The sequence below is a fragment of the Mytilus californianus genome, unplaced genomic scaffold (genome assembly GCF_021869535.1).
Source record: "Mytilus californianus isolate M0D057914Y unplaced genomic scaffold, xbMytCali1.0.p SCAF_2, whole genome shotgun sequence".
NCBI lineage: Eukaryota > Metazoa > Mollusca > Bivalvia > Mytilida > Mytilidae > Mytilus > Mytilus californianus.
In genome coordinates this window covers 122,229,997-122,302,085 of record NW_026262668.1, presented here as the reverse complement: position 1 = coordinate 122,302,085, position 72,089 = coordinate 122,229,997, and the positions used below count along the sequence as shown (strand labels likewise).

The window sequence follows — 72,089 nt, the reverse complement described above, 5'->3', positions numbered from 1 at the left end:
TTCTCCATTTCAAGTTCTATAGATGACAGAGTGTCCTGCACCATATTTAATTTGTTTTTATCTTTTGTTCTCTCCATTTCTATATCATCAATTTCTCTATCATAACCTTTTTTATGACTTTCTAGTTCTACTAATTTTTCTTTTAAGCTCTGAATTTTGTCTTTCACTTTTTTCTCCTCTCTTTCGATGTTTTGTGTTTGTTGCCTCTGCTGTTCAATTTTATTTGCTAATTTACTCATGTGACTTTGAATTTCCCTAGATTCAATGCGAAGAACTTCTTGTCTGGTCTGAAGATTTTCATACTCGTCAAGATGCTGTTGTTTTGTTTTGGCTGCAAGAAGAATGTGGAATTACCTTAAATATTTTCAAAGTAAATAACAGAACTGTAAGTCAGCAATACCACAGACTTCACTCCCCTCATACAAAGGTGTAAGATCTTTAAGTGACCTGTTGGCATAGCTTTCTTATTAATTTAAGGTACTATTATTTTCTGTAATGATTGTAGACAGAAATATGTATTATGTAATTTTTTTTCTTAGTAGCTATGACCTTGACCGTAGATGAAGTGCCCTCTAAATCAATAGGGATCTGCCTCTCATTAAATGTGACGATCTTTCCAAGTATGCTGCAATAAAAAATGTATAGTATTTGATTGGCATGTGGAAACCACTTTTCTGCACAAATATTGGTCGATTTCTAGTAACTTTGACCTTTGACACTGTGACCTTTATTAGATATGACTATATTTACAAATGTAATTTTTGAAATTCAATATAAAGTACAGTATCTAAGTTTGCACTAGGAAACTAAAATGACTGACTGACTTACAGACAGGTCAAAACTATTAACCCTACTTCTTTGTACTGCAGGCATAACAAATTCTAAGTGTAACATACAGACTGTGTGTGGGGTCTCATTGGGGGGGGGGGGGAGGGGGGGTCTGATCCTGGATCCCGCTTATTGTTTTGTCAGAATCCTGTATCCTGCTCATTGCAATAATAGCGCTTGTAATTTCATGTGTCCCGCCCGACTTCATTTCCCATTTTCGCGCAAAATAATTTGACTTTCATGTGTCACGCTTACAAAAAAATCGCCCAATTGTGCATCACGCTTAAACCCCAATGAGACCCATTGTGTGGGGCAAATGATAGTGCTTAAAAAATGACTTTTTTCCTATTGCATTTTAAATAAATCTTCATTTGAACTTACAAATTAATAAATACTATTCAGTTAATTAACTGGGGTGAAAACAATGCTCTAAAGACAAGCCAAATTTAAAAAATTAAATTATAATCTAACATGTTATTAACCCAATACCCTATGCTGGAAGAGTGCTGCACTTCATGCATTGCATAATTTCTTCACCTATCAAACATATCCTCATTTGCCAATATGTCATTTCACTTTTAACTTACATACTTTTCAATTTGTATTTATCCTGAGTTTGCAAGAAATGTTTTCAACAGTAAGTCAGACAAACATCAATTAACATACAATCAGACTCATTCATCAATTTCTTTGATTTGTTTTGTGTCATTATAATTTCCTTTTTCAAATTTGGCTTGTCTTTAGAGGATTGTTTGCACCTCAGTTAATTGAATAGCACTTATAAATTTGTAAGTTCAAATGAATATTTTTTTTAAAATGCAATATAAACAAAATTTAGAAAATCTATAAAAACCTAAATTTACTATTTTCATTTAAGAATTGAATGCTTCTTTTTGTAAATTTGTTGGGGTGTAAAAGCGTTGACCAAAGTACATTTTGTATGAAGTGCAGAAGCATTCAATACTTATAATTACATTTTTTTGCTAGGATCATGAAAACACGTTTTCTATCAAGTTTTTCTTTTATTTACCTGTGCACTTGATTGTGGAAGCTCGTGTCATCATGAATGTTAGGTTAATTTCAGAATGACGCGAGATTGCTGTTAGCCAATCAAAATAACGTATTATAATGAAACATACATGTAATGTAATTATATAACTTTTATTGATATATTGGATCTGGTTGTCAAACTGGTAAACAATGGTAATGAATAAAATCTTAAAATTTGACTATCACTTATACAAACAAGTTAATGAGAAACAAAAATTGTGAAAGGTTGTCCAAACTAATCTTAGTCTTGTGGTCTACAGAATGATGTAACATTTTAATAGAGCTTCAAGGACTTTTCTCTTATAAGTAAAAAAGAATCCTCAATATTTTCAATTGCTTTGTAAACAAACAATGGAATGGAATAAGTTAAGTTAAGTTTTTTTACCCAACAAGAAATATAATTGGGAAAACTTTTAAGTGAAAATGGTCATAGCACATTATGTATTGCCCTTTCATCTAAGTATACTATTATATGATGGCTATGCAAAGTGTGGTATGTTAGGTTTATGGCTATTGTATTATTCTGCATATCCTATAAACCCACTATGGCAATCACTTTCATGCTTCATAGTATTATGTAACTTATAAGTTTGAATATATACTTTTAAACATCTTATTTCTTTCCGGTATTCTACCTTTTTCTCTGTAGTTATCAGGTGAATATGTCTGTCGCTGTCGATTTTCTGCAGTACTCTCCCTTGATTTATGGTGATTCTGTATAATTTGTAACAACATTATATTACATGTCTTAGATAAGATTGTACAAGCACACTGTGGACAGAGTGATCTCCCTTGACAGCATGACTGACACATGCTATGAGCACATGGTGTTAAGATCATTGGCACATGTTCTGATGACATCTATAAAAAAAATGCACAAAAACCTGATTACTTATCGTGCATTTTAAAAAGTTCTCATTATACTGCCAAAATACAAAACAAATATCATTTAAAAGGTGAAAAACAATCAGAGTTGACAGCCATATGATTAAACGACATTCTCAAATCTTATCAAATTACTTATACATGTATATTAATATATAATTCAAAGACTGAAACTAAAATAATCAAACATCTAATATAAGTTTTATTGTAGTATGACAACTTGTATTCAAAATTCATTTTTATTTTCAGTGACATGCAAGTTTAACAATGTTTAATATCAAACCTAAAAATGAGTTTTGTAGATATCAATAGAAATAGCTTAAATGATTTTAAGCACAAAAATCAATTACCAATTTTTCCTTCGAAAATCCGGTTAATAAAAAAGCAGTCATTTTCATTGACTTACTAAACATAAAAAATTTAACTGCAGAAAATACAAAAATTTTCATTACAATATGTTTCTTATAACAAAAGAAGAGAAAATATCAAAGGGGACAATAAAAAACCAAATTTCAAAAGACAGACAACACTTTGGAAGAAAGAACAAAAAATAAAGGACAAACAAATATCAACAAAATATTGAACAGAAAAATAGAGCAAACAACCCAATTTAAAGCAAAGCTAACATGTAAGTGATATATGGAAGGGAAAGTAGGTCCTGATGATGATGGGAGTTTTTAACGACCTTGACTGGCTATACAGCCCTCGCACGGTCGGTAGTAGGTCCTGTTCCATTTGTAAACCTTATCTACATGCTCCTCTTTTTTTTTCTTGTAGAGAGCACAAGATATGAAGCTATAGAATTTACATTTCACTAGGGAGCTGACCTTGCATTAACAAAAACAGATCGTCTTGTTCACTTTTAACATAAAAAGCAACCTTGTCAAGAAGAGAAAGGTGCAATATTTAATTCAGAAAATTTCTTGAAAAATGGCCCCTCTTACTAAAGAGATGAAAGCAGAACTCAGGCATGTTATGTAACTCTTTAGTATTAACATAATATACTCAGGCATATTATGCAACTCATTAGTATTAACATAATATACTCAGGCATGTTATGCAACTCTTTAGTATTAACATAATATACCCAGGCATATTATGCAACTCAGGCATTATTAACTCATTAGTATTAACATAATATACTCAGGCATGTTATGTAACTCTTTAGTATTAACATAATATACTCAGGCATGTTATGTAACTCATTAGTATTAACATAATATACTCAGGCATGTTATGTAACTCATTAGTATTAACATAATATACTCAGGCATGTTATGTAACTCTTTAGTGTTAACATAATATACTCAGGCATGTTATGTAACTCATTAGTATTAACACAGTCTGGTCAAATGTGATATTACCTAGTTTATAATGAGACCTACCATTAATGACCCACATTCTACACAGAAGTGACTGAATTGGTCAAATGTGATATTACCTAGTTTATAATGAGACCAGCTACCATTAATGTCCCACATTCTACACAGAAGTGACTGGATTGGTCAAATGTGATATTGCCTAGTTTATAATGAGACCTACCATTAATGTCCCACATTCTACACAGAAGTGACTGGATATCAAATCATTCTGTTCCTGATCTCGTTTTGTTCTATCACAACTCTCTTTGGATTTTTTGTATCCTGAAAGATTATCGGACAATTTACTGTGAGATTTGTAAGGAATGTCTAGTTCATTTTTTACACGAGCAACAATTTTGTTAGCCATATCATCAAAATCTTGATGTGACATGATACTCCTTGCAGCATCTATTCCATGGTTGCTTTGTCCATGAATCCTGCGATGACTACTGTAATCGACTAAAGGATCCCATTCTGGATCTGGAGTAGCATATCCTGGCGCCCTGGAACTGGAGATTTTTAAAACATCAGGTTCATCAGGTATTTTATTTTTATTTTCCATTAACTTTTCAGCATTTTCTCTGGTCTCCATCCATGATTGAAATCTATCTTTTGACGGAATAGTTGTTGTCTTTTCCACGCTGTATTCAGTATTATATTTGTTTCTTTTACTGCTGTCTGACAATGTTGAATTTGTAGTTTTATCTGGACAAGATGATGTAGACGTTTTTGTTTCTGGATTGACTTAAAAAAGAAATAGAGTGAAGTTCAAGACTTTGAAATTAGAATGCAGACAAACTTGAATTTACAATTAAAAAATGTTTTGTCAGATAAAATTATCCCAAATAAACTGCATGAAGTTTAAGATTAAACATGTAAGAGAGCAATTTGCATAATATATTAAATTTACCTGTAAAAAATGGTCAGCTTAATGTGTCATGGTACATTATCAAGCTGGTACAATTTGAAGTGCAAATTCCTTAAAGAAACAATAAAAACTAAACTTGAAATACAAACATGCAAAAGATTGATTGATTGATTAGTTGGTGTTTAACGCCACTTTCAACACTATTGTGCTATTTCGTGGCTGTCAGTTTTTATTGGTGGAGGAAGCTGGAGTGGCTGGAGAGAACCACTGACCTTCGGTAGGAAAACTGACTATCCTAGCTATATATATAGTCAATTAAGATTTGAGTTGAGTGCACCTGCCCTGTGTGGGATTCGAACTCACAACCTCAGTGTTGACAGGCTAGTGATAAGTAGTTTGACTACGTAGACCACTCGGCCACTGAAGCCCCAACATGCAAAAGTTGAAATACATAGATACAGAGAAAAAATGCCTAAAAACCTGTTGTATGCTTCTTTTTATGATCATTTCTTTGCTTTAACCAGTTTTGTTGTCTTTTCTGTATTTCTTGTACCTGTTAAAAAATATTTTATCAATCATTTTGCAAGCATATAATTAAACCATGTTCACCTTATGTCTCTTGCTCACATTTCTAATTATTTTCAGTATCACTTCAAAAATACAAACGCATTACATAATGAAAATGTTATACATGTATTTCATTGATGTATTTCACATATAGCTTATATTGTTTGACATTGTAGCTTCCTCTGATCATGGTTGTTAATGTCTTGACACTGTCTATATCAATTCATTGTTTATGAGTGTGTTAATGTATAACATTGTGAAGTTATATAGCAAATGTTGTGATCTAAAACTGATTTTATTTGTATATACATGTATATAGCACAAGTCTGAAAAGTGTCCTACAAGAATGTGAAACAAGAATGTGTCCATATATATAGTACATGGATGCCCCACTCGCACTATCATTTTCTATGTTCAGTGGACCGTGAAATTGGGGTCAAAACTCTAATTTGGCATTAAAATTAGAAAGAGCATATCATAGGGAACATGTGTACTAAGTTTCAAGTTGATTGGGAGCATATCATAGGGAACATGTGTACTAAGTTTCAAGTTGATTGGACTTCAACTTCATCAAAAACTACCTTGACCAAAAACTTTAACCTGAAGCCGTTCAGATGGACAGATTAATGGATGAACGAACGGACGCACAGACCGAAAAACATAATGCCCTTAGGTGTGGCATAAAAATGGATCAGACTTGAATGGCAGAGATGCAATATACATGTACTTATGATTATATATACATTTTTGTATTTGTAAATTGAAATGTGGTATAAATGGTTAAATATAATACTATCATGACTATTATAGTATTTGATATGCTTCTATTATCTTCATTTCTACAAACTGGCAAATCACATCAAATAGGTATAGTCAAACTTGCTGTAAAGGTCACATCTATTTAGTGAAAATATGTCCTGTCAGGTCACACTCCTTTTTCTAGTTCAAGTACTAGACAACTGTACATGTATACCTAACAACCAAAATTATTTTCATCTACCTGTGTTTAAAGTTATTGCAAATGGCTGATATATTTGTTCGAGCATATTGTTTTTCTTAAATTGTTTAACATTTCATACCGATATAACATGTTACTTTTATTACTCTTCCTTTAGTTTATTTATTTTGTATTTACATTGTATCATAGGTCAAATTTATTTGTTCAGTGTATGTTCACTGGTGTTAATATGTCATTTGATTGAGTTAAGCTATTTCAGTTGATATTTTATTGTGTGTCTTTCTATGTTGTGATGTTACACTATTGTTTCAGAAAAAAGGTGAAGGTTTGGTACCATTAAAACGTTTCAACCCGCTGCATTTGTTTGCACCTGTCCTAAGTCAGGAATCTGATGTTCAGTAGTTATAGTTTGTTGATGTTGTTCATAAGTGTTTCTCGTTTCTCGTTTTTTATATAGATTAGACCGTTGGTTTTCCCATTTGAATGGTTTTACACTAGTAATTTTTGGGGCCCTTTATAGCTTACTGTGTGATGTGAGCCAAGGCTCTGTGTTGAAGACCGTATTGTGACCTATAATGGTTTTCTTTTATAAATTTTGACTTGGATGGAGAGTTCTCTCATTGGCACTCATACCACATCTTCTTATATCTAAGTATGTTTGGTGTCAATTCAACCTGTCTTCCAATTTATACATTTTCAAAGGAAAAATTTGTCGTCACAAAGCAAATCTCTTAACATCACAATGTCCTATGATATGTTTTCCCTTGAGTTACTCCCTCAGGTCAACAGGGGCAGTTCAGTCATAAAACTGAAATTACAAAGTTCTTTACACCAATTTCCAGTGTCTGGATTTTATTCTGGCTGACTTAGTTTTCCATGGACTGACCTTTTGACATTTCCAATTGAATCATTTCAAGTCTGTTACTAAAATATTTTCTTTTTTGACACTATATATATGTCTAAAAATTACAGGAAAACTTAATTTCATTTTATAATCATTAATGGAGGATACACTAACCTTCTTTTAGGGGTCCCTTAGTCCAAATAATTATGACATTTTGAAAGGCTATTTTATTTTTTTTTCTGTGACGCCATCCTACAACGTCGTAGGAAGGCATCACAGAAAAATATAATTCAAGACGTCATAATTATTTGGACTAGGGCAGTAGGGGTCCCTATACTTTAGGGTTAGGTTAAGTAATGTTTTAGGTTAGGGTTAGGTTTTAGAGTTAGGATTAGTGTTATGTATGGGTTAGAGTGAAGTTTATGGCAAAGGATCGTTTAGTGTAGGTCTAAATAAGTAAGGACACCTAAGGCTAAGAACTAAAGAAGGCAAATAAACTATATAGTCTATAATAAAAATAATGACGGTTTTGTTTTGTCAGACCCTCATTCCCTAGAAGTTTGATGGTCATATATGAAGCGATACCTTTTCTGAAAGCTCTTGTTTCTTGGAAACTTTACTTGTTTTTGTTGACATTTTACTGATCAGTTACAAATTTTTCCCTGCTACTCGGTGGCCATTTTTTGTAAACATTCCTTTAGACTGGTCCCATCCAATTTTGACATATTTTCAATTTATAACGCACACTGAATTTTAAGGAAGGGACCCAGTTTTCAACACTGAAAAAGTCCGAGTTGTCTGGGTAGAAATCTGATTAAATACCGATTTCAAACAAATATGATAACAAACACAAGATTTCCCCCAAAAAGTTTTTGCTAGACATTTTAATGACGATTTCAGTTATTTGTAGATCTTGTCCTGGTGATCTTTGTTACTATTTAAAATCTATCTGTTAAATGGGCATGAGCTGTCAAATTCATGTTCACCGATTTGATTCAAATTCTCATATTTGATTTATAACACATTAAAACGTATATCCAAATTACAATAAGTCTGAAAACAATTAACAATGCATGGAATCGATAATATATATCAGCATTTCGTGTGCATTTTAGTCGAGACGCCAACTTATTAACCATCGAGATGACCTCCGAAGACTGCCGACGGTCACATAACCCGATACAAACATAATCATCAATATAAATAGATAGCAACCTCGTGCAATTGGACTTTTCTAGGTCTGTTATAGGTTAAAAAAATAAGTTAGTCATGTTTTTACCTGTACAAGAATGATTTTTTGTGGATCGAATCACTCAACGAAATGGTTCACATTTGTTTCACTTTCAATGTTGACATTCTATTCCTTTTAATGGCTGAACACGACTAATAAATGCGTAACCAATCTCTAGCTAATTGGTTAAATTGAAGGTCACATGAATACGGATTCAATGAGGTCGAATTATTCACTTGCAAGTGAATAACGCATTAGCGATGTTTCTTTGCTTATTTTGACAATATTGAACTAAACTGGCTGCTAAAAGCGAATTTTTATCTCCCTATTTCACTCTCATTAATGATTGAACAAAAAAAAATCATATTTTATTTTTTTTAAATCTCGTAGCTAATGCCACTCGAAAGTCTTCAAGATAATAGACAAAAAAGTGGTAAAAAATCATCATTTAAGGACAAGAACCCCAATAAGGACATGTGTCAGTCACCATGTTGAATTAATGTAAATCTTGTCTTACTAATATTTGCTTTTCTAAGTTTTTTTCAGATATAATTTTCAAGATAATAGACCTAATTTTGTAAAAATTGTTAAGATATGTCATTTAAGGGAAATCACTCCTTTAAGAAGTTGTGACAGTTTTGTTTTTTGTAGACAGTAGGTAAATATCAACATTCTGAACATTACTGCCCCTGTCAGGTTTTCTCTTTCTATAAAAGGTTTTCATGATAAAAGACAAATATTCATTTACCCCTATGTTAGTGGGCGGTATCATCAACATATTTTTAAACTAGATAGAACAAAGGATGAGTTAGGCCATGTTTGGTGACAGTGGTTTCAGATGAAAATATTTTTGTAAAATTTAATGAACAATTGCCCTTTTGTGTGGGAAATTCATTTTGATATCAATGAGCAGCTTGTAATGAATTAAATCAACTTCTTCCACAAGCATAAAATACTATTGAATGAATGAATGAATGAATGAATGAATGAATGGATGAATACTTTATTTGCAAGAAGCATATACATGCTATGGCAAACGAAAAAATATATACAATATATGACAAACAAAAGACAGCAGAGAACAGTAGTTACAAAGTATACAATAATATTATGACAATATATGTGATCTAATTTTCCAAGCTGCATTTAAATAATTGCATAGTTTTACTGTAAGAGATTTACAATGAGCTTGTAATAAATCATCTAACTTGTACCGATTTGGCCAAGAATAATAAAATTTAGGTAAAAATTCTAATCGCACAGGTCTATATGATGGACATGATAAAACAAAATGATATTTGTCCTCTAAAACATTCATATTGCAACATATACAAATTCTATTTTCTCTTTGAGTATTTAGATAACGACCACCTTCAACATTTAATTTAAGTGTGTTGCTACGCAATTTAGTTAATATGGATACATTACAATGGAAATCTAGGTATTTTCAATACCAAATACTAGTTTATATCGTTTATAAATACATAATTTGTTACACTCTTCTAAAGCTGTATTCCAGCTTTGTAAAAAATGATCTTTAATACGTGTTTTAACACAATCAAATGATAATTTACTAGTATCTTGTGAAATCCATACATCATTAAATCCAAGGTTACATAACAAATTTTTGACGTTAGACGCCCAATTAATTTTACCATTATTTGCATCTTCGTACAAAAGTTTATAAACTTCATATACAATATGAGGTTTATTAGTTACAATATGAATCTAATATTTCAGGATTTTAAATTTTCTCAAAATATGCAATGGCAAATGCCCAAGTTCACCATATAAAAAATTTGTAGGGACTTTCTTGCCAAGTTTCAAACAAACAAATCTACAAAATCTATTATGTATAAGCTCTATATCACCAGCGCGATGAAAACCCCATATTTCAGCCCCATAACTTAAAACGGATCCAACCATACTATCGAATAGAAAAATCTGTTGTTCAGTAGTCAGATACAATTGTTTCAAAGAATTTATTAGTGAAGACAACGCTCTTGATCCTTGCTGAGATAAACGCTTTTGAGTTTGCAAACATTTTCCATTATAGTGGAGCAACACACCGAGGTATACATAGGAGTTCACAATTTCTAATTCTCTGTCATTTTAATAAAAACGGTTTACCACAGGCATCCATCCATTTCGAAAAACAACAACCTTTGTCTTCTCCGTGTTCACTTCTATGTTCCATTTATTACAATATAATAGTAATTTATCAAGTAAATGCTGCAACACATTCGGTGATTTTCCAAAAAGTACAGTATCATCAGCAAATAAGATCAAATATATTAAAAATCCACTTAAAGACACACTGTTATTATCTGATTCAACGGAAATATCTTGAATAATGTCGTTAATGAAAAACAAAAACAGCAAAGGAGATAGAGGTTCCCCTTGTTTAACACCAAGAAAATTATCAAACGCATCTGACAGCACTCCTCCGGATCGTACACGAAGACGCATTGATGAATATAAAGTTTTAACAATAGATACAAATTTATTACTTATGCCATTATTTAGCAGTTTGTATATTAAAATTCTTCTGTGTAGCTTATCAAAAGCCTTGCGAAAGTCCACAAAGGCACAAAACAGCTGAAGTTTGTGTACTAATACATGTGTTATAATTCCATGCAATGTGAAAATGGCATCTACAGTTGAACGACCAGGACGAAATCCAAACTGATTGTCTATTATTTTCTGTTCGTCCTCCGACCATGTAAGCAATCGTTCCGTTAATATGCTAGTAAAAATCTTAGAAAGAATGATTACTAATACTATTGGCCTGAAGTTGTTTGGGTCCGACAAATCACCGCTTTTGGGTACAGGGATAACTATACATTCGGTCCAATTATCTGGATATATTCCATTGTCATACATAGAGTTGAAAAGAATTTTAAAAATAGGCGCAAAGAAAAGAGGATTTGCAGCTATCATTTCACCAATTATATCGTCAATTCCCGAAATTTTGCCTGTTTTAAGTTTCTGTATAGCTTTTTTAATTTCATCTTCTGTAATTTCGGAATCAAGAATATCAATACTTATGTCACCAAAGTCGGTATTGTTTAATAAATGTAAAACTTCATCACAAAGTTCTGGAGGGTTCGATCCCAAAATCTTTTCAAAATAGTTCAACATTTCATCATTTTCAACTAAACATTTTGATCTGTTTTTCGGTTTTACAGCGGACCAAAACTTTCTAGGTTCCCTTTTTGCAATATTACAAAGTTCAAGGCCTTTTCTTTTTTTGTAGTTAAACTATGCATTACGTTTAGCCTTATTAAATTTGTTTCTAGTCGTAACATATGAATGTCTATTTGTGTCTGTCGGATGACGCATATAAAAATTTCTCGCAGTGTGAAATTCTATTCGAGCGTTTGAACATTTCTCGTTAAACCATTCGTTATTTGGTCGTTTAACATATATATCGTCTCGAATTAAAATGGTGTGTCCAAAAACTTTCGTAGATAGTTCGGGTTATCTCCTTCACTGCGTTATTAATATCAATTTCGGAAGTTACATTATTCACCAAACTCAATAGGTTGATTAGGTCAATATTATTATTTCTCATTAGCTGTCAAATCCATGAGGGTCTGGATAGGGTTTACAGAATAGAGAATAATTAACAAAATTTGCAGAATAAAGGGCAAAAAATTTAAAGAATAGAGAAAAATAGGCCAAAAAATAAAGAATAGAGAATACTGGGGTGCTAAAATATAAAGAAAAGAGAACAATGAGCAAAGTTTACAAAGAATAGAGAGCATGAGGCTGTCAGAGTGACAGCAAACCGGATTTTCCTGCATGAAAATGATATTTGCAAATCTGGACCCCCAAACAGGATCAAGTAAAACAAATAAATGAATTTTTGTAGGGTTCAGAAATGGAAAGGCCAAAATCAATCTAAGTATCACTTTTCCCTACATAAAGGTCTACAAGTCAACAACAATAAAAGCTAAAATCCTGAAAATCAAACTTGACCTTCATTTAGTCTCAGGAAACAACATATCTAAATTTGAAAAGATTTCGTCAAAACGTTTTCAAGTTATTGCACGGACAACGCGGGTTCAGAAATGGAAAGGCCAAAATCAATCTAAGTATCACTTTTCCCTACTTAAAGGTCTGCAACTCAACAACGATAAAAGTTAAAACCGTAACCAAAGAGCATGATTGCTCTGAGGAATACGATCGCCATTGTTAACATTGATATTAGTATTATTCTCAAAAAATAATTGAACTGCACATGTATTCTCTATTTGATTCAATCTGAATATAGTTTTTCAGCTTTAAAAAATAGCCAATCTCTGATACAAGTTTATACATGAACAAAGTAATTGTGTTTTAATTTTGCTCTACAGTTGCTTGATTCTTGGAAATTCAAACCCACTCATTTTAAAGATATTACTTCTGAATGTTATCAATCCCACATACTCAGTGTCAAAAATATACATTTTTAAGCACACAAAAAATCAATCTGTTCTTTCTTTGGGTTTAGGATTCATATGGCCAAAAATGTTAAAATCCTAGACGTCTTCCAAAACTGCACACATTTAAATGATGTCCGTGGTCAAGAATGAAAGCTTTTGGGAGAACAGTATCTCGATCTACAATTTTTTCATTGACTGTCAGTATGAAATAATCGACCTTTTTCTTCAGATGCAATTCTGGATTATGTCCAATGTTCATTACATTCAATGAAATGTTGATGAAGATACAAATACTAACAATTCATTAATGTCTAAATTGCTTTCCCCCATTACGAATAACTGAGTACATTTATCAGTAAAATACTAAAAAAAAATACAAAAAATTACATGATCTTTTTTTTTCAAAATTTTTCTCTGGATACTGTCTTTTGATCATGAAGAACAGATGCATTTTACCCAATCCAGGTAGTACAATAAAATTCAATGAAATTTGGAAAATTTGGAAAAGTCATATTGATGTTTGAAAACCTTTAATTTTAATTTCTAAACTAAAGGTTAACAGCAAAATTACCCAACAAAGTCCAATTACAAGTTCTACACAGACAAATGCATTTTTTTTTCTTCTAAATTTTGCTCTGGACACTGTCTTTTGATTATTACAAGTCAGTTTAAACAGATTTTAACCCTCGACTTGCATGTAATAGTCTATCCAAAAGTATACCCCTGACTTAAATGGAATAGTTTATCCACAGTTCATTATTGATCTACTCAAAAATTTTAACAAAACAGGCCTGAATAATAGCAAATTAACATGCACCTCTGATAATTACTTAAATATTACACATGCTAAAGGAATTTGACTTTTTAACCGCACTCGATCAACGGTGACGGCAACAAGTGGTATGTAGTTTCTTAACGTTGATAAGATGGAAGACTCAACTTTGGCTGAAGGGGTGTTCTACTTCTTCCATTACGTTGTTGACTACATTTATTTTATTTAAAAAACAATAACCCTAAATAGCAGATAGACACAGAAAGGATCTCTTGAGTTTCAAATCAATCAAAGGAGTAGGGAATAGTTATCAAAGGTACCAGGATTATAATTTAATACGCCAGACGCGCGTTTCGTCTACATAAGACTTATCAGTGACGCTCAGATCAAAATAGTTATAAAGCCAAACAAGTACAAAGTTGAAGAGCATTGAGGACCCAAAATTCCAAAAAGTTGTGCCAAATACGGCTAAGGTAATCTATTCCTGGGATAAGAAAATCCTTAGTTTTCTGTAACAGGAAATCTATGACCGTATAATTGATATTCATGTCAACATCGAAGTGCTGACTACTGGGCTGGTGATACCCTCGGGAACGAAACGTCCACCAGCAGCAGCATCGACCCAGACGCGCGTTTCGTCTACATAAGACTCATCAGTGACGTTCAGATCAAAATAGTTATAAAGCCAAACAAGTACAAAGTTGAAGAGCATCCAGATCAACCATTTAGTCTGATACTCCTCGATGTCAAGAAAACTACACATGCGCTTAATCACGTAAACAAACCGTTAGAATTATGATTTGATTGAGGTCAATTGTAGCAAGGACGTATATTATATGTTAGTTATGCGTCCTTGATTGCGGTTCTCCATTTCTTTAAGGAAGTTCAATATCAAAGTTTCATAACGGAAAGGTAACATATTAGGAAAAACACCGCTTCAGTACTTATCTGACAGAAATTTATTCGGAACCACTCTCGCCTTTTAACAAAACCGCGGAATTCCCTCTTTGACGCAGGGACTTTCTATACTAGTTTGACGTGATTCTAAATATATAAAACCCTAAATATAAATACTGCTTAATTCTGATTTTCCGTATTGAAAAATAAAGGCAAATAAAAAAGGGAGATATCAAAACATGAGGATTATGAGAAGAAAACTAACGGAGAGCTGTTTAAATTCAATCTGTTTGTTTGTTTTTACTTTTTATAACAGGACAATCTTAAGAATCTGAGTTGTTCCTTTATGTAAAGCACAAAACGGTTGACGTGAGAGCCTTGGAAGGAAGTCAATGGTAAAAGTCTACATTGCTTGGCAGCAATCGTATCCCAAAAATCAAACTTGACCTTCATTTAGTCACAGGAAACAACAAACTGTATCTAAATTAAAAAAAAAAATTGTCAAAGCGTAATCATTTAAGTTATTGCACGGACAGCGCTCTAAGTATCACTTTTCACAATTGAAAGGTCTACAACACAACAACGATAAAAGCTAAAATCATGAAAATCGAATTTGACCTTCATTTAGTCACAGGAAACAACATATCTAAATTTGAAAAGATTTCGTCAAAGCTTTATCAAGTTATTGCACGGACAACGCTCTAAGTATCACTTTTCGCTATTGAAAGGTCTACATCTCAACACTGTGACGATAAAAGCTAAAATCGTGAAAATCGAACTTTACGTTCATTTAGGAAACAACATATCTAAATTTGAAAAGATTTCGTCAACGCGTTTACATGTTAATGAACGGACACTGTTTGGCAGAAGCCCACCCGCCCACCGTACATCTCCAAATCAATAACTGATTTTTCCTTCAGAAATCCGGTTAAAAATTGCTTAAAAAATTAAAGAATACAGAATTTAAGGACCAACTATCCAGACTCTCATCCATGTTTACTGATTTGACTCAAATTATTATATTTGATTCATAACATAATACAAACTCTCTATGGATGGAGAACAATTCGAAATCACTGAACAAAGTAATATAGATGATGAGCAAAGAGGACATCCAAATGGAGGGTTCACAGACATAACGATGACTCCAGCAAATACCGACAGTTGACCTTACAAAGGACAAAGATCTAGGTCAAGCCCAAGTAGTGAATCAACCCACCTTTAGGAATGCCACGTATATCATAACCAAAATTGGAAGGATGCAACTTTTAACTATAATGATACTTTATAGACTTCTAAAAATGTACATATTAAGGTAGCACAATACAAATATTTTTTCACCCCCAATCAGACAACTTTAAACAGATGTAATTTCTTTCATCCAGCTTTAAATTTTATAAATGAGGTACCAAAAGAAAGAAGAAAGATAAATCTTTCAAATGGTGATTATTTCATTATGACATGATTATTGCATAATTAATTATTATGTAATTAGTTGCTAAATTGTGATGTCCACACTTGAATGAAATTAGCTTCTTTGTTATTCATACCATCCCAAAATATTTTATAGATTCTTGTGCAACACAGTTTGACCTCCAAAAGAGTGTCTCAGATTTTTCCTATTGTATTTCATTCTCTCATAAACCTTCAATGAAGTTTGCAACCTCAATTCATAAGAGATCACTAAATTAAATTGGGTATAAAATTTGTTCTATTGATGTTTTTGGAAATCTGAGACACCCTTTTAAAGATAACTGGTCAAAGAACAACATGTGTGAAAATCAGGCATATAGGAGCACCCATCTAGGAGCTAATTTCATTTAAAACTATATTTTCATGACAAAAATGAATGTGTCACAATTGAATAAATAAGGATTTTCCTACTTGTACCCCATTAACTTCAATATAATTCACACATGTATCATGGGGATACTTGGATACTTCTGGATTGGCCTTTAATCATAAATCAATTAGGTTTTGACCAGTAAGAAAGCATTCCAATTCAGCAATTCAAAATATATAAAGAAAATGCACACCCTATGCATAAAAAATCAGATGTTACATCTTTATTGACCTTGCTGTAAGTCAGTTGCTACTGATATGGTCAAAACTCCGGCCACCATGATAAACCTTTACTATTAATGATCTCAGAAGTTTAATTACACATTGCATTTACTTTTTTCAATATGGATTTTATTCTTTTAGTACATAAAATGATATATTTTGTTTTTTCCATTGTTACAAAAAGTAAGTTATGCATGTGTACACAAAATGATCAGTTGGTCAGTCTAGAGGATCCTTATGGGGGATTTCTAGAATTATAATTGTATACAATGACAATATGGTGTTTTACACAATGTAGATTTTTTACATTTTTTGCAGTTTGAAAATGAAATATTCAACAGTATTTTCTTTTAAAAAGAATTCATATTTAAACGTTCTCTTCAAGAAATTCTAGTATAAACATCAGCAACATTAATTGTTGTACAATTATATTTGTTTAATATCTATACATTTATATTTTGATTCCCTCTATAGCTCCAAATAGTTGTTTTGTTTTTTCTCCTGACAGCTCCAATACAGAAATGTATTTTTATTTGGAATTCATTATCTTCATTTTTCCATAAATCCATAATTCACCTCTTTTTCATAACTGTTATTTTTATTGCTGGTCAGTGGTGTAAAGCTATCAAATGATTCTATTGATTAACCACATAGTACTGCCCACATGTTTTTATCTTGCATCAGTCAGACACATGCATTTGTTTATAAAACTAATTATCATCAAAACTCATTAACAGTGTAAGATATGTAAATATTTTTTTCTTCTGTGGTTTTTGAATATTAAGAAGTAACAAAAACAGCTGAAAATGAAATTTTGATAAAATTTAGTTGCTTTTGTATTGTGCTACCTTAAAAGTTATATAAATATTATGTGTCTAAATTGTTGTGGTGTTAAAAAAAGATTGATATATCCTGAATTTCAATCATTGTTGAATTATAACTATACTTTAATTGTTTAGTTGAAACAAAAACTGATGATATATATATTATTGTTTTAACAGGTAATGAATTTAAAATGAAAAATAGAAAGAAAGTGTTGAGAAATAGGTTGGAGGGGATTACTTTAGGATACAAATTAGAACTAGCAAATAAAGTTAAATTATTAACAACAGTCAGTTTGTTCTTTGGTTCATCAGAATGAAATAAGGATTTTTCTATTAAACAAATCAAATTGGTCTTGTTGTTTCAGTGAAGTGAAAACAAAAATGAAAAATTAACAGATGACCATCACTAAATGATTTCAATAGCTCCCACTAACCTGTTGGGTCATGTGAGCTGATAAAGGACCATTATAAGACAATTCAACAAAAATATAGACAAAATTCATAATAATCATCTGAATTGACGAATAGCAGTGTCTAGGTAGAAGTCTCACAAAGGCTGTAATAAAATATAATTTTGTTTGATTAATTGTGGCTCATTTTGTAAGGTTTTGTAGAAAATAATAATAATAATAATCTGTTATATTGCTAGGGTATTTTTACCATAATACAATCAGAAATGAATTTATCTACGGTTTCCTTTATAGGATACTGCTTGAAATTCCATCTATGCCAGGATGCTGTTAGAAATTCCTTCTATGCCAGGATACTGTTTGAAATTCCTTCTATGCCAGGATACTGCTTGAAATTCCTTCTATGCCAGGATGATGTTTGAAATTTCCAAGAACAATGCTGAAAACAATAGCTGCCATGTTGGTTTGTCATCATATACAACTTTAAATGTATCCACCACACTCCAGAGCTTGATACTGGGTTAGACTGACCTAACATTGCATTGTTTCTCTTTTTGTGATTGACAGAAGAGACACAAGTCATGAAAATATTATAAAGAAGTTCAATGGTTTAATTGTAGATTTGCAAAGATAATTAAATAATAATGAATACACAACTTGATAACAAACATAAATATGTATACATAACATCAGTTCATATTGCACACATTTTGATTAAATAATCAATATACAATTCTTTTCAAGAAAAGTTCCACATTATTACACACTTCTATCAACATTATTTTTTTCTAGATTACAATAAACCAAACCCAACAATTACAATTATAACATTTCAACAAATTAAAATGTGTCAAGTATTCCAATAGGATGCATAATTTTGAAAAGTGTACTGTTTTCTATTTTTGTAGGACTGAAATACAATAGACTTTGTATTGCTGTTTATTTCATATTTCTCATTTCCATTACAATCTTCTTCCATCTGGATAAAGGCATGTACATGAACAGCATTGAATAAGGGTCAACAAAAATATTATGCAAGTATAAACACTTTCTGATATTTTAAAACGGACAAATCCCTGTACTGTTTAAGAACAAATAACATCATTAATTATTTTTCAGCATAACTTTCACACAGCAGTATTTCTAACAAATTTAATAACTCTATCTCTCTATATAAAAACAATAAGATAATTTATGACACAGTCTACAGATGTTTCCTAAATACTGAACAGCCTAATAACACGAAAAAAGTTTTCTAAATTTAGTTAGTTTTAATCAGAGAGACATAATTTCCAACCAGCTGTATTGTCGTTAAAAAAAAGGAAGCCTTCTCACTAAACAAAGCCTAGAAATAAAGATATAAGAAAATTTAGTCTGTCAAGGGAAATAAAAATGGAACAGTTACACGAGTCATGTTGAAATAAATTTTAAGATGCATTTTATTATGTTAACTGTTACTGTTACTGCGAGTTCAGTACCTTGTGTTATATTAAGGTATATAGGAATTTTTCTTTTTTCAAATACAAGTGCCTGTGTCCAGAAGCCATTTATTTCCGCTGATTTTAATATTTTTAAGAACATTTCACCTATTAAACCTTGAAATATTGTTATGCTTAAACGAAAATCTGACCATTATTAGAAGTCATTAGCAAACTATAGTCATTATCAGGAAACCATCTAAATTGCAAAATTGCTAATTTTTAAAGAGCCATAACTCTAAAATAGAAGACCCATCATACTGAAAAAAAAGTTTTATTTACACCTTATTGTAAATTTACACCTTATTGTAAATAGTTAGGAGCACCCCAACATGTTTAACCCCACCACATTCTGTATGTGCCTGTCCTTACTCAGGCACCTGTAATTCAGTGGTTGTCATTTGTTGCTGTATATCATATTTGTTTTTTGTTTTGTACATAAATCAGGCCTAAAGTTTTCACGTTTGATTTGTTTTACATTTGTCATTTCTGGGCCTTTTATAGCTTGCTGTACAGTATGGGTTTTGCTCATTGTTGAAAGCCCTAGAGAGTTGTCTCATTGGCAATCATACCACATCTTATTTCTATATTATGCTATCTTTGTATCTTTGGAAAAGCATTTGTATACTGGAGAGTAAACATACTATGGAATATTAAACAGTTCTTAATTTGTCAGGGTTAAACTAGTTAAAATTGGTTAAATACCTCAACATATTTCTACCTGACATTTTAAAGATACATTATGGCATGCCTGAGTGTTGAAGATAAAATGTGGAGCAGTTCATATCATTAGGAAATGTTCTTTCTTTAATATAATAGTTTGTGGTATAGGGTTATATCATTCAGGTAGTCACTACTTCTGACTGAACTATTAATTGCTGTTTGTCTGTAATAGGTTTTATCAGTTCCAGTTAAAACAAAAGTTGATAATGATTTTGTATGAGATTTTCACAAATTTTTAGAGTGCTGTCTGAATTTTCATCAGTAGTGAAGTTGTGAAAAGTCATGTTATCCAGAACAATAACCTTCAAAAAATAACAGTTTTAATTTCATTATTAACTGGATTACCTGAGAACTACATTTACAACCAACAGGACTAAATAATGTTTGTACTCATTTTTTATGGCAAGTCAAGCTGTACAGAAATTGATTTTTTTTTTTTTTAAAATAGTGTCTGTATGTCATACTCTAATGTGAATGTAAGTACAAGGAAAGAGTTTAAATACATGTCTACAAAGTGATTCAGTCTAGATTTCTTTGTAAGAATACCATTTTAAGTTAGATTTATTTGTAATCACAGTAATTTCCATTGATTAAAAGGTTAGTTCAAAAGTCTCTAAAACATTATGAGTCAAAATCTTTCCAAATCTGAAAATTAAAAAAAAACTGGGTAGTTTCATAACAGCTATTGACAACAATAATTCTAAGATTCATTAAACACTTGATAACATATGGTCATCACATAGGTTTTTGCAATTTAACATTTTTTCATATTCGCAAGTCAACTGTTTATAAAAATAAATAAATACAAAACTAATTTCATAGACTAATGTTAGGTACATATAACTGAACACTGCATATTTTTATACATAAGCTCCCATAAGACCATACAAGAAACTGTTCTGTTTCTCAAACCCTATTCCATCTCATAAATTATTGTATTGTAAAGTCATGGTCTTTTTTAGTTTTTGTTTTTTCATTTGAATATTTTATTGTTTTTTTCATTTTAATTAGTACACAGTCTTTTCATGCACAAGTGCCACACTCTTGACACATTACAGGAACTTTATTTAAATCATTGTTCAATTTACCCCATAATTACTCCTGGAAGTTTTAGCAAAAATTAATCAATTGAGGAAAAAAATGCTACATTCATCAAAATGGACTTTCAACTCATATAGGGAATTTCCTAACTTGTTAATCCCAACTCTATGTCATCAGTACTTTACTTTCAAGTAATCAGTAGTTTTGCTTCTTTATCAGTAGTTTCTAAACACAATATAACAATCCATGCATCATTTAGGTTTGCTGTAAGGGCAGAGGCATATGAGTAGACTGAAAAGTGGGGTGGGGTACTTTTGAGTGTAAGTTTTCAATATTTTTTTTGCCACTTTTGAAATTAGGGGATTGCCCCTTGCCCCCTGGCTCCTACGCAAGTAAAGTGTGTGTGTGAGCAGCAATACTGCCAATAAGACATGATGTACTGTGTAACATTAAAGGTATTGAATGTTGTCTGTACAACACAATACTTTATGAAATCAACCTATTTAAAAATAACCAATATAAAACAGAAATATCAGTGTGTGAAACCTCCGCTCGCCAACTCGCCAAATGCGAGTAAGAATTGTACTTGGCGAGTCCAGATTCAATAGAACTCGCCCTTGTGGCGAGTGACTCTTCTGCAGCGATTTTGAATCATACAAGCAAAAAGATCGTTTTCCCGCAAAATCTATACTGTTATCCATGACTTCTGTTTAAACAGGAACCCAGATGATACATATTATGTTACATGTGTTCTGACTGGCTAGATGACAGTTGTATGAAAAACTTAAACTAATCAAAACGTGTTTTATAGACATAGAAATTTACTTTCACTTTCTTTTTGCATGTTGTCAATGTAATTTTAAAATATGTTTTGAAGATTGAATCGAGAGTAAATTTCCTATAACAGTAAACAAAAACTTAATTCTAACAAGAAATGATTGTAACAGGATGCTGTTACGAAGTCTCCCAAACGAAGCTCCCATAATTCGTAATTCCAAGGGTCGCCTGACATTGGACAAAGTCCAGTGAAAATTGGTTTGGTCCAGTAAAGTTATATGCATTAGTGATGCCTGGGGACTAACCCTGTATATCATTCAAATCATCTTGGCATGACAAACCAGAATATATATGGTTTAGGGATGGGGATCTCGACCATTTACAAGATACTAGAACATTGGGGGTGGGGGGAACCCCTGGGGACTGACCTTAAACGTCATTCAAATGTTCGAGACATGACGAACAGGAATATATATGGTTTAGGGGTGGGGATCACGACCATTTACAAGTCATTAGAACTTTCTCAAATGACAGGGGGTCGGGATGACCCCTGGGGACTAACCCTGTATATCATTCAAACCATCTTGGTATGACAAACCAGAATATATATGGTTTAGGGGTGGGGATCTTGACCATTTACAAGATATTAGAACTTTCTTAAATAGCAGGGGGTGGGGGTGACCCCTAGGGACTAACCCTGTATATCATTCAAACCATCTTCGCATGACAAATCAGAATATATATGGTTTAGGGGTGGGGATCTTGACCACTTACAAGATATTAGAACTTTCTTTAATGGCAGGGGTTTGGGGTGACCCCTGGGGACTAACCCTGTATTTCATTTGATGTGCTTTATCATGACAAACCAGAATGTATATGGTTTAGGGGTGGGGATCTCGACCATTTACAAGATATTAGAACTTTCTTAAATAGCAGGGGGTGGAGGTGACCCCTGGGGACTAACCCTGTATATCATTCAAACCATCTTTGCATGACAAACCAGAATATATATGAATTAGGGGTGGGGATCTTGACCATTTACAAGATATTAGAACTTTCTTAAATGGCAGGGGGTGGGGGTGACCCCTGATGACTAACCCTGTATTTCATTTGATGTGTTTTATCATGACAAACCAGAATGTATATGGTTTAGGGGTGGGGATCTCGACCATTTACAAGATATTTGAACTTTCTCAAATGACAGGGGGTCGGGATGACCCCTAGGGACTAACCCTGTATATCATTCAAACCATCTTAGCATGACAAATCAGAATATATATGGTTTAGGGGTGGGGATCTTGACCACTTACAAGATATTAGAACTTTCTTAAATGGCAGGGGGTGGGGGTGACCCCTGGGGACTAACCCTGTATTTCATTTGATGTGTTTTATCATGACAAACCAGAATGTATATGGTTTAGGGGTGGGGATCTTGACCACTTACAAGATATTAGAACTTTCTTAAATGGCAGGGGGTTGGGGTGACCCCTTGGGACTAACCCTGTATTTCATTTGATGTGCTTCATCATGGCAAACCAGAATATATATGGTTTAGGGGTGGGGATCCTGACCACTTACAAGATATTAGAACTTTCTCAAATGGCAGGGAGTCGGGATGACCCCTGGGGACTAACCCTGTATATCATTCAAACCATCTTAGCATGACAAACCAGAATATATATGGTTTAGGGGTGGGGATCTTGACCACTTACAAGTTATTAGAACTTTCTTAAATGGCTGGGGGTGGGGGTGACCCCTGGGGACTAACCCTGTATTTCATTTAATGTGTTTTATCATTTAGAACATTTTCAATTAAAAAGATTGTGTCTATCACAAACGGTTTTCAATTTATAATCATTTGAAAATTTAAAAAAAATAAAATCCCATAGGGTTCTATAGTAAAACCCTCCTTTCTTATTGCCCCTCAAAGTACCTCTTTATAAACCCCATTGCACAAACAAAACCCTGATTGCACCACTAGACATGTTAGTCTAACATATGTGAAACCCTAAGTTAATCTGACAAGCGGTTTTGGAGAACGGGTGCGGACAAGTTCAAATTTAAAAGTGGCGGAAGAGGAAGAAGAAGAAGAAGAAGAACTGAGCAAAACCAATAAGTCTTCCCAAACTTCGTTTGGGAGACTTAATAATGGATATTTAATAGAACAACATGGAAAAATAAGAAGCCTATTTATTCAGCTTTTAAATAACACGAAAGGAAGGAAAAGCTCACCAAAATAATCTTTAAAAATTTTGGGAATTCGCCAAGCTGGCAAGTGGGATTTCAATTTGGCGAGTTGAAATGAAAAGCTGCTCGCCAAATTGGCGAGTTCTAAGAAAAAAAGGTTTCACACACTGAATATGAAAGTACATGCTTTTTTACAAACTTTGTAATATGGAAGTCTGAGAAACAGAAAAATTGTTTGAATGACTTAAACTAAGATACCACTATAGATATAAATTAGCATGTAATGGAATGTACAATGATATTATAAAGACAGTTTGTCACCCAAATGCTGTCTCATGAATTGAAGTCTAGTTCAATCATGCTAAAATATAACTGTTTCTTCATTTAAAATCACATTTTCTGTCAATTATAAATGTTGAGATAATCATGCTAGCCATGTGAGGGTTTTATAACAAGAGTATACAAGCTAAGATTCTGGTTGGGATTTCTCTTCCTTCTTCCATTCTTGAGTAAAGTTACTGAACCATGAACTCACAGCTGATTTAGCCTGTGTTATGGCACCTCCTGTCAAAATAATTACAGATATATTGATAATTCTATATTAATAACAATTGATGTAGCTTAAGTTATTGTATCCCCTGTTGTAATGAATTATATATACAGCAATACTTATACATTAAATTCTTCACTAGGTAGGTATGTGCCTACCCATTTACAACCTGATATATAACCTTTTGTTCCAGGATTCACCAATTCATGAAAGGAATGCAGGTAGAAACAACTTAATTCAAAATAGAATATTGCTTCCACGATATGATCATAGGAGTATACATCAATTAAGATTTACAGAGGTCTTTATTGACAGGTGGTCTGGTTCAACCTCACAATAAAGATCACTACAACCTATCACCATTATGATATTAGACCAAGGTTTTTTTTCTTATAAAGATGGCAATGTGCACATTATCTACTAGTATATGATTGACTTTGTCAGTTATGCACTGAAGAGATGGTGTTTACTTAAGCATTCCAGTGTCATTGCATAATGAACCGCATGACTTTCAACAAACAAACAAAAATGCATGTAGATTAATTAATAAATTTGCCTCTACTTCATTGAGTTAATCAAATTTATCTACTTACCCACAAATTTTCCTGTCTGTGTTACAGCAGCATTAATTTTCTTACCCCTCTCCGAACTTTGCATGGAACTAGTAAAAAAAGTATTACCATTAGCTAAATGAATTGCTGACAAGTGCATATCTGAAATCTCTATTCAGGGCAGGTCCTGAGCAGATGTGGCCTGGGACGCCTTGTGTCCAAAAACTTATATTTTTATAGTGAATTTTTCTGATTTTTCACAGCCCCTATAAAGCAAATTTTCAATGAAGCTCCATTTTTAAAATCCTGGATCCATCCCTGCTATTGCATTTATATAGTTGAATAGAAAAAGTGTAAGTATTATGTACTCACAGCATCAAAGTACATGCATATGAGAAAATGTGCTGAATATATATTTATGTACCACTTAATCACTCAATATATCAGAAGTAGGTAACTCAATATATCAGAAGTAGGTAACTCAATATATCAGGAAGTAGGTAACTCAATATATCAGAAGTAGGTAACTCAATATATCAGGAAGTAGGTAACTCAATATATCAGGAAGTAGGTAACTCAATATATCAGAAGTAGGTAACTCAATATATAAGAAAGTAGGTAACTCAATATATCAGGAAGTAGGTAACTCAATGTATCAGGAAGTAGGTAACTCAATGTATAAGAAAGTAGGTAACTCAATATATCAGGAAGTAGGTAACTCAATATATAAGAAAGTAGGTAACTCAATATATAAGAAAGTAGGTAACTCAATATATAAGAAAGTAGGTAACTCAATATATCAGGAAGTAGGTAACTCAATATATAAGAGAGTAGGTAATTTTTTTTTTATTAAGATTCAACAAAATTTTCTGTTAACATTAAATGTGGGAGAGATAATCAATTAACATACAAATGAACTATTAATGTTAAATTTATAAATTCTATGCCAAAAACAGACAAAGACAAACAAACTATATTATTAATTTGATCAATTAAAGAAAGAGTTGCACCTTTTTTTAAAATTTCTTCAAATTTGCTTACTGTGACTTGACTATAGGTTTTGCTGTTTACCTTTACCTATTGTTCAACCAGATTGTAAAATTGACAATACAATTGCGACATTTAAATTGACCAATTGGTATTGTTAGAATTGATTACCTTGATGCTACCTGCACTGTTTTTTATTCACCTAGACAACCATACAGCATGCTTTTTTCCTGAAGTTTTTCTTCACCTAGGGTTATTCTATTATTAAATTTAATAGGGAAGGAAATATTATTTGTTTTCAATGTTTCAAATCTCCAATATACTGCGGTTTCATTATTATTTGTTGGATACCAATTTTCGTGGGTTTCGTGGGTACAGGTGAACCACGAATTCAAATGTTCAACGAATTACAAATTTGCTATAGGCTTTGTATGCAGAGATTGGCAAAACCACGAAATCAAATATCCACTAAAATGCAAGTTTTCCTCAATCCACGAAAATTGATACCCATGAAAATAATGAATCCACAGGAGATGATTCATCTAATTTTGACCCAAAAAATCTAAATCAGTGAAAGATTTTTTTACTGCAAGTTAACATGTATGGAAATTAAAACTGGTTTTACATAATAAATGAATCTTTAAATGTTTAACCCTTATACATAGTATTGTCCAGTTGTCAGTGAAACAAGAAATAGCTATTCAGGTGTTTTCAGTTTCAGTTTATCTTTGATATAATTCAGATGAATATGTTGTGCATTTCTTCATATATCCCTTCAAACTTATCATTTTGGAGTATTATTTGCAGTGTTTGAAATCTATTGGAATCAATGTGCATAAAATATTGGGATATTTTTTATTTGAATTCACTTCTTCAAGTTGCCATTTAGTTTTGCTTCCTAAAATGTGACTTGTTTTTTCAAGAATGGATTGTCATGAATGTATCAAGGAGGAAATAATTCATTCAAAATGTTTTGTGTGGCTTTCACATGATGATGTACATGTAAAATTGAAAATAATTTTGGAATATAGCTTGAAGTGTTTTTCATTGAAATTTATTAGGATTTTTGTGCATAAAAATGCTGTGTTCAATCAAGGAAATTCACTTTATATAAAATAGGATTTAGTTCATCTAAAAGGTAACAAAAAGTTCAAAATTGGAATGCAAGTAGGAGAAATTAGTTCATCCAACATGTAAATGTGGCTTTATATGTGATATTGAAAATTATCATTATAAAATTCTGGATCTAATATGAAGATGATTCACCTGTTTAAATGGGATATATATCATAGAAAATGAAATAAAGTGTGAATACAGTGGATGTAGTCAAATCTAGTGATAAGGTGAAAAATAAAAGTAAAATATTCTAAAAAAAATTCATAAAGTGAGGATAACAATTTTGAATGTGATATTGGAAATAATCATTATAAAATTTTAGATCTTACAATGTTTGATTAAGATATACATGTATATCCTGGGAAATGAAATAAAAACTGTATACTGTGGATATAGTAAAATCAAGTGATATAGTGAGAAATATAATTAAAATATAAAAAAAAAATTGTAAAGTGAGGATAACTATTTTGAATGTGATATTGGAAATAATCAAAAATTACAAAATTCTGGATCCAACATAAAGACTCTGCACCTGTTTAATTGGGATATATATCATAAGAAATTAAACAGAATACTGTTGATATAGTAAAAAATGTAAGAAAATATTCCAAAAAGTGAATAAAATTAGGAAAATATTTCAAAATAATACAAATAGTGAAACTGGAATACTGGATATCAAATATCAAAGTCAATAAATATATAAAATTGTTCCTTCACAACTATTATTTTGATATTTCACTATGCATAAACACTTTGTACAAGGCTCATGTCAATAAGCATTTAGCAAATGTCTAAATGAAAGAATGCACACCAGTGTTTATTCATCCTGGAAAATTAAGGGAAATTATAAAATAATTCAGATTTCCACAGGAGTAAAAAAAAACAATTATTTTGAGTTATCTCCCATTAGAAAAGCCAAAGAGATAAAAGAGGTATTTTCAACAATATAAAAGAAATCCAAGCAATCATAGTATTTGACTGCAAACATTAAGAAAGGAAATGTAGCTCATTAGACAACATGCAATTGGATACCCTACAAAAAAAAACATATACGTTCTCCTTCTGGCTTGCTCACTCCTAAAATTTGAAATGACAGAAAAAATAAAAATCTCTCTTTTTTCCTTCTAACTGTTGTATTTCTTTGGCAATTGTATGGCCAAGTGCTTCAAGGAATACATCTATTTCAATGGAAAAAAAGACTGCAACTACACTATTTATTTCATAACTTCTTTTAGGATTCTCTAATGAAAAATATGGGTATTTTTTTTTTAATCAGAAGTTTTTTTCAAATATTACAACATGGAATAAGTTTGCATTTTGTGGCCTCACTCTAGCTGCATTTAAATCATATATACTATTTAAACTGTATGCATGTTATGTTAATTGACAAAGATAAACATTGAAGCCTGAATAACTTTTGAAAGACCTACCCCAGTTACACTATAAGTTACAATTGAACAGCTGAAGTGATGGGACAGCATCAAGGTAGACTCTATTCATCAACTCTAACAATAAATACCAACTGGTCAATTTAAATGTGCCTATTGTATTGTCAATTTTACAATCTGGTTAAACAATAGGTAAAGGTAAACAGCAACACCTATAGTCAAGTCACAGTAATATGGACTATTTACAAGTTAATGTCACAAAAGATTAATAAGTCAATTTGAATCCTATTCTACTTTTCAATTCATCTATCAATAATAGGTAGTTGTATACAGCTTCCTTTTGTAAGAAATTTATCATGTTTACTGAAGTTTTTTTTATTAGGTTTATAAAATTGTTTAAAAAGCCATGAAATGTTATTCTTCAAATTTTTAATTAACACATGCTGGTTCAATTTGCCATACATCAACTAATCTTATTGCTTATTTTCTTGGGGATCAGTAAATGACCCCAAAAGATCACTCATCCAATATCTAAAACTTCATGGTAGACACAAACTATGACTAAAATTTGTGCTGGATCTGTTATCCAAACTAATATCTGGGGAATTTAAACACTTCTGATTCTTATAAATGTAATACATTTTCATTTTATAACTTACTGTGCCAGTCTGACTTTGATATCATTGACTCCTATGTTACCATGGCAAGGATGTCTAAAAATATAAATAACATTTTCTCCTTACACTCTGAAACAATGCATGTTTATTTAATGCACAGAACTAGTATGTCATTAAAGTAAAGAGGGAGATGGTTTCAACTTGTGTGGTAATTATTCAGAGTATCTGTTTTTGGTCAAGGAACAGTAAATGGGCTATTTCACAAATTTTGGTAAAATTTTGCATACAACTTTCAAACCTGTCGACCTTTAAAGGTGAAATTGTATGTCATGACCTGCATTAGGTAAAAATATATCGTCATAATTCAAAAGACATTTTTTCAGCTGAAAGTTTCAGATTTGCAGTTTATGCTATAATTAACGAGATAATTAGTGAATTGTTACCTTTCTATTAATGAAATGAACAAAAAAATTAGTTTTACAGTTGTTAAACAATATTAGAGAGAAAATTAAGTTCAAATTGTTCTATAATGAACATAAAATTTTGCAGTATTTCAGAGAAGGATTTTGCTATTTTGACATCAAAAGTCATGGAAGTAGAATACTGGTGAAAATAGGTCAGATACTGAAATCCAGGGTCATTTCATTTAAATATTATACCTGCTCAAATATTATTGAAGAAGAATCCGGCATGATTACCTTTAATAATCAAAGCGCGAAAGCGCTGTAAAGGCAGTTAATTACAGGTTGTGTGTATTTTTAGTCCAGTTATATCATTATCTTGCATAGTACAGTGTACTTATCAGAGGTGGCTTTCAGTATTTAAGATTTAGAGTTCTCTAATGCTACTGAACAAGTTTTATGAATGTCATATTCTGAGCACTATATGAAGGCGTTTGTTCTCACTTGTTTATGAACTTGTGCATTATGTCCAGTTTGTACCTTTTTTATCTATGTTTATAGTCAAATTAGTTATCAAAGGTACCAGGATTATAATTTAATACGCCAGACTCGCGTTTCGTCTACATAAGACTCATCAGTGACACTCAGATCAAAATAGTTATAAAGCCAAACAAGTACAAAGTTGAAGAGCATTGAGGACCCAAAATTCCAAAAAGTTGTGCCAAATACGGCTAAGGTAATCTATTCCTTGGATAAGAAAATCCTTACTTTTTCGAAAAATTCAAAGTTTTGTAACAGGAAGTTTATAAAAATGACCATATAATTGATATTCAAATACTGTTTAAAATAGTTAGGCATTTTCTTTTTAGTAATAAGTAAATGTTATCAACTGTATTTTATTCTCTGCAAATGTGGTTTGTTACTGGTAAGTATGGATGATAGTTGTTTCATTGGCAATCATAACACATCTCCTTATTTATATAATGATCTATATTCAACGACCTCAGGTACAAAAAAAATGTATGTAACTAAACTGTGATGGGAAACCTTTGACTTCTTTCTTTTATATAAACTTTTGATTTGGTACCATAGAACTATGTAGAATAAATGTACATTGCAACATGTCAACTCTTTCAATGACAATACTTTTTTAGAAACTATAACTCCAAGCAAAATTATATTTCCAAGTTTAAAGTAATTTATGAATGAAAAAAGGAGTTCTTAATTAAGAAATAAACTGATTCGCTGAGCGCAGCTGGATACACCCGCAGAGGTCCAACCCTGAACAGTTGGGGCAAAAATGGACACAATATTCAAGCTTGATACAGGTCTGAATTTGGATTGTAATTAAATATTTGACATATTATAGTTTCTGAATAAATGTAGTCAAAGAACTTGAAATCGGTTATATGAATTGAATTTATATTCAATTAAAGATTTCTTGCTGTTGTGCAATAAACTGTGCTGTTGCGCAATACTTAATAAATCTGTTGCCAGACAGACTATAAACAAATAAAGTTCAATTTCTTCTCAATGTCATATTTGAAATTTATGAAAATCTATAGGGAGATTACATTAATAGCTATAAATAATTCACCAAAGTTTCATGCGAACTGCTTAAAGCATTTTTGAGTTGTTGTCCAACAACAGTGCACACGCTGAAATGTCTCGCCTTCTTTACTAATCACTGATATTATGTTGATAGTCCTTAATATAAAGCTTTATTACAACTGTCACATAAACTTAACATTAACCAAGAAAACTAAACATTGACCAATGAACCATGAAAATGAGGTCAAGGTCAGATGAACCATGCCAGGCAGGCATGTACAGCTAACAATTCTTCCATACAACAAATATAGTTGACCTATTGCTTATAGTTTAAGAAAAACAGACCAAAACACAACTAGATACGCCCGCAGAGGTCCAGCCCTGAACAGTTGGGGCAAAAATGGACACAATATTCAAGCTTGATTCAGGTCTGAATTTGGATTATAATTAAATATTTGACATATTATAGGTTTCTGAATAAATGTAGTCAAAGATCTTGAAATTGGTTATATGAATTGAATATGCAATTAAAGATTTCTTGCTGTTGTGCAATACTTAGTAAACCTGTTGTCAGACTATAAACAAATAAAGTTCAATTGATTCTCAATGTCATACTAGAAATTTATGAAAATAAAAAGGGAGCTTACAACAATAGATATAAACAATTCACCAAAGTTTCATGAGAATTGGTGACAGCATATTTGAGTTATTGTTCGAAACTGGAAAATCACCCCTTTTTTTAATGAATAAAACCCCATAACTCAGAAATGTAAAATGTAAAATTTATAAAATTCTAAAGGGAACTTTCATCAATACATACAAACAATTCACCAAAGTTTCATAAGAATTGCTGAAAGCATTTTAGAGTTTTTGTCCGAAACTGGAAAATCCCCCCTTTTTTATGAATAAAGCCCTGTAACTCGGAAACGTAAAATCTAAAATTTATAAAAATCGAAAGGGAGCTCATGTCAATAGATATTAACAATTCACCACAATTTCTTGCAAGTTGGTGAAAGCATTCTTGACTTATTGTCCGAAAACTGGAAAATCCCCCTTTTTTTAAAGAATAAAACCCCATAACTCGGAAACGTAAAATCTAAATTTTATAAAAAATGAAAGGGAGCTCACGTCAATAGATATAAACAATTCACCAAAGTTTTATGCAAATTGGTAAAAGCATTTTTGAGTTAATGTCCCACATGTTGACGACGGACGGACAGTTGGACAAAGGTATACCATAATACGTCCCATAAACGGGCGTATAAAATCTTAACAGAACAATGAACTGTGAAAATGAGGTCAAGGTCCAATAAAACCTGCGCGACTGATATAAAGATCATAAAATATTTCCATACACCAAATATAGTTGACCTATTGCATATAGTATTAGAAAAAAAGACCAAAACTCAAAATCTTAACTTCGACCACTGAACCATGAAAATGAGGTCAAGGTCAAATGACACCTGCCAGCTAGACATGTACATCTTACAATCATTCCATACACCAAATATAGTAGACCTATTGCATACAGTATAAGAAAAACAGACCAAAACACAAAAACTTAACTATAACCACTGAACCATGAAAATGAGTTCAAGGTCAGATGACACCTGCCAGTTGGACATGTACACCTTACAGTCCTTCCATACACCAAATATACTTGACCTATTGCTTATAGTATCTGAGATATGGACTTGACCACCAAAACTTAACCTTGTTCACTGATCCATGAAATGAGGTTGAGGTCAAGTGAAAACTGTCTGACGGACATGAGGACTTTGCAAGGTACGCACATACCAAACATAGTTATCCTACTACTTACAATAAGAGAGAATTTAACATTACAAAAAATGTTCACTTTTTTTTCAAGTAGTCACTGAACCATGAAAATGAGGTCAAGGACATTGGAGATGTGGCTGACGGAAACTTCGTAACATGAGGCATCCATATACAAAGTATGAAGCATCCAGGTCTTCCACCTTCTAAAATATAAAGCTTTTAAGAAGTTAGCTAACGCCGCAGCCGCCACATCACTATCCCTATGTCGAGCTTTCTGCGACAAAAGTCGCAGGCTCGACAAAAACTGGAAAATCCCAATAAAACCCCATAACTCAGAAATGTAAAATATAAAATTTATAAAATTCTAAATGGGAGCTTACGGATTGATAATTTAGTCTTAGATGCAAGATTTTTTTATCAGTTGTTAGTGGCTTTGAACTAGCTGTCAGTAACTGCGAGTACTCTCAGATCTGTACTTAGTGTCTTTTTGTTGTTTGGATGTACAACTACCCGACCACGTCCACTTGTATTTGTATTTATCCATCTAATGAGTTAAGCCTCTTTCAACTGATTTTTATAGTTCATTCTTATATTGTACTGTTACACCACTGTCCCAGGTTAGGGGGAAGGTTGGGATCCCGCTAACATGTTTAACCCCGACACATTCTGTATGTACATGTATGTGCCTGTCCCAAGTCAGGAGCCTGTAATTCAGTGGTTGTCGTTTGTTTATGTGTTGCATATTTGTTATATTCGTTCATTTTTTGTATATAAATTAGGTCGTTAGTTTTCTTGTTTGAAATTGTTTTACATTGTCATTTCAGGGCCTTTTATAGCTGACTGTGAGGTATGGGCTTTGCTCATTGTTGAAGGCCATACTGTGACCTATAGCTGTTAATTTCTGTGTCATTTGGTCTCTTGTGGAGAGTTATCTCATTGGCAATCATACCACATCTTCTTTTTTATATTTACATCAACAGATATAAACAATTCACCAAAGTCAAGGTGAGACAACAAAACTTAGTGGTAAGATCTCTGAAATTTTTTACACGGTACAAGTTTTTCTCATTGTTGGAGGTTGTACAGTGACAGTAACACCTGTAACTGCTTAAACCCATTTCTTATGCACTTTAGTTCGATAAACTCACTGAATATCATACCACATCTCCTTATTTTTATATGCATTACAATTTACATGTGCATGTAATTATAAATATATATATATCAGAACAAAATTCATTGCGTCACTTTTATTTCTGCATCCTTTGGCACAATACAAGTTTTAAAATTACACAACATAAAACAACTAAATGTTATTTCAGATGAAAGTTTTGTTTCAGTTCCATTCATAGGATTTGTTAGAATTTTGTATGTTTTGCCTAGTCCAATAATTCGCTCTATGTGCACATGTTAATTGGAGACTTTTCTATCCCGTATAAGAGTTTTGGAACTAATTCTGTTTCTTTTTTTGAAAAAAGTTAGCAAACAAATCTTGCACATTTAAACCTTTGTCTACCATCACACTGTCACCTGGATAGCTGGATCACATAATTGAACTACATTTTGTATTCTACATCTTTCAACTATTTCATAGTCACTGGTACTGGTAGAACCAACATATGCATTAGAGACATAGTTGACTAAACCACCAGGCGTCGAACATACAAGTATTTTCAGTGTTTCTGTTTTTATATGATGAAAAGGTTGCCTGAGCTCTAGGAGCTTTAGTTTTATCACGGGATATTCTGTGCTGTCAATAATAATCCAAGTCGTAGGAAACTTTAATTTGAAGTTGGATGGCGAAAAATGCCTGACTAAACCACTAGATGGTCAAGTGTTAGCCTCACACCACTGTTTAGGCATAAAAACAATCCATGTATACACAATATTCTTAACACTAGATTCAATCTAGAATCTAGAAAGTTCAAAGATGGTTGTATAATGCCTCAATTTCATCAAAGTCATAAAAAAACTGATTTTCAACTGACACCCTATTAATTTGAAAATATATGTATCTCAAACAATGTGCTGTTGGACCAAGTGTGGTCAAAACAAATAAAAATTTAGTATACAACTCTAAACTGGTATAAAAATGCATGGCTGTGTCACGTGTCTTCATTTCAAAATTCTCTGATGAAAACATAGACATTGATGGTGTTTGCGTAATTCCATCTTTGAAGCTCAACATTAGCTCAGCAGTTGGTGATGGACAGTCATAAATCCTTTCTGCAGTATGAATGACTTCTTCAGGAAAACCAACTTTACAATCAAAACTTTCCTCTAGATTTCTACTACAATATTCATCAAGTTTAGTTCTTTTGTTTTCACTGCCCTGACTTTTCTTTTTGCGGACGATTCAGTCTCTTGCTTGGTCCAGGAAAATAGGCTGGGAATGGCAGTAGACCTAAGTCTCTGTATGATGGGTTTGCGCCCTGAAAAAGGTTATAAAATATTAGTTTTTTGATAATTAAATGAACTTCCATTAGCAATGTATACTTTGTATTACCTGGCGAAATATTAACTAGATTTTTTCATTACAATCTGGATAAAACTATGTTTGCCTGATTCAATGTATGTTATGTAAATCCAAAGGACAAACAATGAGAGACGTATGCAACAAACGTACATTGTTTGTACCTAAATAACTATAATATTGATGAGAGCATGTCATTGTTTTGTTTCTGTTAACATTGTCATTGATATTTTTCAAGAAAGTCTATGAGGCATAGCTTATGCATTCCTGTCATTACTACATTAGCATAATTACTGCTAAAATAATTCTCAGTATGATATACCTCTTGTAAGAAATCATTATAACTGTAGCAATCACCAAAAAATCTCAAACAGATCACATTGAATCGTAATCCAAAAAATTATGACGTCTTGAATTAACCACCCCCTTTTATTCTAAAACGATAATTGCGGTTGTAAACAGACTTTGGTTTATTCGCATGGCGATTACATATATAACTATATATTTCAAAAAGAAAATAGAGTTTTACCATGAATAGTTTCCTGCACGTAGTCATTTTCAGTAAAATGTGCCTTGCAAACAACAGCTGATTGAGATGGACTCCACGATGAAATCGTGTTCTCGTCCAATCTGCGTTTGGGCCATGGCGTTGATCCAACTTTTCCTTCTTTTTAAGTCATTTGGAAATGCATGTCCTCCTCTTAAATGACATCCAGGTACACAACAACAAGTACTTGGCATCGTTAATTTAAAATGTAACTGAAATAGTTGCACAGTGCAGAAACCGGAAGTTGAGGAACAGGATCGGCTACCACGGCGCCACCTATTCAGGAACGATAATTTGCTACTTTATATAACTGCGAAATAACAATAACGTTAGACGGGTTCACGTGCATAAACAGAAATGCGCTTTAAATTGTATAATATAATTAATGTTCAGTCGACTCTTAATTATTATATCAACGACTGAAATGATTTATAAACATCTAGATTGCAGATAACACTCGAAATTAACCTGAGCTCTTTCCACACGGAATTCAAATAATTCTAGTTTGTCAATCGGTTGACTGCTTATAATGCAAAATACAAATATATCAAAAGTTTTTAAAACTAACAAAACACAATGATCGTTTCTCTATTTCCCAATGTAAATGAAATGAAACAAAAAACATTTTATATCACAATAAGAAGAGGAGAGAATTCAACATTTCCGGATCTACTTGGAGCCTAATGACCCCCCACGTAGATAAGTTGGATATCGCGGAAGGAAGGATTAACCCGGCAACTAGAAAGGCATTAAAGCACTGCCTTTAAAAATAGACATATTCAACCTTTTGGGTATTAAGCTGATTTATCTCTTAATGACGCTAGATCTGTCTCTAAATAACCTTCTGATGTCATAAACAACAATCACTTTTTAATTATGACATGGAATATTTTAAACTCTGATGCAATATTTTGATGGAAATTGTGTGGTTTTAAGTAATGGCAGACAAATTTGCATACATATGTTAATTCATTTCTCTACTTCCAGTCCATAATTTTTTCTTAACAAGAGTGCACACGCTGAAATGTCTCGCCTGTTTTACTGACCATTGATTTTATGTTGAAAGTCTTAAAGATAAAGGTTTTACTACAAGTATCACATAAACTTAACATTTTTAAAGATCCATGACAATGAGGTCAAGATCAGATAAAAATTGTCACACAGACAAGTACACCTTAAAATTATTCTATGCACCAAATATAGTAGACCCATTGCTTATGGTAATTGAAAAACAGATCAAAACACAAAAAATTAACCTTAAACAATGAACCATGAAAATGAGGTCAAGGTCAGATGACACCGACTAGACAGACATGTACACCTTACAATCATACCATAAACCAAATATAGTTGACCTATTGCTTATAGTACTAAAACTAGAGGCTCTCAAGAGCCTGTGTCACTCACCTGTATCTAATGTGGTTTTGGAAATCATGTAAAATTATATAACGATTGAGACCAAGTTTGGTTTAATTTGGCACAGTATTTAAAATTAAAAGCAGGTCATCTTAGTGTAGTCTTACAATAGCTACTGAAGACATCTTATCATTATTATTTGAATAAGTGATCAAGTTGTGACCAACAAGTCATGATAACCTACTGAAAATTGTGGCCAAGTTTATTTTTATTCGGCCCAGTAATTGATATGAAAATAAGTACTCCTTTGTTGCAAAAAAAATTGGTACCGTTAAAGTTATTTAATAAGGTAGGTCTACAATAGATCACAATAATTGAATAATGGATCAGCTACAAAAGTTACAACACTTGGTTAACGAATCAAAAGGAACATTCATACCCTGTTTTATTTCATTCTATTTATAGTTCTCTAAAACAAGACATTTGAATGTATTTCCCATAGTGTCTTATGTTAAACTAAGTCCCCTGCCGGTGGCCTTCTCTGATGATGGATTGGCTACAAAGTAACAACACTTGGTCAGCACTTCATAAGTAATATTCATGCCATATTTGGTTTCATTCCATTCTGTGGTTCTCTAAAAGAAGACATTTGAGTGTTTTTCCCATAGTGTCCTATTGTTAAACTAAGTCCCCTGTCGGCGGCCATCTTGGATGATGGATCAGCTACAAAGTAAAAACACTTGGTCAGCACCTCATAAGGAACATTCATGCCATATTTGGTGTCATTCCATTCAGTGGTTCTCTAAAAGAAGACATTTGTATGTATTTCTCATAGGGTCCTATGTTAAACTAAGTCCCCTGCTGGCGGCCATCTTGGATGATGGATCGGCTACAAAGTAACAACACTTGGTCAGCACCTCATAAAGAACATTCATGCCATATTTGGTTTGATTCCATACTGTGGTTCTCTAAAAGAAGACATTTGTATGTATTTCCCATAGGATCCTATGTTAAACTAAGTCCCCTGCTGGCGCCAATCTTGGATGATGGATCGGCACCAAAGTAACAACACTTGGTAAGCATCTCATAAGGAACATTCATGCCATATTTGATTTCATTCCATTCAGTGGTTCTCTAAAAGAAGACATTTGTATGTATTTCCCTTAGGGTCCTATGTTAAACTAAGTCCCTCGCTGGTGGCCATTTTGGATGATGGAACGGCTACAAAGTAACAACACTTGGTCAGCACCTTGTAAGGAACATTCATGCTATGTTTTGTTACATTCCATTCAGTGGTTCTCTAAAAGAAGTCATTTGTATGCATTTCCCATAGGGTCCTATGTTAAACTAAGTCCCCCGCTGGTGGCCATCTTGGATGATGGATCGGCTACAAAGTAACAACACTTGGTCAGCACCTCATAAGGAACATTCATGTCATGTTTGGTTTCATTCCATTCAGTGGTTCTCTAGAAGAAGTTCAAAATGTAAAAAGTTAACGACGACGATGGACGACAAGTAATGAGAAAAGCTCACTTGGCCCTTAAAAAACAGATAAAACACAAAAACTTAACACTGACCAACGAACCATGAAAATGAGGTCAAGATCAGATGACACTGGCTAGACAGACATGTACACCTTACAATCATTCCATACACCAAATATAGTTGACCTATTGCTTACAGTACTTAAAAAACAAACCAAAACACAAAAATTTAACAATGACCAATGAACCATGAAAATGAGGTCAAGGTCAGATGAAACCTGCCAGTCTGACATGTACCCCTTACAATCATTCCATATACCTCATATAGTTGACCTGCTGCTTGTAGTATCTGAGAAACGGACCTAATCATGTAACTTTAACCTTGATCACTGATCCATGAATTGAAGTCGAGGTCAGGTTAGCCCTGTCTGACAGACATGTAGACGTTGCAAGGAACCATATACCAATTATAGTTATCCTACTACTCATAATAAGTGAGAAATTCACAAGACAAAAATACTGTAATTTTTTTTCAAGCAGTTGCTGAACCATGAAAATGAGGTCAAGGACAAAGGGCATATGACAGACAGAAACTTCGTAACATAAGGTATCTGCATACAATGTATGAAGCATCCAGGTCTTCTACCTTCTGAAATATAAAGCTTTATACAAATAGTTTATGCCGCCGCCACCGGATAGTAATATCTCTGTCTCACATGCTGCGACGAAAAAATCAAGATGTTGTTGCCAGATACATTTCAGTTTTAATGATTTTAAATAATCCTAGGGCCACCAATTTCATTCTTTATTATTTACACCAGTCAATGTGGTTTCTTGGTGAAAAATAACATCGAAATAAGCGTAACATTGTTACATTGTAAAGCCAGAAAAAGATCATAAATTGTGTTCTAGTATGGTATAATATCTTTTGGTTTAACAAATATCTTGACATCAGTAAAATTCCTTTTAAACTTTTTAAGACTATTTAAAACTAACCCTAATGGAACCTCACTCATTCCTGGATGAGTGTCATCAGCCCAAACTCTGTAGCAGTGAGTTGTCTTAAAGGATTGAAGAAATGGAAGTCCAAAATCCTCATGTAATTTCACATCTGAAATGAGACAGCATCTATTAACTATTTATAATTTGTAAAATAAAATTTACCTTTTCTCTTCTCAATTTTAGGCTCCAATTTGAGAAGACCTATTGTAGTCCAAATTTTTTTCTAGATTGTATGGTAGACATTTATAATTTACACCAATAAAATAAACTGTTACCCATTAGCTAATAAACCTGCTGCTTTCTATTTAAACGTTTTAAGTATCAATGCAGAATTAAATAATTAAATTTTGAAATTGCTGGATGCCCTTCCTGACCAAAACAAAATTTGTGATCTAAAACATGTCAATGTAAGATTATATTCTCACAAAAAATTATTTGGTCATATTTGTGACATCATAATGATACTGTAAACAAAGTGGTATTAAAGCAATTAAAATACATGTTAGTGAGATATTTCCAATATTTTTTCTGAAGAACAAAAAACTTTCTTTAATTCTGAATTATTAAGGATAGTCTACCTATAGCTGATTGTTCCTGCTATTATACTGATTATTCTGTTCCATAATTTCAATCTATAAAGTTTTATACTTTTGAATAGTTATAACTGTCCATCTATTCATCGGGTCCTTTAAAATAATTATGCTTCTATATTTTTCACATCTTTTTTGTAATCAGCTAACAAACAGAAACTGATTTCAAATTTTATATTCATATGTAAGCAGTAGATAAAAGAGAAATGTGACATAAGACTGACCATCATGTTTACAGGTGACCAGTAAAGACTGTAAATAGACTTTAAACTGTGCTCTTAACCATTCATCTCCACCTTCCCATCCTGAAAAATTAAACAGGGTCAACAAGTATCAAATCTACCACCTTTTTCAACTGCACAATAAAAACTAAAAATAAAAATATGATGTCATCATATGTCAACTGGGAGAATTTCATTTACTCACCACTTATTTTATGCACCAACATAACACATTAGTGACAAAGTATTACAGTGGACCATGATTTTCTATTATAATAATAAATCATAACCTACATGTAACATCCTGCACAACTACCTATCACTTTACAATGCCACTGGAGAGCAAAAAAGGAGGCATGGGAAGTTCAGTCCCAAGCTCTTAACATTCTACTTTCTAGTCAAACAGTTGTGAGCACTGAAGGAGATTTCTTTCATGTTGCATTTTAACATAACATTAAAACAATTCATAGCATAAAGCGAGGCTAGATATCTAGGAAATATTTTGATTTGACTTATCTCCCTTTATCTATAATTGTAAGTGGAATAAACAAGAAGTTCCATGCATTGTCTTGCTAAGCATATCTCATTCACAATTTGAATTATTGGTAAACAAGAGAAGGTGGCTTTCAGATACATTAAGTGCTCAAACTTTATAACTCATAATTGTTGAGCTACTGACCATATATGAAGTCAACTTTTTCTGCTGTGTTTTGTAGAAAAATAAACAATGAAACACAACAACATTAATAGATGACGTCACCATTAACAGTAGACGTGACGTCATGAACCCCCTATGAAATTTACTAACCCCCTACGGATCCATAGGGGGTCACCACGTGACAGCGTTAAACCAATCACAACGTGATAATTTACCCGCGGTGCGATAAGAAGTCATTCTGTTCCATAGTCCCTGATAAGAGTGTGACTAAAACTGTGTTGAAAGGATGAATGGACAACCAGATCGACAAATTGAATGCAATATAGCCCCCCTCTTAAGAGTTGGGGGTATAAACTATTCATATATTCTTATACTCCTTCTGCAACTTGTGAATTTTTTTAATAAAATGTTGGGTTTTTTTTTACAAGTATGTTTCTACATGTACAAACACACCAAGTGACACTCAATGAACATTTTGTAAATTGAATATCTGAATTCATAATATTCAAATAAATTGTTTGACCTAGGCGTGTAAGGTGTTACAGAATGTTCAACTCACAGCTCTATGTTGTGTGTACACAGATGGCGAAAATAGTTGACTTATAGCTTACTAGCCAGTAACTATTGGGATTTAGTCCAAATTAACAATTACCCGTTGTTTCAAACAGTGAATCTTCATTGTCACCGACCACAGCCTTAACAAGTATATCAGCAAATCTTAGATCAGCAGTTGTCAGGTTTAACACTTTCTGTAACTCTTTGTCATGGAACTCTATTTTCTCTTCAGATACCTGAATTAAAAAACAAAGATAAACACACTGTGTTCTAACTGAGGATAACATTTTTGGTAATCAATTTCTATCAACCAGTCTGTTCCAATAATAATGTATACAACCAGTCTGAAAAGGTCCCACTATAAAGTTGATTCTGAATTAAAACAGCCATGTTGATATGAATTGATGTTTATAAAATATTGTCAATTAATTAGTACAACATGATAAGTCTAAATTGACTAGTGGAATGTATGAACAGTGCTGGGATTTACCACCAGGAAAATATCTCAAATAACATAAACATTTATAAATTAACAATACTAAACATTTTTTCATTCAGATATGTCAGAAAATTTTAGGATAAAAATGGACATTTGAGACTAAAAATCATTAACTACTGTAAATATGTCCACAAATGAGTTCAAATAGATTACTTAAAAGAAAATATATATGAAAATGAAAATAAAATCAGAAACAATACATACACATGTTTTGTAGTTGTCCTACTTATTTTGACATTTAACAAGCATTCTGAGAGTATTGCATGGCAATACATAGTCCCCTACCGGGTAAAAATTCATTATACTGGAACAAAATGCTAACTTGTTCTATAACTTGTCATCATGCATAGTTGCCAACTCACATGATATTTGCATGTAATGCACGCTTTTTCGACGGTTTACACACGAGAATTTTGTCACATGGTGAGTACACGCTTTTTGTCACTTTACACGCCATTACACGCTTTTTCGTTGTTTTGATTTTTTGGTCGTTAATGAGATCGCGATTCACAGGTGTTTTCATTAATAGACGATAAATACCGAGAATTTCGAAGTAATTGTTGAGTCGCCATTGTTTATTTACGATATGACCGAACAACAAAAGCCCTTCACTTCAGGTAAGTTTGTAAGTAGGTTTTAAGATTTTGTGACTTCTTTCTCTCAAACTCGATTCACTTTTGGGAAATGTCCAGCAGAAAGAGGTCACTTTCTGGACCTATACTGTCATCTAAAGAGCCGAGTGCTAAGAGAAAACGATACATGTGTACGTACCAAAAAAGTTTGGAGTCCATGTTAAAATGAATCAAAAGAAAGTGATCGAGGGCCGAACAATGCATTGTGCACCCAATTTTACTCTCATATTTATATAGGATCATCTGCAAACATTATCAATCATAAAAACATGTGTGAGAGGAAGTAACTATTTGATAAAGCATTCAATGGTATTCAAATTATAAAATTATAAAATATTTTTCAGTTTCAAATCTAGCCAACAGATTTCCACAGGCCATATGGGAAGGGAATATCACAGAACTGTTGAATCAGTTCTCAGAGTACCAGCTGTCTTCTGATGAACAACCCAGTTTTGACCAGACAATAGCAACATATATAATTTGTGGGGATCAATGGCAGACGTTGATGACATTTTCAATGGCAAAAAAAAAAAAAAACGTCATGACATTCTTTCAAAGCTTGTTATTTAAACGTTAAAGCTATTTTAGTTTTGCCAAATAACAATTTTGACTGTGAGAGAGCATTTTCAGTTATAAAGAAATTTACACTGAATTCAGATCAGAACTCAATGATATATTGTGTGCCTTGTTATCATGTAAATGTAACCAAACTGGCAGTTATTTTGAATATTTGCCTAGTAGTGTTGTTTTGAAAGCAGCAAAAATAGGCCACTGTTGAATGCAATAAAAAATTACAGTAGAATATTGTTTTTTTTCATATTAACAAATTTGTATAATGTTCATTTTAAAAAGTCTGCATCTACATCACGCGTTTTAACATGCTTTTTGACATGTCATGTCATGTCATGACATGATTTTTCATTGTCAGAGGTTGGCAAGTATGTTGTCATGGTGTAAACAAAAAGAAAATATCAAGTCAATATCTTCAAGCATGACTAAAAACAGTGTGGAAAACTGAATATATGAGTGAATTTTTTCAAGTCCAAGGACCATTACTCTGCACAAAATTATCAGACCGAAACAAAAATTTGAACTTGATCTGTAACTTGTCATGATAAAACTATTTACCAATTGTCAATCAATATTTTCAAGCATGATGAAAAAAAGTGTGGAAAACCTATAACACTCTAACATTAGATATGATGTAATACAATGTATATCTATTTTCAAATTACAATCAAATATAATTAATAGTTCCAAATATTTTTTCTTTCATTTGTCACAAACTAATATAGATTTGTAACTTCCCTATAAAATGTCAACAACTTTTATCTACACAATATAATGTAATGAAATATATACCTTAATAAAAATAGATTATTATCTAATTAAAGGATTTCACTTAATAAAAAAAATATATATATATATACATGTAGCATTCAGAAAATTAGTTTATACAAATAACATATAAACCTGCCACAAAATTCCTCAAACAATTTACCAAAGAATGTCTTTTAAAAAATGAGTTATCTCCCTTTGTACAGATTATATGGTTTAACATAGTACTCTAACATTAGTTATGGAGTTTTTTCATGGACCATAACTCTGGACTAAATCATCAGACCGGAACAAAATTCGAACTTGATCTATAACTTGTCATGATAAAACTATATACCAAATATCAAATCAATATCTTCAAGAACGAAGAAAAAAAGTGTGGAAAGCTGAGTTGCCAGACTGACGGATGGACGGACAGACAGACGGACAGAGTGTAAACCTAAAGTCCCCTTCGACTTCGTCGGTAGGGGACTAATAAACAAAGCAATTCTACTATAAAATGAAACAAGAATATGTGTACATTGAACAGGATGCCTGGCCTGCACTGTCATATTTCCATGTTTTGTAAACAGTGAAATCAGGGTCAAAACTGTAACTTGGCATGTAACTTAAATTTCCCACATTATAATTAACATGTGTACTAAGTGACAAGTCCATATGACCACAACTTCAGGGTGAATTAGAGAACCTTTGTGAGCACGCTCACATACCCCATCCCCCAACATTGTCACTGGGCAAACAAAATCTCACAAAATTCAAAGACTCATAACTCCAACAAGAGTCAACTGATAAAAACTTCTTGTGGATATGCACATCTACATATGATGTCCTTTATATCTACCAAGTTTTATAAAATTATGTTGTGTGGTTTCAGAGAAGTTGTGATGACAAACTGTTGCAGTAGTAAATTTAGGTCAAAATTCTAAGTTCAAATTGGCTTTATTCCTAGAAAAAAATTTTAATCATAGTATGTCCTTATTATCTACCAAGGTTCATGAAATTCTGTGGTGTGGTTTCAGAGGAGTTGCAATGACAAATTGTTACAGTAGTATATTTTAGGCCAAAATTCTAAGTTCAAAGTGGCTTATTAACTCCTAGAAAAATAAATTTAATTATTATTTCCTGTATATGCACATCTACATAGTATGTCCTTATTATCTACAGAGTTTCATGAAATTCTGTTGTGTGGTTTCAGAGGAGTTGTGATGACAAGAACAGGACTGATGGACGGACAGTTCAAAAACATTATACTGTTACAGTTCAGTGGGGTATAACTACTTTAACTCAAGTATTAAACCTAAGAATGTACTTGTTTTATACCTCATCTTTATGATATGTGAATTGGGATTTTGTGATTAAAACTGGCATATGATTTTAAATGATTATATTGAACATGTGTACTAAATTTCAGTTGATATGACCTTAACTTTTTGGTAAGCTGCCTCAACCAAAAACTTTAACCTGATATTGGATGGAAGAACAGAATAAACAGAATAAATGCTAGATGGACAGAGTATTAGACAGATGAACAGACAAAAAACATCACCTGTTTATTGTAGGAGAAACATAAAAACAACTAGTCTAGACATCTTACCTCCACCACAGCATCTGTTAGGTGGCGCTTCTGTCTAAACAGGATGTTGGTAGCACCAATCACAAATCCTCTTATATTTACATCATTAAGTAGGTCATAATACTGCAGAGACAAATATGGATGGCATATATAACCCTGAAAGCAGAACATACATGGAGAGTACATTTTAAGTCTTGTTATGGTAATTGTCCAGCATCTCATATCTGACATATGTCCTACAGTCATAAATTAAATGATTGACAAGTACAGCTTCCTACATGAATCCTTTTATCCTTAACCACCACTTAAGTTATGTTACGATTTAAATAAGTTTCTATTATTTTCAATCAATCGGCTATAGCTATATTTAAAAGATGTAAACAATCATGTAACTTTGGATTGAAAAGATAATTAACTTGTGTCCATTGTAAATACAATCAAATATCAGAGCTTTTTGAAGGTCTATTTTAAGTAATCTAAATAAATTTTAATAAGGAAAAAGAAATTCTAATTAAACATGTACTTATTTCTGGTCCTTAAATTCTACTGTGACATACATTTTAATACATATAGGCAATAAAACCAAGGTGTAAAATTGACACATAAATTTTTCATCAGTACAATTGATTCGGATAACTAAGGTCAAACGTGTGCAATGATCAAAGAATAAATGTAGAGGCTCTTACGAGGAAAGTGATATTGACATAGCAACATCAAAACATTTAGTATAGCAAATCAAATGTCTTTACCTATTGTACACTTAAACTAGTCATATGCTGTATAGTGACCTATAATTGTTTACATACACTCCTGTGAACTCTGGATGATAGTTGTCTCATTCGCAATCACACCTACTATAAATATTAGTAATCTTTGAATATGGAATACTGAGATGCTGAACAACAGGTATACAAATTTTTGGGAGTTTTTCAATTTTTTTCCATTATAAGTACATGTATGTACTTCTATATTCTGATATAGTTTTTGTTAATATTAAAAGAAACACAACAAAACTCACCTTGGTAAATATTATCAATGGAAATCCACAATCATCCTGCTGCAGTTTTGGAATATTAGGTACTTTGACTTTCAAATCTTGCATTGGTATCATTTTGTTATTGTTAGCCTTTCTGTTCCTGATTTTCTCTTTAACATTAAAGCCACCAAATGCAGTACTTAACTTATTTCTAAGAGCAGCTGCTTTTTTGCCAGGACTGTCTTTTTCCTCAGCTTTAGACTGAGAATTATTTTCAGTCAGAGGTATATCAGTAAATGTAACATTTTCCTTTTTCTCAACCTCTCCATCTTGTATTTGACTAGTTTTTGTAACAGGGTTTACTATTGGTTGACTACGACTTTCATTATCAGCTTCTGATTTTTTTTCAGCCACTGAATTGACTGCTTTTAATTGTTCTGAGTGATCTCCACTTGAGTCTAAGTTAGGATCTATAGTAAGGAGAAGTGAGTCTTCCTCCCATGAGAAACAATCCTCCCTGTCTATTTTCTGTATACTCTCTGGTGAGTCTATATCCTCTATACTATTACTTCTCTTTAAGTCTTCTAAATTCAATGATAATTCTAAGGTAGATGCCTTTTCATTTTCATCAAACTCTTCACATTTTTCAGCATATTCCTCAATATTTACCACAGAACTGTTATTTATAATGATCTCCCCTGTTTGCACAGCCTCAATATGAGTAATTGACTTCATATTCATAAATGGGTCAGACTGAACAGAATCTGCACTAGTTGGAGTTTTTGGCTGTTTTTCTTTGTCACTGTTTATAGATTTTTGTGGTGTTTCAGTTTTGGATGCTGTCAACTTTGTCTCGCCAAAATTATGAGCACCAATTAATATACCATTACAAAATGCAATAGGACTTGTTCCACTTATATCTGGTTTAGCTATTTCAATATTGTCTATATTATCACAATTATTTATATCACTAGATTCAGTTACTGATTTCTCAGCCTCGGTATCACAGCTTTCTTTGATATCTGCCTCAACCCTGACATAATCGCTACCCACAGTGGAACCTTCTGAATCTCTGTCTACTTCACACTCTCTATCAATAGTTAGAGATTGAGGTTCCACACTTAAACTTCTGTTTAGTTCAGCTTTATCACTGGTCGGTTTGTTTAAACTGCTGTCTGAACTTGTTTTCAAAACAGGTTTTTCATCATGGTAATGTACCTCTAGATATTCATCACTTTCAGTACTACCATACATTGCTGGATGTAAAGTTGGTGATAGTAACCTCTCTCCTCCACATGTAGCAGCCTCTTCCAAACCAAACTCTATCATACCTTAAATCGATACATCAAATGACTTATAGATAAGAGGCATTTGTCTTTTCACAAACTAATTTTTAATTGCAAAATGATGTTTAAACAAGAATTTAATATGTCCATAGAACACCATGCTCCACTCGCACTATCATAGAACACCATGCTCCACTAGCACTATCATAGAACACCATGCTCCACTCGCACTATCATAGAACACCATGCTCCACTAGCACTATCACTGAACACCATGCTCCACTCGCACTATCATTTTTCTTAATAGATGAACCATGAAATCAGGTAAAAAACTATAAGTTGGCAAACAATCTTAAAAGTTCATATCAAAATGAACATGTAAACTAATTTTTAAGTTGATCTGACCACAACTTCATGGTAAGCAACCGTAACCATAAAATTTAACCTGACAATGTATTGATTTCACACTATCACATTTCCATGTTCATTGAACAATGAATTGAGGTTATAACTGTAATTTGGCATTAAATTTAGAAAGTTCAAATATCATAATATCATAATGTAAACAGTGAACTGAGGTCATAACCGTAATTTGGCATTAAATCTAGAAAGTTCAAATATTATAATGTACATTAAGCTACAAATTTAACACTGTTATTAGATCCTTGAATATTGTTTTTATCAGAATAAATATTGATTTTGTTATCAACAAATTAAAACACAACTGAATATTATTCCTATACAGCAACGACAATGCACTGTCCTACATTCTGTTGATACCTATATTTTGGCATTGCACAAGATCATGTTTTTATCTGTTTATAATTATCACATCTTTACAACAAATCCTTTGAATGTGTACTGTTTGATATTTTAGTTTTAGATAAATAAATTTTTCATTAATTGTTATTGGCTTTGAACTAGTTTTAAATATAAACTGAGAGTACTCTCAGATCTGTATTTTGTGTTTTTAGTGGTTTTGCTAGTTGTTTTTGTGCTTTGGATCAATTTGATCAAATAAGCCAGTTTTCAACTGAATTTTATATTTTGTTCTAATGTTATGCAGTTATACAACTGTCCAAGCTTAGGGGGAAAGAGTTGGGGACTGCAACATTCTATATTTGCCTGTCCCATGTCAGGAGCCTGTAATTCAGTGGCAGTCCTTTGTTGCTGTATATGATATTTGTTTTTTTGTTTATTTTTTTGTACAGAAATCAGATTGTTGGTCTTCTTGTTTGTTTTATATATGTCATGTCAGGGCTTTCATAGCTTGCTATGTAGTATGGATTTTGTTCATTGTTGACCTATAGTTCTTAACTTTTACATCATTTGGTCTCTGGTGGAGAGTTGTCTCATTGTCAATCAAACCATATTTTTATATTTGTACTATGTTTCAAGTTGATGTTATTACAACTTCATCATAACCTGCAATCAAAAACTTTAACATAATACAGGTTTACCTTAAGATTCAGAGACCAGAAATGTAATGCCTATCTAGTATTGTAGCAAGGGGCATGAAAAGAGCTTAACCACAAATGTAAAGTTTCCCTTCTCTTATGTCAGTGCCCAGGTACATGCAATTATGAAAAAAGGTGTCTAATTCTGAGACAATGCTTACCTGGAAATAATGATAAAACTGATAACAAACTATTACACAACCTTTCAACAGGTGTACCAGAAAATAATACCTGTAAAAATAGGAATAAGTGTTAACAAGTAACAAACCATTACAAAATCTTTTGACAGGTGTACCAAAAAGAGAATGTGTAAACATATGTATAGTTTAAATTAAACTCCGTCTGGTGAACCAACGCCTGTGTGAATCATTTCGATTGAATCCCTGAAGTGGATACCTATGTATGGGAGTACCAGAAGACAAAACAATTTTCTATAACAGAAATGCTTGGTTCATTTACAAATAAGAAACCTGACATGGCCTCACTTCCTTTTACCTAGGTCATAGTCACTTGGGTATTGTAAAATTTTTACATTTTGTGTTTTTGGAGATAAATATTTGGATTCACTTGTTAACACTTTACAAAATTGTTTGCCATCTTATTTTCCTCTACACATTTAAATTTTTAGCACAAATATACTTAGTGCAATGCACTAGTTACTATTTTACCATTATAAATACAACAGAATAAAATGATTTTTTTTCTAATTTGATTGTATATTATAACCCATCCATGTTTATGTCTTTGTATTTGTAATTGTAACTGTTTCTGTATATTCTTTTGGTTCTTTAGAATCTAGCTACGCATGTGGTCAGCGATATGATTGTGGCTATGTTGCATCAAAAATTGCACAGTGGTTTCAAAGGAGAAGATTTTTTTCAAATGCTTTAAATGTAAGACAATGAATGCAAAACATGAAATATTTATTCCCCTAAAAACCAGCTTATTAACTCTGAATGGTCTTATCAAGGGCAAGAAATTCATCCAAAGTCATAATGTAAATTTTCTGAAAAGTTATAAAAAAACATACCCGTCTTTCCAATAGTATTAGTTTAAACAGTACAACAATCTTGTGCTTGAATTCAACCACAACATCTCTCACAGACATCCCTGTAAAACAGTATTAGTAAATTACTTTTTGTGATTATTCTGTTTTGTAATTCTGAATCTTTCTAACTGCCCAACATATAATGATCTATTCTTATACATATCTATCACACAGCAAAAACCAGAAATAGAAATATAATGTTAACAAGAGTGGACACCCTGAAATGTGTCGATCATGATTGATTTTATGTTGAAAGTCTTTAAGATAAAGGTATTACTACAAGTATCACATAAACTTTTCATAATTAATAATGGATGTAAATAAGGTCAAGATCAGATGACCACTGCTCGAAAGACATGCACATAATACTATCATTCCAAACACCAAATATATCTCAACTATTGCTTATAGTATCACTGAAACAAACCTAACAACAGAACATTAATGTTAACCAACAAACCATGAAAGTGAGGCCAAGGTCAGACGAACCCTTCACACAGACATGTTCATCATACAATTATTCCATGCACCAATTAAAGAACCTTTGTGAGCACGCTCACATACCCCACGCCCCCACATTGTCACTGGACAAACAAAATCTCACCAGATTCCTAAGTTCAAAGACTCATAACTCTACAAAAGTCAACTGATAAAAATTTTCTTGTGGATATGCACATTTACATATTATGTCCTCATTAACTACAAAGTTTCATGAAATTCTGTTGTGTGGTTTCAGAGGAGTTGCGATGACAAACTGTTGCAATAGTAAATTGAGTCAAATAAGTTCAAAGGGGCATAACTCCTAGAAAAAAAATTGAATCATAATTTCCTGTCGATATGCACATCTACATAGTATGTCCTTATTATCTACAAAGTTTCATAAAATTCTGTGGTGTGGTTTCAGAGGAGTTGCGATGGCAAACTGTTGCAGTAGTATATTGAGGCCAATAAGTTCAAAGGGGCTTAACTCCTAGAAAAAAAATTGAATCATTATTTCCTGTCGATATGCACATCTACATAGTATGTCCTTTCATATAATACCTGAGAAATGAACTTAACCAGAAAAACTTAACATAGCCCAATGAACCAGGTTTCAAATAAATTAGAATGTGTCCATGGGACACAGATGATGCCCCCGCTTGCATATCATATAAAGTTATAAAGGGACATAACCAGGGGTTCAAATTTACTTTAAGTAATGGAAGGTCCAGGACCTTTGACCAAAGATACTTAAAGGTCCTCCATTATTCTTAGAAAGTCCAATTTTTATTGAAAACTCAAATTATAAAAACAGAAAATGCTTACCATAACAAAACAACCATCATATTTTACTACATTAACCTCATTTTTTTCTGAATCTTTAAAATAAATTCAGTCAGAAAAAGGCTTCCCCTTTTTCCAACACTATATGCTGTGTTAAATAACACTTTGTACCTTTATAATGGCTTTGGTTTCAATTGCTGCTTAAGAACACTGGCCTAACTTTGTGTCAGATAACAGTCCAACTTCGTTTTCAAACTTGGGGTTAGTTTCTTTTAACCACTGTTTTGGCAAGATACATAGATGCTGGGTGGTTATTTTTCATCATGATTTTTTATGGGGTCAAGTTTTCATTTTTGTCGTCCAATGAACCAGGGCACCTTCCCTTTCACTGTTGTGGGAAAATTTTACGTTCGTTTTTCTGACCTATTTTTGATCTTTAGTCAGATCCTGTCTTTCTGGCTGCGTTAAGCTGTTTCATCAATCACCCCCTTGTATCCCCTATTTCATCAGGTTTTCTTTTGGAAGGGGTCACTCGAAAAACCAAACAGACTCATACCGTTTACTGGTAATGTTTTAATATTATATTCTCGAGTTTCCCGGGATCTTGTACGGCTACCGGTCACATGACTACACAGCAAATCAATTGTGAAGAATTTAAGCAAATACATAAGTTTCCTTTCAGTAAAGTTGCATATTTCAAGATTATTTTTATTCTTGATTACAAAATGCTTTTGTAACTTTTTAACCTGCAAAAATACAAAAGGCCATTGGGTGTACCTAACTACCAATGGAAAGGTCCGAACTCGTAAATGGAAGGTCACCGACCTCAGACCACCGCTAATTTGAACCCCTGATAACTGAAGAATGGTAAAAGTGACTCTACCCAAATTTGTAAATGATCTGAGTTTTGTGGTAATAAGTATTGTGTATAAGTTTCATAACATTTGGTTGATGCAAACTTAAGTTAGAGAACGGAAACAAAAAAATTCAGCAATTTTCCCTTTGTAAAGGGGCATAACTCTAGAACAGTAAAAGTGACACCACCAAAATTCAAACATGATCTGTATTTTGTAGTAATAAGCATTGTGTATAAGTATCATAACATTTGGTTGAGGCTAATTTAAGTAAGAGAACGGAAACAAAAAATTCAGCAATTTTCACATTAGTGAAGGGGCATAAACTGTAGAACAGTTAAAGTGACACCACCAAAATTCAAACTTGATCTGTATTTTGTGGTAATAAGCATTGTGTATAAGTTTCAAAACATTTGGTTGAGGAAAACTAAAGTTAGAGAACGGAAACGAAAAATTCAGTAATTTTTCCATTTGTAAAGGGGCATAACTCTAGAACCGTTTAAGTGACGCCACCAAAATTCAAGCTTGAGCTGTGTTTTGTGGAAATAAGCATTGTGTATAAGTTTCATAACATTTGGTTGAGGCAAACTAAAGTTAAAAAACGGAAACGAAAAATTCATCAATTTTTCCATTTGTAAAGGGACATAACTCTAGAACGGTTAAAGTGACGCCACCAAAATTCAAGCTTGATCTGTGTTTTGTGGTAATAAGCATTGTGAATAAGTTTCATAACATTTGGTTGAGGCAAACTAAAGTTAGAGAACGGAAACCAACTTTGTGACGTACGTACAGACGGACAAGGGTAAAGCTTAATCTGCTACGGCGGGGCATAAAAACCAGAAATATCACATCATCATAACTTCTATTAAGGCTGTCAACTTGGATGTTTAACCACAGTTATTGTAAAACAAAAATCCAGCAACTATGACCTTGATCTTAAACTGAGAGATTTCAAATCAATAGGGATCTTCCTCTCAGTACACCTACACCACATATTCAAGTAAGGTTGCAACCTGATGTCAAGTAATCTAAGCATCATGAAACCACTTTCCACACAAATTTTGGTCTATTTTTAGTACTAATGACCTTGAACTTCTATGTAGCGACCTCAAAATCAATAAGGATCTTACTCTTTATATTTCACTATATCCATGTAAGGTTGCAATATGATAAAATAAAATTGTTTTCGCATCAGCAGACCACGTTTCTGCACAAATTTTGTTCTATTTTTTTTACCTTTGACCTTGAATTGACTTGAGACACAATGAGTCAATGACCACTATATCAATAGGCATCCTTCTCTCATTATATGTGACCATATATCAAAGTAAGGTTGTGGTACAATACAAAGTATTTGATCTAGCATCTGGAAACAAAGATGGCTAACGGTTGGACTGATAGAGGAGGGTTAAAACTGTATGTTCTCACTACTTTGTAGCTTGAGGTATAATTGTTTGTATGTGTTCATAGGAGTTGGTTGTTTTGGTTGATGTGGTTTGTTGTACTGTGCAGTATTTTTGGTATTTTTTCATGTTTTTTTTTTATATCTATAATTCAGGTGCCTTGTCTGTTTTATTACACACTGACTGGCATATCTGAATAGATATTATCAAAATCCAGAGTTGCAGTGAAATTTTTCTAAAAAGATTGATTGACTGATTGGTATTTAACGCCACTTTCAGCACTATTGTGCTATTTCATGGTAGAAAGTTTTTATTGGTGGAGGAAGCCAGAGTGCCTGGAAAAGAAGAATATTTTGCCTCCTCTAAAACTATCTAAAAACCAACTAGATTTCTTTATCATATTTTTATCTGTTATGAGGATCCCTTTCATATTGTCATTAAATGTAGAGTATGGTTTTCAAATGTTTCTTACTTCAATACAAAGGAAATCCTCCTCCATGCCTAATGTAATGAGCTTTATCTTACCTAAACACATATGTGATCCTTCTTTCAAGCTGTCACTTAATGAGGTAGTAAGATTTTTGTAGGTCTCCTCTAACAACTCCACTTTACTGAAATCCTTCTCATCAAAGTATGCATGTGTAATTAGTTCTAACTTGGTTTGTATCAATCCAAAGAGAGGCTAAAACAAATATAATTTTTTTTTTTTAATTTACTAATGACATGAATGATGCAAACTATTTCAGTATGGAAATCTGTTCTATCACCTAATTATCCTTAAATGTTTTTTTACAAGTGGAAAGAAACTGCTGAAATCTCAATTCTTGCTGAAAACCAAATTCCTAATCTGACTGCTTAGTACATGAGGTTAAATAAATTTGACTCATGTATATACCTAACCATGGCTGTCTCCTTTGAGTTGTTTTATCTTGTTTCCATTATGACAACTTCAATGACATGAGATGTATGTTTTAATCAAACTCATGTTGTTTGGTTTGGTTTCATTTCCTTTTCCATTTACTTTATCTAACAAAAGCAAAACAGGGTCTGGACCTGGGTTTCTACATGCAATTGATTGGAATAAAGATAATTTCTAAAACTATGTTCAATTGTACTCCAATACATTACTTACGTTGATGTAATGTTAAGGATGACAATGTTTGAATATAACGATTAATTTGGCACAACAATTTATACTTCAGAAAAAGTTTACAGAATCTTAATATTTAAAGAAAATGCTCATGTAGGATTTCATTAGCAGCAAACCAGTTTGTCCAACCAGAGAATTTATTTCTTCATTTAAAAAAATAGTTCCTTATACAATGTGTTGTAAAATTTTAAAACTATCTGCAAACAAGAAGTTGCTGCACAGCAGAAGTAAAATTTTCTTACACGTTACAACTGAACATTATCAATTTTCCGACCACATATTAAATTATTTGCTTCCCTCAAAGTCAAGAAAAGTTTGACAAAATATTCTTTGTATAAAGATGTTCAAACTAACAGCAAACAGGAAGTAGCTGCATGGTTGATCTGTTACACACTAAACCTCAACATCTCAATGTGGCATACCAAATATATAGTTATTCCCTTTCATAGAAGCCAAGAAATCTTTGAAGAAAGTTTTCTACTCAAGGTCTTTCAGATTGATTGACAGAATGATGGACAGAGTCAAGTTGTTCCTAGGCCTGCTTTCACAGTTGGGCGTGCAAGTACAAATTATTTCATACAAGTCTTTATCACTCTATATAACCAAATATGGTCAAACTGGAATTAAGCTACATCAAAATACAGGTTAATAAATGGGGAATGTGTCCATGGGACACAGATGATACCCCTGCTTGCATATCATATAAAGTTGTAAAGGGACATAATTGAATAACGGTAAAAGTGACGCTACCCAAATTTGTACTTGATCTGAGTTTTGTGGTAATAAGTATTGTTCATAACATTTGGTTGAGGCAAACTAAAGTTACAGAACAGAAACAAAAACATTCATCAATTTTTCCATTTGCAAACAGACATAACTCTACTATGGTAAAAGTGACAACACCAAAATTCAAACTTGACCTGTATTTTGTGGTAATAAGCATTGTGTATAAGTTTCATAACATTTGGATGAGGCATACTAAAGTTAGAGAATGGAAACGAAAAATTCAGCATTTTTTATGTTTATAAAGGGACATAACTCGAGAACGGTAAAAGTGACGCCACCCAAATTTCAAACTTGATCTGTATTATGTAGTAATAAGCATTGTGTATAAGTTTCATAACATTTGGTTGAGACAAACTAAAGTTAGAGAACGGAAACCAACTTTGGGACATACGGACGGACAGACGGACAAGGGTAAAACTTTATGTCCCCTCCGCTTCGGCAGGGGCATAAAAATGTCAAAGCAAAAAATGGATATTGGGATAATACATCGAAACAACTCTGTTCTGTACACTTACCAATTTATATTTTTGTACATATAAAAAAACACACATACGTGTACTGCAAACTTACCAATTTACTGAGAACACACACACTCTTTTGAACTGAACTTCTTGTCACATCAGATGATTTGTTAACAAGATCCTGGAAATAAATTTATCCAGTATCAAAATTGTAAACAATAAGATGAATTTCTCCAAAAGTCGATTTAGGTTCTAAATTATCTATACTAATAAATGAAAGGATAAAGAATGTTTTTTTTGTTGTTATGGTTTTTATTCTGAATATTTCTACATCTCAGTAGTAAATACAGACCATATAAGAGGTTATTTTCTGTGTGTTATCAAATGCACTAAGAAACAATGCATTTGCATATAGTACAATAGGCATCAAAATACCAAAATTTAGTTTAAACAATATTTATTCAGATAAATCAACATTAAACAATATTATACAAATGAAATAATATTAAGGATTCAGAAACAAGCAATTTGCTTTTACAAATCTGTCTCCTTTTACAAAAATAATACAAAATTTATTTGACCTACTGACCAATGCTTATTTGAAAACTATTCATTCATGATAAATTTTCACAAAAACAATCATAGTGTCATTAACTTAAATGTTAAGACACAAATAGGCCTGCTTATCCCCCAATAAAAAGAATAGCCTCTTCACCAAAATAAAACCCATAATATTTCAATGAACACATGATAAAGGTAAGGTGAACAACATTCTACAGACAGATCCATTTCACTTGTTAATAGAAATTGAACGAATTATCTACTACAGGTAGAGGACAACGGTCATATGAAAGTCAGAAATTTCAGAATAACTGGTACCTATAATCATAATATTGGTTATCTAGACTGTCTATATTTGAAATATAAAGTTTTATTGAAATAATTAATGTTGTCACAGTCACACATTACAATCACATAAGTGAAATTAATTGCAGGTGAGACGAAAACTTTGAAAAAAGGAAAGTGAAATGTTCTTATGACCTGTTTTCACCAAAAATCATAATCAAATATAAAGGTTTCCCCTCTATGACTTGAAGGGGCCTTGGTGGCCGAGTGGTCTAAGTAGTCAAACTACTGTATCACTAGCCAGTCAACACTGAGGTTGTGAGTTCGAATCCCGCACGGGGCAGGTACACTCGACTCCAATCTTAATTGACTAGGATTGTCAGTTTTCCTACCAAAGGTAGGTGATTCTCTTCGGGCACTCCGGCTTCCTCCACCAATAAAAACTGACCGCCACGAAATAGCACAATAGTGTTGAAAGTGGTGTTAAACACCAATCAATCAATCAATCTATGACTTGAATAATTGTTTACTGTAACACTTTTCTTCATTAATTCAGTCTGTCTCGTTATTAGTTTTACAATTGACATTATATAAATTGTAGATACAACATTGTATAATGCAACTTATTTCATTTATATACTTTTAATAAATAAATGTTGTTTTTTTCACAGCCATCTAAGGAAAAATATTGTTACCATAGTCCAGTGTTCCAGCTAGGATTTTAAAAGGGCAGGGAGCCAATCATGAAAAGGGCACTTAAGCACGATGATTGATATTTAAAAAAGGGCATGTCAAACATTGTCTTATGTTAACAGCAGGGGTTTCAGCTAGGAGTTTTGAGGGGGTTTAGTCAACAGCATTAAAGGGACCATGCAAGGACGTATATTACTAGCTCAGTCTTCCCTAGAACATTTTTGATGCATGGTACATGTAGGTCTAAGGTTAAGTTGCAATGCAGAGCGCAGCAGCATTTTGTAGAATTATTTTTATTTCATTAGTGAAATGAATTGTACATGTCAGTTAAAATATATATATAATACACTAGATCTGCAATACAGTCAGGAACAATTCCTTACATTTTCTCCAGGGGCCAACCTGGATCCCAAAACTTTTTTCCAAGGGTCCAGTAGAAATTTTAAGGCCCTACCAGGGTATTTTTACTACAGGTACTGAGGTACATACTTATCAATAGTCTTGAATGTTCTTATAAAGGCAATAATATATGTTTGAAATGCCTAATACATGTAGCCCAGTGTTTAACCATGTCTTTTCAGACTGTTAAACTTATATTTGTAATATTATATATAAAAAATGCCCCCCCCCCCCCTCTCCCTAGATGTAGAGTATTAAAGTATTATCAGTTTCACCAAGAAAGTATTCATTTTTAATGAAATAATCTTAGCAGTTAATCAAAATGAAAATCTTACTGTCTATAAATAAATAACAATGAAATATATTAATGTAACTGTTTCTTGTTAAAAGGGTTTTCCGAATTTTCCCGCCAAAAAAGCACATGGCTTTCAACAAATGTAAACAAAGCAGTCACTTTAAAAAAAAATCTTTGACATATAAACAACAGACAATCTACGGATACATCAAACGCAAATTGTCATCTTTTGAGAAATATTGAATTTGAAATGCTGACTGACCGAATTTAATGAGAAAAAATTATTACAATGGTCAATTATGAAGTTTAATTAACGGATTAATGACCCATCCGATGTCGATAAGCGGATTAACTGTAATCACAACTTATTACACCTGCTGTAAATGTTAATTAGCTGTGGGTCATAAACTTGTCATAAATATGATGACAGGTAGAATAATTGTATTTTCATCAAAATATTTCGGCAATAAAGGCATGGACTTACGAAAAAGGGCAGGGCGTCTTAAAAAGGGCACAGGGCGTCAGAAAAAGGGCACAGGGCGGCACTCGGGAAAGGGCGGGCGGACCGCCCTGTGAAAACGACTTAGCTGGAACACTGTAGTCATACCTTAGTATCAATCTGTCTGTAATAAGCCACTCCATATAACATATTCATACCTTAGTATCAATCTGTCTGTAACAAGCCACTCCATATAACATATTCATACCTTAGTATCAATCTGTCTGTAACAAGCCACTCCATATAACATATTCATACCTTAGTATCAATCTGTCTGTAACAGGCCACTCCATATAACATAGTCATACCTTAGTATCAATCTGTCTGTAACAGGCCACTCCATATAACATAGTCATACCTTAGTATCAATCTGTCTGTAACAAGCCACTCCATATAACATATTCATACCTTAGTATCAATCTGTCTGTAACAAGCCACTCCATATAACATATTCATACCTTAGTATCAATCTGTCTGTAACAAGCCACTCCATATACTGTCTTATGTTTCTCTTGTCTTGAAGGCAGATGGAAGAATATAGTGTCTAAAATACAAAATTAAAAATAAGATACCTAATTGTGATTATTCAAAACATTTCAAGCCTCTATGATTTTTTTTTATGTACACAATTTTTCTTATAATTACTTTTGAAGACTAACATGACTAATGAAGATTTTCAGTTGATTTTTTTTAATTTCAAGTTTGAACTTCTTCACTAATTTCAACAGTTTAGTTTGTTCACTGAAGACCACTTTTATGCAGACGAGTTTAAAAATAGGTTATCACCCAATAGTGTTTCCCTGTATATTGATCTGTGGCAAATTTATGGTAAAAAAGGTGACCCAACTAAGTTTGCATTCTTCATTTTACTTTAGATTTCTCTTCTGACACAAATGATATGATCTTAACCTAATTTTTAAAATATCTAAAATGCAGACCAATTCTTAAAAGTCACAATTGGCATGTCTCATTGACTCATACAAAAATGTAGTTGACTTAATATGTATATTTCTTTTGATATGAACAATATATTTATATTTTTTAAGGGTTTCTACCAGCTTAAATTATAATATCAAACTTTAATTTAGTTTACATCTGAAAATTGTATTTCTAAGGGGTTTAAAAAGTTTAAATTAATCAAACTTTAAATTAGTGTAAATTTTATTTCAGTGGTTTCTAACATTTTCTATTTATCAATCTTAAATTTAGTTTTCATCTTATAATTTTATCAAGATGTTAAAATGTATCAACACAAGAACTGAATCCAAAATAGCAAGAAGGACCAAACCTTTAGTGTAATTGTGGGCCCCATCTGGCACGCCAAGGGAAGGTAAATGTTTCCATTCTTCTGGTACCTGGTTACTGTCAACTGGGTTCCCTTCTATCAGAGGAGGATAAGAAAACTCCACCTACAACATTGTACAATATTGAAAGTAGTTACAGGTAATTGTGCTTTATCCAATTGGAACATTCTATCTACAGATCACTAAACAGCATTTTGTAAACCCCCAACCAATATATATAACTGATTTTTATAAAGTTCTTTTCCTTAATTTCTCATAGAATGTCATTTTAAGAGCATATTTATGTATGTGTACATTGTTTAGTTGTATATTATTAGTCCAGAAATAATTACATGTATCTGCCTTGTCTTTCTTTTACATCATACTAACACTGTATTCATCTATCAAACATGAAAGTACTTGGGAGTCATGGGAGATGAATATTGAAAATGTTATCATCATGATCATGTTGAAATTTCCATAAACATTGTCTATACTTTTTAACAACATATGCATAAACAAAGTGGTTTAAATATAATAAATGAGCTGTTTTGTCCAAAGGGCATCTGCAATATTAATGTTTAACCTCAATCCTAATTTGACCTTTATGACTTTGAAAGTCAACAGGAATATTCCTCTGAGTCTCCTCAAACTGTATATATATATATATGTATTGACCATATGATTTGATATCTATAAATCTACTTAGACTTAGCTGTTTAGTATTTCTTCTCTACTCTAACATAGATTTGGATACTTATACATGTATAATTATGACATTTGAATAAACAATAAAATTGTATGTCCACTCTCGAATTGGCATACCTACATGTATAGCACATCAATATTTTGCTACAGGATAGTGAGGATACATACACAAGTTATTCGAGGTACACAAATTCTTTTAATTTTTTTTCTTTAGTTTAGAGTTTGACATGTTTGAGTAGAGAAACCACATGATTTTCTAGATTTTAACCATGATACATGTAGCTATTTGAAATCGTGGTACCCTTCAAAATTTCTCATGTAAGGGGAAGCCATCATTTTTCCATGGCCTATGGCGGGGGTTTATATTAGATTGATTGATTGATTGTTGGTTGCTTAACGTCCAGTGGCAAATATTTCATGCATATTCAGGACGATTATATTAGATTAATCCATCCCTACCTATAGCTAACAGATGCTCGGTGTAATTATGTCCATTGCATGTGTCATTGTACATGTACCATATCAAGATCCAGATTAATTCAAAATGTCACCAGTTTAACTAGCCCAAATTGAGGCTAGTTGTAGTCAATCTGGGTCCATTTGCCCAAAATCATGTTCGCACCCTCTTTAAAGGCTTTGTTTTGAATAATTTTTTTATCGTTTTTAGTTAGTATATCTTGCATTTACAATGTTTATGCTATTATAAAAAGTAGAATGACAAATGTAAATATAATGGACAAAACATAAGAGAAAGGAGACCAATTAAAAGATACGAAACCGGTATTAATGTGAAATGGGGTTTTCGTCACTGAGACAACAAACCAAAAGAGGATTTCAAAGGTTTTTTCTCTTAAGATTTTTTGTGAAATGAGTCGCAAATATTGCTATAATATAAAGATAATAAGTTTGTTTTATTGTTTTAAAATAAAGGGACATCCTAAAAGCGTAAACCGATTTTCTTTATAGTGTTTTTTTTTAATTATTTTGACGAAATGAATAATAGATATTGTCATGGTGGGGTAACTACACTGTGACCAAAGCTACAGTTATAACAACAATCATGATTTACAAACACATTTATAACAATAATACCAAATTAGCTTTTAAAATACCAATTAACATTAATCATACATAATTAACATTAAAAAATTTATCATCTGATAAAAAAATTTCATTTAGAAAATTCACGAATTTATTCATGAAAATATAAATATTTGGATATATACATCTAAAAAACATATATACTTCAACCTGTATTTTCGAATAAATACAAGGTGAGAACAAACCAAGGGGCGAACATGTTCAGGGAGCGAACGGACCCAATACCAGTTGTAGTAAATATAGAAACTCAAATTGATTAATCTGTTCTAAAGACGAAGGGTGGTTTTACAAAGTGTAAAAAAATCATTGGAAAACATTGGATCATGAAGAACGAAAGGGAACTGCAACAGACATTAAGGTAATCCTTCCTTCTAAACTCTCGAGAAATTATGATATCTGTGTCCTCAAACATAAACAGTAACGCCTTCCATTCTCACTGTTATCATTACACTACAAATACCTGACAACCCTTTTTGTGGTGAAATCCAATAACCACGACATGTAAGACGGGAGATTCGGTCGTGAATGTTTGGTCACTCATCTGAAAGATGTAATTATTTGCCTAGTCCATTTCTAAGTCTGAATTTGGACAGTGTCCACTAACCCACTTCCGGTTGTTAATCCAACCGACATTCTTTTGTTAGAACAGTTTTCATTGGTTTAGATCGCTCATCTCTAAAATCTATCTGAGGACCATTAAAAAAATAATTTATCAAATGATTCTACAATGGACATAAAGAAAATATTAAAAAGTGTATTTATAGTAAAATTGTTAACTGCGAATTGTATTTTCAAGAATTAAGCTTAACATTTTTGTTTTAAAAACATTTATACTTTTACTTTCTTTCAAAAGTAGTACAAAGAGGGATAACTCTATTTCTTAATTCACACTGGAAAATTTTATTTAGATACAGACATGCAGACCAGGGACTTTCTATACTAACTTGTACAGACGTAATATTTATTAAAATTTAAATCTTCTTTGTTCCAGATAAAAACAAATTAAATTATTGTATTTCAAGTTTCGAAACTTTTACTGTAAAAAGGTATATATGAGTGCCATGAGATAAGCCATGGTGTGTTCAAGTCTTTACCAGTACACATATGATTGTTTTAACAAGTCTATCTATAATGGGTATCTCTCAAGTTTAATATGAAATAACTGCTATGTTTGTCATGAGAGAGTGTATTACATTTGTAACAATTAGAATGTGCTATATTCTGGAAAAATTAATGATTTTAACGACATTTCAAAGCATAATGCATAACATTAATATTGACAATAAAGGCTACATGACGGGGGGAAACTGCTATTTATTTGTGCAAGGAGTGAGCAGCTGTTTCAACGTTGGAGACTAGAATAAAATGTCAACGGTTAGATTTGCTATACAAAATGGTTGAGTGGCTGCATGGTGCAGACACTGCCTCCTAATCAATGCGTCATCAAACAAAAACTAGAAGATCAATTAAACCAAAGACTTTTGAATATTTTTAAAATTACTAACATTCTGGAAAGCCAAAAAGAGGGACGAAAGATACCAGAGGGACAGTCAAACTCATAGATCGAAAACAAACTGACAACGCCATGGCCAAAAATAAACAGACAAACAGACAAATAATAGTACAGATGCCACAACATAGAAAACTAAAGACTAAGCAACACGAACCCCACCAAAACCTGGGGGTGATCTCAGGTGCTCCGGAAGGGTAAGCAGATCCTGCTCCACATGTGGCACCCGTCGTGTTGCTTATATTATTACAAATCCGGTAAATAGTATAATTCGGTAGGTCACATTCGTGAAAAGGGAAGGGTATTGTAGTTACGACATAAGGAACATATCCGATATCATCTGTGAAACGGTTATTCCATAACGGTCAACCAACTCGTGATGGCGTTTGTAAAATTTACGAAGGGATGATTTCAACTTCACCATTTGGCAAAACTTGGTTATATAGCTTCCTTGTGAGCAGCAATCCTCTATCAAGGAAATCATGATAGGAAATACAACCCCGGGAATATCGTATCAATAGGGAGATATATACTCCGTATGCAGGCGCTGCTGGAATGTTGCTACATAGAAATGGAAAGTTCACAATTGGGAAGCTGAAATCATCTCTTTTGCCGTAAAGTTTTGTTTTCAACCGACCCTCATTGTGAATTTCTAGATGTAAGTCAAGATATGAGGCAGACTTAACTGTATCTGTAGTATCCTTTATCTCTAGTTCGATGGGATAGATTCGTTCAACATAGTCACCAAATTTTGTATTATTTAGTGAGAAAACATCATCTATATAGCGGAACGTAAAGTTAAAGGATATTGCTAACTTCTTATCTTTCTTCCTAAGAAATTCCTACATGAAGTCAATCTCATAATAATAAAGAAACAAGTCGGCAAGAAGAGGGGCACAATTGGTTCCCATTGGAATTCCGACAGTTTGTTGAAAAACGCGTCCTCCAAACGTAACAAATATGTTGTCAATCAAGAAATCAAGCATCTTGATAATGTCAGTTTCAGAGAATTTTTTGTTTGAATCAGAGTGATTCTTTACAAAGTAGGATTTATCCCTCCCCAAGACAAGATATCCAGTGTGCACTTATAGGAAAAAAACACGTAAGAGGAAAAAAAATACTCAACAGAACAAACTATCACTCTTTGTGGAGGCAATTTTTGACTGGAACCACCAAGAGACAGAAATAATAAGCACCAGGCCATTGGATCTTTTAGGTCAGTACTCTAAGGACTGCAACAGTACTTCGAGTAAGCGCTATTTCTCTCAGTAGCATTAATGTCAGTAGGGAATTTTAGCAATTTACCGATACATCTTAAATAGGTAATCTATGACAAATTCATTTATAAATTATGATTGGCCTAGTAAAGTTCAAAAGACATCACATAGTTAAAAACAACATAGGCCTCCTAAGTCAAAGTCAGCATATATGAACTTTCAGTATATAATTCATAGTGAATTCGTATAGCTTATTATACACGAAATCATGTATAAAACAAGTTTCTAGTTAACTGTTTAAAGAATAAAAAGATGCAATTGCCTCGTCGTTATCAAAGATACTAACGGCAATTGTGTCACTTTAGGACATAAAATAATGTCACACGCGAAGCAAAAACTTACACTTAGCAATGGATGAATTGCACTAGCATGAACACAGACCGTCGGGGAAATATTTACGGTTAAAGCGACTTTTACCGTTCGGTTAGCAATCAGAATTTCAATGATTACGAATTGTAAAGGCACTTGTATTGGTGGAAATCTTATCAAAACGGGACACCACATCTTAAATTTTACGGTGATGTTGATTATAAAGCTCGTAAATTTAATACAATCAATGTAAACTCATTGATCCTTTGAGTAAGCTCATTCTTAAAGGTTATCTATTTAGCACCGTTGTAAAATCTTTAAATATTGTTATATCGGTATTGACATTGATTTTGCCGGTTTGTTAAAAAATTAATCCATAGCATACTGGTTGGGGCATTTTCTAAACCCCACCTTTGCTTTTTAATGTCATTGTCATTTATTTGCTACTATTGATATTGTTAATATGTCATTCTCAATTAATGATAAATTCTAAAAATATATGTACAGTAATGAGAACCTCGTGATCCTACATCCTGTCGATACTGTTTACCTATATTTTGGCATTACACAAGGTCATGTATTTCTTATGACTGCTTATGATGTTTTCACACTAAATCTGTTGGATGTGTACTGATTGATACTTTAGTCTGAGAGAACATGATTTATTTGTTAGTTGTAATTGGTTTTGATATAGCTTCCAGTAACTGTGAGCAATCCTACGTCGGTGCATTGTGTATATTTTTTAATGTTAGTTGCATGGGTTTTTTTTTTTTTTTTTGCTTCGTACCAACCTATTAAGTTAAGCCATTTGTAACTGATTTTTACTCTTTGTTCTTATGTTGTGTTGTTACAACTCTGTCCCAGGTTAGAGGGAGGATTGAGCGCTCACAAACATGTTAAACTCCATCACATTCTGTATAAATGCATGTCCGAAGTCAGGGGCCCACAGTAATTCAGTGGTTGTCGTTGATTCATGTTTGTCATATTTGTTTTTCGTAAATTTAATTTTTATGAATTGGGCCGTTAGTTTTCTTGTTTGATTTTTTTCGCATTTTTCATGTCGGGGCCTTTTATAGCTGACTATACGATATGGTTTTGTTTCATTGTTGAAAGCCGTATGGTGACCTAGAATTGCACACATCCACAATAATTCAGTGATTGTCATTGATTCATGTCTGTCATATTTGTTTTTCGTAAATTGAATGATTATGAATTAGGCCGTTAGTTTTTCTCGTTTGAATTTTTTTCACATTTTTTCATGTCGGGGCTTTTTATAGCTGACTATACGGCATGGTTTTGTCTTGTTATTGAAAGCAGTATAGTGACATAGAATTGCACACATCCACGTCATTTGAACTCTGGTGGATAGTTGTCGCATTGGTAATCATACCACATCTCCTTATTTTTATATAAAAGAGCGTATAATAAAATCCAGTACAGAAAAAAAACACTTTTGTCTTTAAAATTGGTATAAAAGATCACATAATATTTGCAGTTACAATGAGATTATGTTGTTTGCTTGATATCGTCGACTGTATACGTCGGTGTAAACTTTCATACAGAAATTTTATAACAACTTACGATCTGGCACAACTAACTGATATTGAAAGGATTTTTTTTCCTTTTTCAATGGTTCAAAATACTAGTATGCTTGGAGAGACAAATACATATGTACTCTGTTGGTTGGTTGTGTCATTGGCAATCATACCATATCTCCTTATTTAAAGTGTGTACTTTTACTGCTATTACTGCTATTTTTTCACCGGTATAAATGTGTTACAACTGGTGCCACATGTGGAGCAGGATCTGCTTACCCTTCCGGAGCACCTGGGATAACCCCCAGTTTTTGGTGGGGTTCATGTTGCTTAGTCTTTAGTTTTCTATGTTGTGTCATCTGTTCTATTATTTGTCTGTTTGTCTTTTTATTTTTAGCCATGGCGTTGTCAGTTTGTTTTCGATCTATGAGTTTGACTGTCCCTCTGGTATCTTTCGTCCCTCTTTTATAGTGGGATAACAGTCCGAAACCAACCGACCTTTACATATTTGACTTCAAAATCAATAGGCTTCTTCCCCTTTTCTAAATCTTCCATGTGTTTTGGTTTCATTCCAACCAAGCAAGGGAAAATCAATTTACCATCCGGAATCCATTTTTCCCAATATTTTTTCTGACTTATTTAACCCAAAGTCAACATTCGTCTTTCCTTTCCCTTCCCTGTATCTTCCATCTGTATAAGTTTAATTCAATTAAGCAAGGGATACTCAAGTTGTCATTCGGAAACCATTTGCTACGGACACACTGACGGACGGACGGACTGACGGACCAAGCGATTACTATATGTTTCGGAATTTTACGAGGAGCATACAAATACAGAAAGACGCGATCTGTGCAGATTTACAATGCAGGTAAAACAACAACAAAACACAACATTTGAATAGTCAAGAAAATGTTTCGACGCTACTTCCTCTACTTTTTTCTTGCAACATTATGTTTCTCAATGAATGTCCAAGCTGTTCCATGTGTGATTTTTTTTATGCAATATGAATTTTAAAGCCATCACAATCTGAAAAACATTGATACATATATTTATTGCCTATACTTCTATACAGCCTTTTTCATTTGTTTCTATTATTTTACCTTATATCAAATAGACTATATCTGGCAAATCGCAGGAACTGTTTCTCTATCAACATTGCATTTGTTACTACAATGTTTATTCGAAATTCTGTTGGGAGAATCCGACCGAAGGACAGCCTTTCCTGTATGGGGTTCAAGAAAGATTTGAAATCTAAATTAGTTGCTCAAAGAGTTGCAAATGTCATATCAAATGTTAATTTACAAAATATTTTATTAGGTGGACTTGAAAAGGCTGTATACCGTGTTGTTAGATTCCCTTAGAATTATGAGCCTTGAATGTCCCCTTGGTATATTCCGCCTCTGTTGTAATCTCACAATGTTAATCAGCACAGCACATTGATGTTGAAGACCTTTTTAATACAATGTTGCAATTTATATATGTTTTTGTAAAATAGTGCATCGAAAGCTATCTTTAACAAACATTATTTGGGTTTTGGAAAAAAATATCCTTCTCGTACTTTTTTTGCCAAATTCTATCACAAGTACAGTTTTGAGTTTTTTTCGTACATTTAAAATTCGGTCTAAAGTTTGATTACGCCTGGATATTTTTTCCGCTTCAATTTTACAATTTGGTCTATTTAACCCACCCACCCCCATTTCTCCCTTTAATTCCCTCCTTTTTAGTAACGGTGGCCATGTTGGTGAAACCCAGCACCCTAAAATTGACTGTGGTAAATTTAGATTGAATTGATCCAGTGGTTTCCTCGGAGATAATGCTTCAAAACTTTACAGACGGCGACGACGGACTGACGATGGAAATATGGTATTTTTTATAGATATATATAAATGAGGCTTTAATCTTTTATCTGCTAAGAAATATTTAAAATCAGTTATTAAACTATAAAATTGCTGCATCTTTTCTGTGCGAGTTCATCAAGATTATTTGCAGAATCAGTGTGCAAATAAGGACATTTTAATAAAAATAAATATAAACATTTCATGAATGACGTAACTACTAAATGTAACATTTTGAAATACCATAAGTGATCAGAACTCTGGACGATACAATTGTACATCAAATAAATTATTTACGGTTACAAAATTATTTCCTATTGAAAAGGTGTTTGGCGGATGTACATGCATGAGGTAACAATTCTGTATAAAAAGACGGGAGCTATGCTAAAGGAATAGACTATTTTTATTGCTATGCTTAATCATACGATTGACTGTTACAACGATAAACTTAAAATGTACACCTTAAAGTATTATCAGGACGACTCTTGTAGTGACGACATTTTTCTCATTCCATAATAGGAGACTTAATTACATTTGTTATAAAAGCACATGACAACATAAACCCTCTTATTTCCTGGAAAAGTCTGATTAAATATCGTACTGCTGATAAAATATAAATAAACCTGTATAATGATAATTAGAAATTTGGTTTAATTGTTGATGAACATGCCAGATCGGTAATGACTCAGACCTGTTGATTCATTAAGAACCAGATTGAAATCTGGACGACATATGAAGCATATAAACCTGTTATCTACAGTAACAAAATCAACTTTATCCTAAAACAAGTTGCTTAAAAAAAAAAGACAATACGTGAACCTTAGAACTTTTTTATTCTAATTTTTAATTCAACTGAATAAGAAATTCTATATCAGTGTTATCTTGGCCATGTGTGTGGAGGATAATATTTTCTTTTTATTGTAAATCATAACAATTTTGACATGTTGAGAGAAGTGTTAAATATAAAGCAAGGAGAGAAAAAAAAAGATTCCCAGACGTATAATTTCTTAAAGAATAATAATAATTCAAAACATGGAAGACAAGTGTACCTTCTTCCAAAAATTCATAAAATTAATCTAGAAATAAGTAATGAGGCATTGTGAACTGGTCAGCTAGCAGGACACATTAATGTTCGTTACCGACCAATCATCAATAATTGTAACGCTCCCGCGAGAGATACTTAATTGATCTAACTATAAATATAAAAAAGAAGTTTTGGAATGATTGCCAATGAGACAACTCTCCACAAGAGACCAAATGACACAGAAATTAACAACTATAGGTCACCGTACGGCCTTGAACAATGAGCAAAGCCCATACCGCATAGTCAGCTATAAAAGGCCCCGAAATGACAAATGTAAAACAATTCAAACGAGAAAACCAACGGCCTAATTTATGTACAAAAATGAACGAAAAACAAATATGTAACACATCAACAAACGACAAACACTGAATTACAGGCTCCTGACTTGGGACAGGCACATACATACAGAATGTGGCGGGGTTAAACATGTTAGCGGGATCCCAACCCTTCCCCTAACCTGGGACAGTGGTGTAACAGTACAACATAAGAACGAACTATAAAAATCAGTTGAAAAAGGCTTAACTCATCAGATGGATACAAACAGAATACTACACAGAGTGGACGTGACCGGGTACTTGGATATCCCAACAACAAATAGACACTAAGTACAGATCTGAGAGTACTCGCAGTTACTGACAGCTAGTTCAAAGCCACAAACAACTAATTAAAAAAATCATGCATATAAAACTAAATTATCAATTAGTACACATCCAACATCCAATTATTGAAGAGGCATAACTTTTACATTCAAGATACAAAAAATTTCATTTAAAATTAGAGTCACACGAGATAAAAAAAGTATGCATTCTTATTGCCTATGATGTACGTCAATGAACACAAATATGATCATTGATAATTTAGAAGAAACTGTTATCAATGCATTAGAATTTATTGACACACAGGAGAATATACTCAAAAGATTCTCAACGAAATAGATTTAACTGCATTTGTTAAATTAATTCTTAGAAACAATGAATTTGAGTTTAATGGAGTTTAATACAAACACATTATAGGAGCGCCCATTGTCACCAACATGCACAGATCTGCATCTGTCTGCCTTATTCATTAAAATCTTAGATAAGTTCCAATGGATGTTTGGTTCGATGTGCGTGCTTCGTGTTTTCCCTTAATTATTTTCTGTGTTTCGTGTCGGTACTCTTATTTTCTCGTGCTTGTCCCGCATTTGATTAAAATGTTAACCGGGACTTATTCAAAGTCAGCCCAAATATTGTTTTAAATTATAAACTAATTAACTGGTCCCAAGATACTTATTAATAGCCTATTGTATTACTATGATAAATCGGATGCAACTAACGGACGCTAAAAGGTGACCACATGCAGGGTCGCCATGTCCATTTATAATGACTGCATGATCTCCAAGAACGGCTGAGTAATAACTTTTGGTACTTTTTTCCTTAATATTTACGATTTTATTCCTTGGCTTCGTTTTTCCAGAGTGTTTTTTTTTTCGTGCAACGTTTTTGCGATTTGTTATTTCACGTGTTTCCGTGTTCAGACCCTCCCTTTTACCACCCTCTATTTAGATACCGAAGTGTACAAAAGTGAACGATTCCATAATAATGGAATTCTTGATGTTAAGTCACATATATTAAAAACACAGAAACGTATCAATATTTACCAATCACTAGTGCACATCCAAAACACACATAAATTTAAGAGCATTACAGTGTGTGGATAATATAAGAAATTTCTACTTCTACCACTAAGTGACCACCGTCATTTGGTTGACTATCCTGTCACTGTTTGGTGTGCGCTTGCATACCTAACAAGTCCAAAAATAATTTTAACAGAAAGAAAATAATTTGTGTTGTACATAACATTTATACATGGTGCAAATAAAAACATGGGACTTGAAATTTAATGTGCATGCAGTAGTCTTTTGAACGAGTCAAGACTTTCTGCAGCGGTCACTGAAATAATAGTGACATCAATGAATTAAATAAACATTTA

The 72,089-nt window shown here is 32.7% G+C and overlaps 2 protein-coding genes across 3 annotated transcripts in view; both read right to left on the bottom strand.

Annotated features, from left to right (window-relative positions):
* The window catches only part of LOC127730855 (uncharacterized), an 11,151-nt gene extending 3,023 nt beyond the window's left edge, over positions 1 to 8,128 (bottom strand). Inside the window, exons 1-5 of the mRNA XM_052239466.1 lie at positions 7,947 to 8,128; positions 5,473 to 5,545; positions 4,306 to 4,868; positions 2,514 to 2,739; positions 1 to 331 (exon numbers count right to left, since the gene is read on the bottom strand). The exon at positions 1 to 331 is cut by the window's left edge and continues 1 nt beyond it. Of these exons, the coding sequence (XP_052095426.1) occupies positions 1 to 331; positions 2,514 to 2,739; positions 4,306 to 4,868; positions 5,473 to 5,545; positions 7,947 to 7,997 (1,244 nt within the window). The 5' untranslated portion in view covers positions 7,998 to 8,128. The remainder of the gene's footprint in view (positions 332 to 2,513; positions 2,740 to 4,305; positions 4,869 to 5,472; positions 5,546 to 7,946) is intronic.
* Positions 8,129 to 21,187: 13,059 nt separating this feature from the next.
* On the bottom strand, positions 21,188 to 63,189 carry LOC127728686 (late secretory pathway protein AVL9 homolog). 2 transcript variants are annotated; one of them, XR_007994317.1, is made up of 16 exons: positions 63,029 to 63,189; positions 60,765 to 60,885; positions 59,935 to 60,020; positions 56,854 to 56,925; positions 54,873 to 55,029; positions 50,810 to 50,889; positions 49,941 to 50,010; positions 47,079 to 48,367; positions 46,082 to 46,216; positions 42,116 to 42,254; positions 40,809 to 40,889; positions 39,989 to 40,103; positions 29,444 to 29,497; positions 25,336 to 25,403; positions 24,148 to 24,756; positions 21,188 to 22,152 (listed from the first exon to the last, which is right to left on the bottom strand). XR_007994317.1 is itself a non-coding variant. In XM_052236297.1 (15 exons), the coding sequence occupies exons 1-15, from the start codon at positions 63,107 to 63,109 to the stop codon at positions 24,659 to 24,661; spliced, it is 2,646 nt and encodes an 881-aa protein (XP_052092257.1). In that variant the 5' UTR covers positions 63,110 to 63,189; the 3' UTR covers positions 21,188 to 24,658. The 2 variants fall into 2 exon arrangements, 1 of the variants encoding a protein (XP_052092257.1); XM_052236297.1 differs by having other exon boundaries at positions 21,188 to 24,756.
* Positions 63,190 to 72,089: the final 8,900 nt, after the last annotated feature.

Excerpts from the sequence above, each read along its gene's own strand:
- LOC127728686 (XM_052236297.1), bottom strand. The coding sequence starts at position 63,109 with ATGAGTGACCAAACATTCACGACCGAATCTCCCGTCTTACATGTCGTG. Across the intron at positions 56,926-59,934 it reads ACAGACAGATTGATACTAAG|GATCTTGTTAACAAATCATC; the intron begins GTATGAATATGT and ends ATTTATTTCCAG. Across the intron at positions 29,498-39,988 it reads ATGAGTGAGGTTCCATTAGG|ACATCCTTGCCATGGTAACA; the intron begins GTTAGTTTTAAA and ends TTATATTTTTAG.